Raw genomic sequence first — 72,089 nt, forward strand, 5'->3', positions numbered from 1 at the left:
AGTGGTACAAGGCTCTACAAAAAAAATTGTTTGTCCATATAATTTTCCATACAAATTTGGCAGCTGTCCATACAAAAATGATAAATGAAAATTAAAAAATCTGTATCTTTTGAAGTAGTTTTTTGATCGATTTGGTGTCTTTGGCAAAGTTGTAGGTATGGATAAGGACTACACTGATATAAAAATGATATACGGTAAAAAAAAATTAGGTGATCTTTTATTAAACTTTTTGTCACTAAAACCTGATTAAAAAAACACTATTTTTATTTTTTTTTTCATTTTTTGATATGGTTTAGAGGACATCAAATTCCAACTTTTCAGAAATTTCCAGGTTGTGCAAAAAATCTTTTACCGAGTTATGAATTTTTGAATCAATACAAATTTTTTTCAAAAAATCGAAATATCTGTCGTAAAAATTTTTCAATTTCATTTTTCGAAGTCAAAAAAAAAAAAAATCAAAAAGTGCACCGTTTTCAAGTTAAAGCCATTTTAAGGGAACTTTTTTGAAAATAGTCGCACTTTTCCATTTTTAAAATAGTGCACATGTTTGCCCACGTTTAAAAAAAATATTTTTGAAAAGCTAAGAAAGTTCTCTATATTTTGCTTTTTTGACCTTTGTTGATACGACCCTTAGTTACTGAGATATTGCCATGCAAAGGTTTAAAAACATGAAAATTGATGTTTTCTAAGTCTCACCCAAACAACACACCTTTCTAATGTCGATATCTCAGCAACTAATGGTCCGATTTATGATATTAAAATATGAAACATTCGTGAAATTTTCTGATATTATCAAAAAAAATTTTTTTTTCTAAATTCTCAAACCAAGACTAACATTTTAAAAGGGCGTAATATTGAATGTTTGGACCTTTTGAAATGTTAGTTTTGATTCAAAAATTTTGAAAGTATTTTTTCGAAAAGATAGGAAAATTTTACGAATGTTTTATATTTCATTATTGTTAATCGGACCATTAGTAACTAAGATATCAACGTTAAAAAATTGTGAGTTTTTTGGGTGAGACTTGGAAAACATCGATTTTCATGTTCTTAAACATTTGCATGGCAATATCTCAGCAACTAAGGGTCGTATCAATTAAGTTCAAAAAAGCAAAATATAGACAATTTTCTCAGCTTTTCAAAAATATTTTTTTTCAAAAGTGGGCAAACATGTGCACTAATTTAAAAAAATGAAAAAGTGCGACTATTTTTAAAAAAGTTCCCTAAAATGGTCTTAACTTGAAAACGGCCCACTTTATCAAAATTTCGCCTAAGTACTTTTTAATTGCAAATTTTATTTTACATCGAAAAATAAAGTTGGAAAAATTTTGCGACCAATAGTTCGATTTTTTGAAAAAATCAGTATTGATTCAAAAAATCATAACTCGGTCAAAAGTTTCAGTCGGATTAAAAAATACAAAAAAAATCGAATGACCGAAATCTAAGAGAACTGCTCCATAATTCGTTTTCCAAATTTCCATAAACACCCCCCAGGTAAACAAACCTTCTAACCCCAGCAGATATTTTCCTAACACTTCGTAAACCATCCCGATTCCCCCCCCCCCCCCGCACTTGCCTCCTCAGTGTGTCCTAATCTCATCTGGTAATATTTCTCAATTAGATTTAGCTCCTCCGTGAACAAGTGAGCGGCAACTCCCTCGCACGCACCGCGTCACCCGCACGGTAGCCCGCGTAAAGTGTAACTTCATTTCCCGGTCGTTTCACCCCCCTCAATGGTCTTCCATCTGCGTAAACTTCCTGTTTGCCGGCGGCACTTGCCGGTTCTTCCGTTCACGGTTCCAAACCGAAAACAAAGCCTTGGACGGGGCGTTTCCGAAGTGTCCCACCCCCACCAGAGCTTGGGTGGGCTCCCCCCTTTTGAAGTAAATTCTAGAGGGGAGCAGATTAGGGTAAAGGTTGCTATTGTGGGCGGGTTTTGCTTTCGTCCTGCAGAGAGCTGTCAAGTACGAAAATAGATTCCTCTTTGGAAGCCACAAATCTTTCGCAAAGGGAGAGAGAGCAAAGGTTACGTGGGGGAGGGCAACTCGGAAACCGGAAACGGGATGTGCCGTGGGACGGAAATCAAGCCGGGTGATTAAGATCCCGGCGAGGTGAATTTATCGAAAACTCGGAAGGATGGAGAAGAATGATGCGCTTGGTGATAACCCTTGTTTGTTTGGGGGAATGGATGGGAGGGGGGGCGTATCAATGAAAATTTGAACTTCATTTCCCACCAAGTTGTGATAAATCCACGTGTCAAGTGGGGCACAATAACTTCAAATAGATGACTCTATTTATTGTGTGAAAAGCGTATTAATTACCACACATTAAGAACAAACCAACGGACAAGCAGTGACTGTGAAATCGCTTCCGTTTGAAATAAATCTAGCGAGCTGGAACTGAATGCCTCATAAACTTTTCACGGAGGATTTAAGAATGGAATTTAAAGTTGCAGTTAAAAATCTACAAAAAATACCTACACAAACGACAACGAGGTAAAATAGAAAAGCCAAAACAATAAAATATCCTTCAATCGTAAAAAAGGATCAACCAAAGTTTACGATACGACCGATTGGTAGTTTCAGGTGAATTTGGCATGAAAAAGGGATTGGATTTTATCAACAAAACAAAGTGAAATTGAACGCCTCTTCACAAACTATATAGCACCGTAAACAGGACATAAGCTACCATTCAAATAATCAAAGTTTTCATTTTCGGTTTTGTATTTTTTATTTAAATTGTGATTTTCTAAGCGCACAATAAACTCACACCAAGAAAATTGCATAGATGAAAACTGATAAAGAGATGTGTTAACATATGATCGAGTAAGAATTTCTTTTGTTTTATCAATTTAAGTCTCCCATAAACTTCATTTGGTGGGGACGTGGTTTACAAAATCACCATTGTCTTTTCATGAATATCCAAAACCACTCCACCTTTGTTATAAAAAATACATCATTGTATCGCCAATTAGCATACAACATTATCTCTCGAAAATATTATGTTTCAGAACTCAAACGACAAATTGTACACAATACAACCCATTCACATGCTGCAGCTTTTAATCACTCAAATGAATGGAAAACTTCAACCAGTGAAACGATATAAAATTCACTCGGTATAAATTCCCATTGCACTCAATTTAGTAGCAACTAATTAGTGCTGTTGTTGTTTTTTTCCCTGTAATTCCAGCACTCGACGTGACTCGCGTTCATTGGCAAAACCCATCTGTTGATCAAATTTCGCAAAAACCGTTCCAGGCCTAATTTGGTTGGTGTTGGTACTTTGGATCGCATCATTACATGCTTCCGCCACTCACTCTTTCGAAAACGTTAATTAATTCCAAATCATTTTGTTGATGGGAGCCCATCATCATCGTCGGTGGTGTATCATCAGCCGCTCACGTGTTATTCAATCCTTTTCTGATGCTCGCTCAATGTGCTAGGATATTTATGTTGTTTCGAGTAATTAAGTCTGTACTTTGTGTGTGAAAGAACACATACACACACCAAAAACAATAACATCCATTGAGGGCTACTGGTTGGTTGTTGTGAAATTCAGAACATGTCGGTGGTGGCTGATGATGATCAGAATGGGTTTTATTCAATGTATTCAATTAGAACTCTCCGTAGACACATGAGGCGAAATTCCCAGACCATCACCACCACCCCCCGATGGTGCTGCGGTATGTAATGATGTTTTGTTAGTGCTTCCTTCGATAACAATAACATCAATGGGATTGATAACATGCACCAGAAGCATCGCCCGGAAAGCTGCCTCTTGGTCCTTTTTCCTTATCGTGCAGGCGTGCTACATCGTTTGAAAGTACCTAGAAAAGAGCCACATCTGCATGATCCAATTTCCGGGCAAGACTGCCAGCATTAAGAGGCATTCTTCCCTGATGTGGACTGATGGACTCGGTCTAGCCTTGGTCTGGATTTACAACTGGATGGCTGTGGTTCTAACTTTTGTCCGATTCGGTGTGTGTGTGTGGTGGCGTTGTGGATTTTGACGAGAGAAACCCGGTTACACGATCCTGGCCAGCATGGCTAGCTGAAACAGTGTCTTTCACGTACGGCTTCCAGTTTCTCCCAGCAGGGTGGCTTTTTAAACTGGAAAATGAAAATTAAAGAGGAAATATGTAATCCATATACCAATAAAGCGAAAAAATTTAGCATAACAAATGAAATATAAAAGCGTAAATCTCCGTCAACTCACACGAAATCGGAAAAAGTTGCCCCAATCCCTTTTCGATTTGCGTGAAGCTTTGTCCTAAAGGGGTAATTTTCGTTCCTGATCACGAATCCGAGCTCAATTTTCCAACACCCTTTTGACCGGTATGACCACTTCAATTTTTGAACTAGGGCGTCCAATTTTCCGGGGTTTTGAATTCCGGCCTAAAATCATAGAATTAGCTAAATAATATTATTTGGAGATAATATACACTTCAATCTTAACAAGGACGACAGTTTTTAAATAGCTTAAAAGAAATTGAAAATGCATTTTGTTTGTTCTATTGTGCTTTGGATATTACTTTTATAAATTTTGTTATGATACGTGCCTAGAAAACATTAACAACTAATAAAATGTTACCAGTCAAATTTTAGATAATTTATGAATTTCATGATTGTCATAAAACATATTTTACAAATTATCTATAAGTTACTATAAGTTACTGAAGCGTGGACAACCAATAACACTCCCCCCCACTAAAGTATCCACGTGGTTTATGGATGATCCCTTTGTTACATTTGTCCTAATTTGCCCCAGATTCTGGTGCATGATAAAAAAAACGTAAAAAAAGCATTTGAACAGTTTTTCAAAATGAATTTTACACTTGTTCAGTTTTTTTTGCAATCATAAGTGTTTTTTAAATGTATGATTTTATGAGAACAAACAGTTAAGTAAAAAAATTGAAAATTTTCAAAAATTCTACGCATTTTTCAATAAACTCAAATGTACTCAAAATGTTTCTAAACGCAGGGGAATACATTTAAAATTGATTTCAGAGCAATTCTCTACAAAACCGGCCGATTTCGACCATTTTTATTTTTTGTATTTTTTTATTTGGCTCAAACTTTGTGGGGGCCTTCCCTATGACCAAAAAAGCCATTTTGCATCATTAGTTTGTCCATATAAATTTCCATACAAATTTGGCAGCTGTTCATACAAAAATGGTACGTAAATATTCGAAAATCTGTAACTTTTGAAGGAATTTTTGATCAATTTGGTGTCTTCGGCAAAGTTGTAGGTATTGTTAAGGACTATTTAGAAAAAATAGGTACACGGAAAAAAAATTTCCCGATTTTTTTATTAACTTTTTTTTCACAAAAACTCAAATTCCCAAAATACGTATTTTTTGATTTTCGAGATTTTTTGATATGTTATAGGGGACAAAAATCCGCAACTTTTGAGCTATAGAGAAACATGGTCAAAAAATCTGCCGCCGAGTTATGATTTTTTGAAAAACTGGTGATTTTTGGAAAAAATCGAAATTTCACATATAAATTTTTTTGGACCTCATTTTTTAATGCAAAATTGAATTTGCAATCGAAAAGTACTTTACAGATTTTTTGATAAAGGGCTCCGTTTTCAAGATATCGCCACCGAAAGTTTGATTTTAGCGAAATATTTGCAGTTTTTCAATTTTTAAAAATAGTGACCATGAGTGACCATTTCTAAAAATATTTTTTTTGAAAAGTTCAGAAAATTTGCTATAAAATTGTCTAAGAGACATTGAAGATTGGACCTCTGGTTGCTGAGATACAGCGGCTTAAAGAAAAAGAAACACGAAAATTGAAGTTTTCTAAGTCTCACCCAAACAGCCCACCATTTTCTAATGACGATATCTCAGCAATTAATGGTCCGATTTTCAATGTTAATACATGAAACATTGTGGGTCTCGTGGCGCAGGGGTAGCGGCTTCGGCTGCCGATCCCGATGATGCTATGAGACGCGGGTTCGATTCCCGCCTTATCCACTGAGCTTCTATCGGATGGTGAAGTAAAACGTCGGTCCCGGTTTCTCCTGTCTCGTCAGAGGCGCTGGAGCAGAAATCCCACGTTAGAGGAAGGCCATGCCCCGGGGGGCGTAGTGCCAATAGTTTCGTTTTTTTACATGAAACATTCGTGAAATTTTCCGATCTTTTCGAAAAAAATATTTTGAAAAAAATTAAATCAAGACTAACATTTTAAAAGGGCCAAACTTTGAATATTATGCCCATTAAAAATGTTAGTCTTGATTTAAAAATTTTCAAAATATTTTTTTCGAAAAGATCGGAAAATTTCACGAATGTTTCATGTATTAACATTGAAAATCGGACCATTAATTGCTGAGATATCGTCATTAGAAAATGGTGGGCTGTTTGGGTGAGACTTAGAAAACTTCAATTTTCGTGTTTCTTTTTCTTTAAGCCGCTGTATCTCAGCAACCAGAGGTCCAATCTTCAATGTCTCTTAGACAATTTTATAGCAAATTTTCTGAACTTTTCAAAAAAAAAATATTTTTAGAAATGGTCACTCATGGACACTATTTTTAAAAATCGAAAAACTGCAAATATTTCGCTGAAATCAAACTTTCGGTGGCTATATCTTGAAAACGGAGCCCTTTATCAAAAAATCTCTCAAGTACTTTTCGATTGCAAATTCAATTTTGCATAAAAAAATGAGGTCAAAAAAATTTTATGTATGAAATTTCGATTTTTTCCAAAAATCACCAGTTTTTCAAAAAATCATAACTCGGCGGCAGATTTTTTGACCATGTTTTTCTATAGCTCAAAAGTTGCGGATTTTTGTCCCCTAAAACATATCAAAAAATCTCGAAAATAAAAAAATACGTATTTTGGGAATTTGAGTTTTTGTGAAAAAAAAGTTAATGAAAAAATCGGGATTTTTTTTTTCGTGTACCTATTTTTTTCTTAATAGTCCTTAACAATACCTACAACTTTGCCGAAGACACCAAATTGATCAAAAAATTCCTTCAAAAGTTACAGATTTTCGAATATTTACGTACCATTTTTGTATGAACAGCTGCCAAATTTGTATGGAAATTTATATTGACAAACTAATGATGCAAAATGGCTTCTTTGGTCATAGGGAAGGTCCCCACAAAGTTTGAGCCAAATCAAAAAATACAAATAAAATCCATTTCCGGTTTTGCTAGAGAATTGCTCTTCAGTTGATTGCACTTCAATTCAAATTGAAATTTGCTTTTTTTAAAATTTTGTTCTCTCCCTTATTTTTAGAGCCACAAAATCACAAAAACTTTCAAAAATCATTGTACCAGGCTAAGTATTCAACTTGTCATCTATTTCCACAACCAAATCTTAATTTCAAGAACAAAAAATTTTTTTTTTCAATTTCGGGAATTCCCTGGACAAATTATAAAAAATCCCGGGATTCGAGATTTCCCGGTTTTGGAAAATTTTCCCGGGATGGACGCACTATTTTGTACATTCAAAAAAAAAAAAAAACTTTCGGAAACTTGGAGTCAAAAGGACTTTTTTGTAAAATTGGACGCCCAATTTGATGGCGTTCTTACAATCCCAAAAAAACGTATTTTTCATGAAAAAAAAAAAAAAGAATCGATACTGAAATGTAAGAAATTTTGGGATTTGTCATTTTATGGGAAATTTTGTTCTTAATGAAAAAAACACACGTCTGGGTTATTGCAGATTCGAATATTTAATAAGAATTTAATAGGGGAAGGTGGGGCAAGACGACCATATGAGGCAAGAGGAACAATCGCTCGTACGGTCGTAATTTTTACAATTTTGATTATTTCCAGTATGAGGAATTGTTCTAGCAATGCAATCAGCTGATTCTACTACCACATAACTGTCAAAACGACTTAAATGCCACGGGGCATACGATTGAATGAAGTTTTTTTGAAAACTTTCGTTTTCTTATAATATTTGGAAAGTATAAAATAAGGCTTAGGGTTCGTTTTAAGGCTCATTTAATCAAAATGCTATTTTTCCTAGATCAGTAGTGTCCCTACCAATGACTTGCACCTATTACAAAGTACAGTCGACTCTCTGGTTGTCAATATCCAAGGGACCGTCGAGGAAGAGAATCATCAGTTTACAGAACGATGCAAAATGAAGACTCGATTGAAAATATGTTTTTCTTGGTACCCAGCTATGGGAGAGAATCATGGCAACGTCCAGCAAACAAAAACAAACTAATGTCAAACACCCTTCAAAGCTTCGTTTCGCAAAGAAAAATGTCTATGCAAGCCATGAGATAGTGACAATAACGTCATGATTCGAATTCCCGGACGCTTCGAAACCCGGAAACTTCATCTTGTTTTATCAATTATTTGGATATAAGTTCGCATTATGAATGTCAAAAATGTGTTATTTGATGAACTCCAACATCAACTTTCATTTAAAGTTTGTTTGAACGCTGTAGTTAATGCCAAAACAATTAAATACAATAAAATTATAAGTTTACCAAAAATGCGAAACATTTCACTTGAAATATTTCATAGGCGTTCAAAACACCAGGAAGGCAAAGCAGAAATTTATGGTTACGATTTCCTTAAATTCTAGCAAATTTTTATATAAACTATCGATTGTTTTGATGTTAACAGCTTATTTGAGCCCTAAAGAATGCCATTCACTAACATTTCAGTCCAAATTTGTGCGATTCAAAAGTAAAATCGAGTGTCCGGAATTCGAAGCAAAAGTGTCCGGATTTCGAATCAGCTTTTATCAGTGTCCGGGATTCGAAGCACAACAAGTCATCTTAATTTAGAAATTCTGATGAAAAATTGTTTGAAAAGACATATTTTGCATGCATTTTCTTGAAACTGACTGTTTATACTACATCCTGATGATATTTCTACATTTCCAACTTATTACATGATTTTTTGCCAGCTATAACAAAAATGATATGCTACTAAGTGTCCGGATTTCGAATCATGACGTTATTGACAACCGGAAGAGATTTTTAAAGCAAACATAATCCAAGGGACCGTCGAAGAAGAGATCCTTCAAGCAAGAGAAAATATCGAGGAATAAAGCCAATCGAAGTATGCAGTTTGAAGGGACTGAAGAATTCATCGATAGATGGAGCAATATTGATATCGAGAAGATCGACAGCCAGAGAGTCGACTGTATGATTTAACTTTTAGTTATTTTTGTAAAGAGCTTTGAAAAAATTTTGCCCAGATGAGGCAAGTGTACCATATGGATTTTTAGTATGGAGTTACGAATTCCTGCAACAACATATTTTATTGGGAAATAAATACATAAAAGTACTTAAAAACTGATGAGCAATTGTTAAAAAAAATTGTCCATACAAAATATAGTGATATTATTAAATTTTACTATTTATCATCTAAGTAATATTTTTTTCGTAAAAACGACTAAATTGATGTTAAATGTTATTATTTAATCTAAAAATGAAAGAAACTTTTCAAATACATTCTAATCTGATATATCTAAGTGATAACAGTTCAATTGTTAGAAAATTAACATGTTGTTTCATGCATTGTTCCTCTTGCCCCAACGGGTTGTTCGTCTTGTCCCACTAGTTGAGTAGAACGTGTGTAAAATCAAAAATTCTAAAATCATTTTTTTACATTGAAAAACAGGATTTTTTTAAAACTTGTTCTAACAAAGCCTTTGTCAAGCCCTGGAATAAGATGATTATACAAATATCCAAAAGATTTTTTAAACGTTTTTAACGGGTTAAAACGAGCATTTCCTTAGCTTGTTACACTTGCCCCACTTTCCCCTATTCCTAGAATATAGGAATTTTGTCCTTTTTTATTTCAGTGTAAACACCATGCTATCAGTTAGTGCAACAGTCTGTATTTGGCTGCATTTGCATTGGTGTGGCTTTCGTCCATCAATGTGTTCCAGTTCACTCTCTCTGTTTCTCTTCCTCCCTCCCTCTCTCCCTCATTTTCTAATGCCACTGGACGCTTCCTGTCGCATCTTGTGAGGGATGATGGATTTCCTTCTCCGTATGAGTGTGTTTCGACCAACCACCAGTAATGTTTCTTTTGTTTCACTTTACAACGGCTATTTTCCCCATTCATGCTCGGTCAGCTCATTGTTCCATTTCACCGGTCATTAGTTGGGTTCTGGTTCTAGGTTCTCCCTCTTTCCCTCCCTCCCTTGGTCAGACTCCAAGTGAGAAACCCTTGAAATTGCCAAGTCCACTCTTCCGTACTAAATTAATAGATTAAACTAGATTTCTGCAAGGATGTGTGCGTGTGTGTATGAGTGGGGGTGTTGGTGAGGGATGAGCAGATTTCACACACAATTTCGAGCTGGATCTTTTCCAGTTGGATGGGCTGTGCAAAAAAAATGCTTCTCCAGTCTAAGTTGAACTAGTTTCCATAATAAATCATGATGTGGCACACGTCACTGCCTGGGCCACTGTGTCAATCAATCACGACAATGGAGCAGGATGTGGATACTTCTGCTGCAAGGATGAGAGAGGCAAGAGTTTTTGATTTACTTGAAAGGGACTCGATGGATAGTGACAGGGACAACGATTGGAAGTGCCACTTCTTTGTTTGTGTTGTGTTTGTATCACCAGTCGTCAATCTTGGCAATTGGGTCCTAAAATTAAGCATAGATTGCTGATATTATTGTTTACAGCGATAAAGCTTATTTTTCTGAGTACAATGACCCTTTGTACGACCACAAAGAGTTTAAAATGGATTTTTAAATCAATTTTGAAAAATTAACCTCGCGGTCCTTCTTGACAGAAAAGCTCCTACTTGACAGCTCGTTTCAAGGGGACCACAGTTGATCCATCGAAAAAATGTTGTCTTGTCAAAAAAAAATTTTGCATTAAAATGAAAAATAGTGATCAGAAATGGTTTTTAATCGTGTTTTTTACCGTTGTACATAAAAATTGACATAGGGCTTTAGTACCCAATTCATTGGAATGCCTTTGAGCACGGGTATGAATCTTCAAGCAATAGAGTAATCTACGTGCGCATGTATTGCGTGTACGTACACGAAAAAGATTGAGGTTAAATTTTGTCCGGACAGCAAAATCAAATGGTGCGCTAGTGTGTGTACGCGAAACGTCATAAAGCTCTATTTCAATATGGTGACTTGTATCAGAAGAAAGTGAAGCATTTTCGCTAGTTCTCACTGTTCTGAGTTCTGCGTGCACGTCCGCAAACATAGACCACACACATACTAACACAAAGCGCCACCAAGAGGCAAAAGGTGATTACGAATATTTATGACACTTTCGTTAAAAATATGCGGTTTTGCAAAAACAAATAACAAAACCAACTTTAAAGTGTAGTTCGACTGTCAAACTTGTAATTCGTAGCTGATTTGTTCGAATTTTTTTTAAAAGTAATAATTTTTTTTGCAGCACCCATTTTGGACGGACATTTCTGTTGTCACCTTCTGATTCCTTGGATTGGCCATGGATAATTTCACAGTGTAATAAACAGAGCAGCTACCACCACGTGGCGCCACTGTTTCGAATGAGAAAATGATACAGGTTTTTCAGACGAGTTTCAATTCCGTGCTTTGAGTCAAATTTGACTATTTAATTGTGTATTTTTTTAAAAATAATTTTGCTTAATCTTTACTACAAAATTTGTGAGACATTTTTTTATGTGCGGGATTGAAAAACAAAACTTTTCTTTTGTAAATTTAATAAGGACGTTGCAAATACTTTTCTATGTTTATGTCGCTCAACCCCGCTCCCTTTAAAATGGGTCTAAAAAATCAGGAGACAAAACAAATATTTTTCAAAAAACATCACAATTTCAATGGAATTTAAAGTCAAAACAATGTGATATGCATTTATTTTGAGTTATTATGAAATTCCAATGCATTGGAATATCGCAAAAAATATTAATACTTAGATATTTTGGAAACTTATGATTGTAAAACAACTGGACAGGTGTATAATGTATTTTAAAACACCTTTTTCATTCAAATGGATTATAATTTCATTTTTTAACTTTTTCATTTGTTGACGATTTTGGAAACATTTCAATGTTAACGAATTCGAAAACATATAGTTACCGCATATGGTTACAAGATTTCTATCCTTGCGTCATCTGGGGTGACATGGCCTGGGGGTGAGATTGGGTCTTACAAATTTCAGCATTTTTGTATGACCCAATGCCACCCCAGATGACGGTGCAGCATACCCAAGATAAGATTTCTGATTGTTTTTATGCTGGACTTGTATACTCGACTTGGTGTACAAATCCACAATTATTTCAAAAAGAAACTCATACAATTTGAAAGAACATCGGAAGAAATAAGAGCAAACTTTAAACTTTTACCCAATAACCGTCTCACTCTTGGTTTCACTTAAGCTTATATTGAGCATTGTTCACCAAAAGGTCATAAATCTTAAACATTCATGCGAATGTGTACACGGGAAAACTTTTATTGCTTTCCCCTTTTCTGTTATAAAAAAAACCATTTCTCCCTTGTAGCAGCAGCCGGGTTAGCCAGGAAGGTGCGAAAAAATCTGGCACCTTAACCAGGCAGAAAAAAATCCCACTAAACACATCAATCCGACCAGGGCGTTATGAATAATTTATTCCCCCCAGATTGATTGATTGAAACTTTGATCCACCACGTCTTCATGTATGGTGTGCGGAAAGCCGCACCCCTTCATGGGTCGAGATTTCACCCGGCGTTGTGGCTTTGACGGTGATGATGATGAGGGTGGTGTCGAAGGGGTCCCAGCAGCACCTTGTTTGCACACACACACACATATGCATGATGGAGCGGAAAAGATTGTGCCAAAGTAACGTCAATCATTTTCACCTGTATGGGCGGCGCGCACTTTTCAACCCTTGGCCCCTCTCGTTTAGGAGGCTAAAGCTCATAATCGACGTCATTTAAGCGGAAAGTGCTTCCCCGACTCCGCAATTGTTGGACCCGCTTGGAGAAAGGATTTCCTCTTCCTTGCACACACACACAAAGTGGAGCAGCACACGGGGCAGGGGCGGATAGAGAAGTGTATGGTTGAAAAATGTGGTTATAAAATTTCCCCGAAAATCCTCGCCAAGCTGGCGAAACATTATGCATAAGCCGACACGACTCTTTTTTGGTTGGCTTCTTCGAACTCTGATGGATAGATCAGAGATTGTACGAGAGAATGATAGCATGAAGTTATGTGAAAATGTGACGATACTGGTTTGGAAAATGTTTCAAAAGAAATATGTTTTTTGATTGATAGAAAAGTCTTTAGAGTTGATTTATTTCTGATTACTTGAATTTGAAAAATATAATTTGAAGTTTTTAGTTTATAGTTTTTAGTTTTTAGTTTTTAGTTTTTGGTTTTTAGTTTTTAGTTTTTAGTTTTTAGTTTTTAGTTTTTAGTTTTTAGTTTTTAGTTTTTAGTTTTTAGTTTTTAGTTTTTAGTTTTTAGTTTTTAGTTTTTAGTTTTTAGTTTTTAGTTTTTAGTTTTTAGTTTTTAGTTTTTAGTTTTTAGTTTTTAGTTTTTAGTTTTTAGTTTTTAGTTTTTAGTTTTTAGTTTTTAGTTTTTAGTTTTTAGTTTTTAGTTTTTAGTTTTTAGTTTTTAGTTTTTAGTTTTTAGTTTTTAGTTTTTAGTTTTTAGTTTTTAGTTTTTAGTTTTTAGTTTTTAGTTTTTAGTTTTTAGTTTTTAGTTTTTAGTTTTTAGTTTTTAGTTTTTAGTTTTTAGTTTTTAGTTTTTAGTTTTTAGTTTTTAGTTTTTAGTTTTTAGTTTTTAGTTTTTAGTTTTTAGTTTTTAGTTTTTAGTTTTTAGTTTTTAGTTTTTAGTTTTTAGTTTTAGTTTTTAGTTTTTAGTTTTAGTTTTTAGTTTTTAGTTTTTAGTTTTTAGTTTTTAGTTTTTAGTTTTAGTTTTTAGTTTTTAGTTTTTAGTTTTTAGTTTTTAGTTTTTAGTTTTTAGTTTTTAGTTTTTAGTTTTTAGTTTTTAGTTTTTAGTTTTAGTTTTTAGTTTTTAGTTTTTAGTTTTAGTTTTTAGTTTTTAGTTTTAGTTTTTAGTTTTTAGTTTTTAGTTTTTAGTTTTTAGTTTTTAGTTTTTAGTTTTAGTTTTTAGTTTTTAGTTTTAGTTTTTAGTTTTTAGTTTTTAGTTTTTAGTTTTTAGTTTTTAGTTTTTAGTTTTAGTTTTAGTTTTTAGTTTTAGTTTTTAGTTTTTAGTTTTAGTTTTTAGTTTTTAGTTTTTAGTTTTTAGTTTTTAGTTTTTAGTTTTAGTTTTTAGTTTTTAGTTTTTAGTTTTTAGTTTTTAGTTTTTAGTTTTTAGTTTTTAGTTTTTAGTTTTTAGTTTTTAGTTTTTAGTTTTTAGTTTTTAGTTTTAGTTTTTAGTTTTTAGTTTTAGTTTTTAGTTTTTAGTTTTTAGTTTTTAGTTTTTAGTTTTTAGTTTTTAGTTTTTAGTTTTAGTTTTTAGTTTTTAGTTTTTAGTTTTTAGTTTTTAGTTTTTAGTTTTTAGTTTTTAGTTTTTAGTTTTTAGTTTTTAGTTTTTAGTTTTTAGTTTTTAGTTTTTAGTTTTTAGTTTTTAGTTTTTAGTTTTAGTTTTTAGTTTTTTTTTAGTTTTTAGTTTTAGTTTTTAGTTTTTAGTTTTTAGTTTTTAGTTTTTAGTTTTTAGTTTTTAGTTTTAGTTTTTAGTTTTTAGTTTTTAGTTTTTAGTTTTTAGTTTTAGTTTTTAGTTTTAGTTTTAGTTTTTAGTTTTTAGTTTTTAGTTTTTAGTTTTTAGTTTTTAGTTTTTAGTTTTTAGTTTTTAGTTTTTAGTTTTTAGTTTTTAGTTTTTAGTTTTTAGTTTTTAGTTTTTAGTTTTTAGTTTTTAGTTTTTAGTTTTAGTTTTTAGTTTTTAGTTTTTAGTTTTTAGTTTTTAGTTTTTAGTTTTTAGTTTTTAGTTTTAGTTTTTAGTTTTTAGTTTTTAGTTTTTAGTTTTTAGTTTTTAGTTTTTAGTTTTAGTTTTTAGTTTTAGTTTTTAGTTTTTAGTTTTAGTTTTTAGTTTTTAGTTTTAGTTTTAGTTTTAGTTTTAGTTTTTAGTTTTTAGTTTTTAGTTTTTAGTTTTTAGTTTTTAGTTTTTAGTTTTTAGTTTTTAGTTTTTAGTTTTTAGTTTTTAGTTTTTAGTTTTTAGTTTATTTTTAGTTTTTAGTTTTTAGTTTTTAGTTTTTAGTTTTAGTTTTTAGTTTTAGTTTTTAGTTTTTAGTTTTTAGTTTTAGTTTTTAGTTTTTAGTTTTTAGTTTTTAGTTTTTAGTTTTTAGTTTTTAGTTTTTAGTTTTTAGTTTTTAGTTTTTAGTTTTTAGTTTTTAGTTTTTAGTTTTTAGTTTTTAGTTTTTAGTTTTTAGTTTTTAGTTTTTAGTTTTTAGTTTTTAGTTTTTAGTTTTTAGTTTTTAGTTTTTAGTTTTTTATAATAATAAAACTTATAGATTGATTTTAATTGAATTGCATTACGCTTTTTTTTCAAACCGAATCTCGAAATTAATTGACACTAAATTCACATAAAGCTCCACTGAAATCCCAAGTCGCAAATTGCACCCAACAAACACATCAAACCAGCAACTTAGTTTATGCGGAAAAGCATGAATTTTAAACAATTTAGTGTAAATTCCGTGTGCTTTCGCATTGTACAGGTGCTGCGACCCCACAAACGTGGCAAAAGCTCCTCGTCCATTGAGCTTTTTCTCGACTAAGGGCAAGCTCGTTCCTGGACGAGGGTGCATGCAAAAACTGAGTTTCAAGTTATTTATTTTACATTTTGGCCGTAAATAATTTCGGAAGGAAGGAAACGAGGTGCTACTTGAGTGCTGTTTGTTGTTGGATACTTTTTTTTACTGGTTTTGTTGGTGTTGGAAAGAATGAACTTTTTTTTTCTCTACATTCAAACAAACGAGTAATATGCACAATCCTTGCTTCGGGTGCTCCAAGAGTATCCACTTGACGAGAATGCAATTTCAAGTGTTGGAAAATATAGGAAGGAGCAAAAAAAAAAAAAGCTTTCGGTTCTGGGAGGGTCTCACCTATGTGAAATATTGCGGGCAATAATTTAAGCTGAATAATGTGTCAGAAACGGGTGTAACGTTTAGATCCTAACACGTGTGGCTAGCACAAAACCATAACCGTATACTAGCAGGATAACATAAGTTTCAAAATGGGTTAGTTGGGACCTGTAATGGAATAAATTTGCCTGTTTTATGACATTGTTTTAAGAAGAAAATTCTGTCCAACTTTGTAATGAAAAAATCAAAGAAAACTCCGAGAAACGTCTAGCCTATTTCTTTAACAAACGAGCTTAAAAGTAATAGTGACCACACCGAGGAAATGTAATTTGCCTGTAACTGTTCCGGTTCGATGACTGTTTAAAATTTTCCTCCACGTTTTCTTTTCCCACTTTTCCCAAGCAAAATATGGGATTATCACCAAGCTCTGGAAAGAGCATGAACCTTGTGGGGAGGGTTTTCTGCAAACTTCCCTTCCGAAAAGTCAATTTCGGCTTCCGGTGATTATAAATGGTCTGTTTTATTTCCCTCAAGTGGCTGTAATTGAACCACTTTAGAGGGTACGGAAAAGTAAGAAAAAAAAAAAACCGCCCCAACATTAGAAAGTGTACTTTTACTTTGGAGAGTGTGGGTGGTGGAGATTTTCCGTCGACCGGAATAAAGTTCAATTTGGATGTAAATTCAGCGAAGGACCCTCCTCGTGGTCCGGAAGATGCGCACTGTTGCTGCTGTTTGCTATTAATTAGATGACTTGCATTTTGCGTTAGAGAATACTGATGAGATCGCTGCCGGGAGAGTAAATGAGGAGATTTTATGAACCAATATTCACTTTAATTGGCTCATTTTTTGGGGGGAAATGATTGAAAAACATTTCTTGTTCGGCTTTTTGGAGATTCTTTTTGTTTCCTTTGATAGGCTGATGTTCAATAAATAACATTTTTTTAATACTTCTGAGGATTTCCGCTCTTAACCGTCAACTTGTATGAATCTGAACTACAGCCTGAATAGGGACAGACATTAAAGAGCACTTAAAAGAATCAAATTAATTGATTGATGCACTACATTTGTTGTGCAGCATCTTTTCTGACGAAAACCAGACTAGTTTTGATGAGGTTATTTTGAGATACTAATAAACTATGAAAAACTTTATTTCTCTTAATGTATGTTTTTTAATTATACTAGCAAATTTTAGACACAAAAAAAGTTGATAATATGGTTTCTGGGAATTTTTAGATTGAAATTTGATCAGAGTTGGGTGGGGTTCCAAAAAGTCAACTTCAAATCTAAATGACGATCCAAAAAAATAGGTTTGGAATTTTATGAAAATGACCAGCAATAAACATTGTGTCTGATGTATTGACCAAAATGTCGCATCACATTGTTGTTCACTTCCTTTGCGACACACCATGTCACATCGTACCGGCAAGCATAAATTTTCCTCTGTTGGCGCGATTCTCCAAGCAGCAAGCTGGCGTTCGGGTGCTCTTCGTGCTGAACAGCTGATTGGAAAACACGAAAACGAAAGAGACCGGCGGCGTCCAAGTGGATGTTTTGAATGCTCCTCGTTTTGTTGGACACGAAACGAAACGAACTTGCATGGGGGCCAATTCAGTGTGTTGGGGACTGTCGACCAGGAATGCTGTGCGTGAGACTGTATCATTTTTTTTTAAATATGGATTCATATTATATTTTGAAAAGTTAAAAGGCTTTTTAAAGCGATTATTGTTGAATGTATTCCCCTGCGTTAAAAATTATTTTAAGCATGTTTGATTTATTAATGAATAAAAAATGTATTGAATGTATTAAAAATATTCGGGAAATTCACATATTTGGCAAACGGTCCTATTTCTATACAATTTCACAATTCTAAATTATGTTGCCAAAAAATTTGATAGAACTTGCTCACTTTGTTTGAGTGCAGTTTTACTAGTAATTCCTTGAGTTTTAAGTTATGAATTTTCAGAAAAAAATAGGTACAGTATGTAAAAATAGTATTTACACCCCATGGGCACTATGCACAGTTTGTGATGAAATTTGTAACAATTTAAAGTTTGACGGAAACCTAGTACTACGTTTTAAGCATAAGCATAAGCATAAGCATAGGTGCCCACCCGCAGTTGCTACTCCGTTATTGACCAGGACCTCCAGAAGTTACATCCACGAGCCGTGGAAGATAAGTGGGTGCTATCTTTCCTCGCTTCGCAACTTCTCAAAGGCCCCTATCATGCTGATCAATACCGGCGCCGGCCACGACCAGTGGTAGGGTCACGGGGAAGTGGATGGGAATGTTAGTCCGATACTTGAGTGATAGAGACCGCCCAATCGACTGCTTCTCCGACAAAGTATCACATGAGTTTTGAGGGTTAGTAGATGGGTATGAGGTCAGGATTCACGAGTGGCAGTGATGTGACCATGAGCATTTGTTTATCGGTTGAAATTTTAAATCTTAGGCAGCCGGCTGCGGAAAGATAAATAATTGATTATTTAAAAAGTTTGTTTTAATCGAACGCGTGCCAACCGAGCGGTAGTGCTATGGGCTGGACTTATCAGTATATTTTTACTGTTGGTACAATTAAGATAACGCGAGCAAATGTCAAAAATAGTTGATGAGTTAATACTAAAGCTGCCAGTTGGAATAAATTATTACGATCAACGAATATAAACGAAAAGAAAACAGGACACCACGTAACCGATTGTAATGAAATTAAAACAATAACTTAAACGAACTTAACCGGTGGCGTGCCTTCCTATCAACGATGATAAAAGAAGGACTTATAAATTTAAAATATAAAAAGACTCCAAAAAATACGTTGCATAGTAACCGCGAAGTCCCGCTACTCACAATCGAATCCGAAAGATAGCTATCTAGAATTTTAAATATAGTATTAATTCGACCGCGATCCTCCAGAAATTCTTCGTCGGCGTGCCTTCCGATCAACGGTGATGTAAGAAGGGCTTTATTCATTAAAATGATTTTATATCATAAGCCTTAAAACATATTCGTCGGCGTGCCTTCCGATCATCGATGATATAGAAAGGACTTAATCCAGCAATACGACTTGCTTGTCTCGAAAAAAAGAATTCGGATCGTTTCTATCGAAAACTATGTAAAGAGAACAAAAATAAACTCATTGGCCAACGAACGCGCTAACTAAAAATAAAGAAAAAAGAAGAAGAAGAAGACCAATCACCCCATGCACACAAACAACGACACAAAGGAGATGAAAACAACACGAATCAGAAGAAATCCAATCACCCCATGTACACAAATAGCGACACAAAAGAGACGGAAAATAACCCGAAAAAAACAGGACTGCGCGTCCACACAGGCACCGCACTACTGATGCCATTATTTAATTATAATGACCAATCACCCCATGCACTCGAACAGCGACATAAAAGAGACGGAAAATAACACGAAAAAACAGGACTGAGCGTCCACACAGGCACCGCACTACTGATGCCATTATTTAATTATAATGACCAATCACCCCATGCACTCGAACAGCGACATAAAAGAGACGGAAAATAACACGAAAAACAGGACTGAGCGTCCACACAGGCACCGCACTACTGATGCCATTATTTAATTATAATGACCAATCACCCCATGCACTCGAACAGCGACATAAAGAGACGGAAAATAACACGAAAAACAGGACTGAGCGTCCACACAGGCACCGCACTACTGATGCCATTATTTAATTATAATGACCAATCACCCCATGCACTCGAACAGCGACATAAAAGAGACGGAAAATAACACGAAAAACAGGACTGCGCGTCCACACAGGCACCGCACTACTGATGCCATTATTTAATTATAATGACCAATCACCCCATGCACTCGAACAGCGACATAAAAGAGACGGAAAATAACACGAAAAAACAGGACTGAGCGTCCACACAGGCACCGCACTACTGATGCCATTATTTAATTATAATGACCAATCACCCCATGCACTCGAACAGCGACATAAAAGAGACGGAAAATAACACGAAAAAACAGGACTGAGCGTCCACACAGGCACCGCACTACTGATCACGGAAACCTAGTACTACGTTTTGTTCAGAAACTGATGCCGAACATTTTGGTACAAAAAGCCCATGAAAAGATGATTTCTACAAAAAGTTATATAACAAATACTATTACAAAAATAAAAAAAAGTGCAAAAAAAGTTTGTACACCTTTCGAAAAAATAACATAAATAAAGTTATTTGTTGACAAATAATCATAAATCCAGTCTCCCAACTCCAAATAGGCATCCTTGACTGACTAAAAAATATCTGGACAAAAAGTAAGTTTGATCCACGAGAGCAAAAATTACGAAAGTCCATACATTTTTGGCAGATTGCTCAAAGGAAACCATAACAACGTTTTTCCTAGGAATTTAAAAACGTGGGTTTTATAGAAAACCTGGATGTTTGGGTATCAAAAGATCGGAAATTTTATGCCCTTTCCGATGCCACATTGGTTGACTTGTGAATTGTGGACCGGTTCGGTTGCCGGCGGATTTTCCGACGACGTAATTCCGGGGTGGAACAAAATTCCAACGAAAAATCTATTCTATCGATACAAATACCCCCAAAACGGTGTTAAACCCACTCCAGAATGTTTATTTAGCAATTTTATGGTAATATGTTAACATTTAATTAAATTGAAAGTTTGCTAAATTAAGTTAAGATAAGTTTTATATAGAATTTCCAGAGTTATATAAACTTTTATACTAAGTAATTAGTAAACTTTATATTCAATCCAAATTATTTTTTTAATAAGTCAAAGATGCCTATTTGGAGTAGGGAGACTGGATTTATGGTTATTTGTCAACAAATAACTTTATTTATGTTAATTTTTCGAAAGGTGTACAAACTTTTTTTGCACCTTTTTTTTTATTTTGGTAATAGTATTTGTTATATAACTTCTTATAGAAAACATCTTTTCATGAGCTTTTTGTAGCAAAATGTTCGGCATGAGTTTTTGAACAAAACGTAGTACTAGGTTTCTGTCAAATTTTAAATTGTTACAGGTTTCATCACAAACTTTGCATAGTGCCCATGGGGTGTAAATACTTTTTTTACATACTGTACACGAAAAAAATGTTCTGATGTTATCATTTAAAGCTGAATTCTCAAAATACCCTCAACTGGGGTGAAACAGGACAATAGGTTATGCTTGAGGTTTGGAAAGCATTCCAAGTATAAGTTAAATACATATTTTCGCTATAACTTTAAGACGGTACAAAATTTGGTATTTATGATTTGTAATTTTATAATTGTTATTTGTATTTGACTCATTCTTCGGCTCTTTTAAAAAAAACCCAAGTTTTTCTCAGCCACCAATATTTTTACATATCTGGAAAGATAATTGATTTTTCTTTAAAAAAAAATGTCATGTTGAATGAACAATATTGTTCCTGTTCTTCCTCTGAAATGAAAATGTAGCGTGACGGGACAACATCGTAAAACTGGACTTGTAAAAGGCACACCAAGAAAATCGCTAAAGTTTTGTCCGTTTATTTTTTTAATTTTTGCTCTTCTACACATTATCACACATTCAAAAACGAATATTCTGCTCCTTGAACTGAACGAATTGATAAATATTTGAGATTTTGCCAGCCGTTTCTTTGAGTGACGGGGCAACAAAAGGAGCACACCCAGAACTGGGCATCGGCATACGAGAGAATAAAGAGCACGATTCGGTAGTAAAATGGTACTGTGTGCGGACGGAGAGGATAAATCCCGAAATTACCGAGAGTACTTTACTCATGGTTCATTTTCCAAAAAAGTTCATCTATCAAAAAAAAAAGTACCGGTACCGAGACTCGAACCCAAGACCTTCGACATATTGAACCGTGCCTTTGCCGTATGGGCCACCATGGTTCGGTGACTAAGTGGCGGTCGTTTGTCCATATAAGCCACTCATAGGATGAATTGTTCCAATGAACGAATGAACACGCGAGAGGACTATACTCTCGCAATATAGCACTTTCCTCACGTTTCTTTTCGTGAGGACTATCCCCCCGTTCTTTAACTTTGGGTGCAGATTTGTGAAAAAACTCCCCTTCGATTCAATGGCTTGCAGACCTTATTTGGTCAATATTTTTGAAGTTTGAAGTAAAAAAACGCCTTTAAAGAACATTGCAATTTTTGAATCATAATATAAATGAAATTTTTCATTTAAAAAATCGTATTGAAATTTAGAAAAAGTGACTTTTTGATTTAGCTTCGCTGAGAATCGGCCATTTTCAAATTTATATACACCCAAAACTGGCAGCGCTAGTCCGAGAGAATGATGGTCTCGAGTCGAGAGAATAGTGGTACCATTCACGGACGCAGAGAACACAGCTCGAGATGGGCGATAGAACTATTCTCTCGAGATTCATTTGCAAAAAAAGTTCATCCGTCAAACAAAAAACCAAAAGTGTCGACAACGGGAATCGAACCAGAGACCTTTGATAAACCAATCCAATGACTTAGCTGCCTCGGCCACCACAGCTTGGTGACCATAGAGAAGTCAGAAGTCGATGTATGACACTTGTTGGAGATTTATTGATTCAACTAACGAATGAACTCATTTGTTATGATGGTGTGAGTTGGTACCATTATTCTATCGATTTTGGCACTGAGCCCTCAATAAATTTTGAGAGAACGATTATCTCGATTCTGAATTTTGGGTGTAGTTTTGTGGTACAATCATTAACGTCCTAGTTGACAATCATTGATTAATGACGATTTCCATAACATTGCAAGGAATGGGATAATCGTTACCAAAAGGAATCAGCATGTGTAGGGCACTATTCTAAACTACTTGTAGAAGGAAGTTTGTTCAAAATATTGATAGGGGCGCCAAATTTATATTTCTGAACGAAAAATCATGGCAATGATGGAAGTCTTCACATTAAGATTAAATTTTATGAAAAATGAGTTCTAGTCCTTATTTTCAACTTGCGAATATATTGGTTCGTTTTTTACTGATAAAATGTGAAAAGTAGCTCTTTTTTCAATAAACATAATTTTAAAATTTTTAAATCTAGCGAACATTTGAAATTTTTTAAAATAAATAAATTTTAGGAATATTTAAGATTATTTTTTCCAATAATCACAACATTTAAAAAAATTCTAGTATCAAATTTAGCACCATCTTAATCTTCTGCGCAAAAACATAATATACATCAAAAAGTTTTGAAAATTAAAGCATAAGTATTATGAGAATTCAACTTTTAGTGATCAGAAGTCGATAAAAAACTTAGATTGTTTCCGCGTACCTATTTTGCCTTCCTCACATTACTGAGGAAAGGCTATAAAATCACTCGAAAAATGAACTTCTCAATTAGACCTCCTAGACCCACCTTCATGTATACCTATCGACTCAGAATCAAATTCTGAGCAAATGTCTGTGTGTGTGGTGGGGTGTTGATCAAAAAATTGTCACTCGATTATCTCGACATTGGTTGAACCGATTTCGTCCATTTTGGCGTCATTCGATCCGTCTTGGGGTCCCATAAGTCGCTATTAAAAATTGTGCAGTTTAGTTAAGTACTTCAAAAGTTATGCTAAAAAAACGAATTTAACAAAAGTCCGGAAGATTGTTAAAAGGGTGGTTTTTGTAAGAAAACCCGTCATGCTATACATTTTCAGAAAGGTATTCAAAAGACCTTTCCAACGCGTCCAAGACAGTGAAGATCTGACAAATCTATCAAAAGTTATAAGCACTTAAGTGTTATTTATATGCTTTTTGGAGGCCGGATCTCAGATATGTTGATGAAAACGTTGTCCGGATCTCTCGTGCAACCTATCGTTGAATAGGTATTCAAAAGAGCTTTCCAATGCGTCCAAAACATTGAAGATCTGACAACCCAATCAAAAGTTATAAGCACTTAAGTGTTATTTACGCACTTTTTCGAGGCCGGATCTCAGATATTTAGATGAAGATGCTGTCTGGACCTCTCATACGACCTATCGTTGGATAGGTATTCAAAAGACCTTTCTAACGCGTCCAAAACTTTGAAGATCTGACAAACCTATCAAAAGTTATAAGCACTTAAGTGATATTAACCCACTTTTTGCATTTTGGATAGCGCCCTTTAAATGTGAGGAAGGCGCCAACCACATAAGGGTGGATTATGTAATGTTTTTTTCATAAAGTTACAATCATAACCAGTTGTTGCCGAATAAACTAAATCGATCAGAAAAATGCATCCCAAGATAGTGGTTTTTGTTATTGTACATGCCCATTTTGTATGACCAACCCACAAATGTATATGGATAAATGATTGATCCTAATGGCTTTAATTGAATTTGAATAAACCAAAAAAAAAAAAATATAAATAAATACAAAATTAAAAATTTCGGAAGAAAGTGTAATTCTAGAGAATTACTTGTTGGTATTTTTTATGAAATCCTAGAAAGTTTTTGTTTTGAACATTTTGTTTTGTAAGTAGTAATTGTTACAAGTTACAATATTATTTTTAGAATAAAAATATAAACCTATCAAGCGGTGCTGATCTTTTCAAATAGTTCCAATAAAACAATTGAATTACTTTCATGACCCTTTTCCTGTCTACAATCAGACTCGAGTTCAACGATGCGTCAGTAACGTTCGAATGTTACTTCAATACTAGCTTAAAAGAGCACCATGCATCCGATTCTTGAACGATCCGCACCCAACATCGCTGCGTCGATGTCCTCCGGACCATCTGCCGAGCACGAGATAATTATAATCATTATTCATTTCATTCAATGTCGCGACTAGCTGGAAGATTCCTCCACTTTTCATTGTTTCAGTCCAACTGCGAGGAAAGGATCCAATTTTGTGTAGCAGAATCCTTTCGCCGATGTCGTTCCGAAGGGACGTCGTCCTTTTCACTCCAGCTCGGAGGGAAATTACTTTTGTCCACTTGGCATACAACTCTTAATAGACGGCCAGCAATCATTACGCCCGGCAGTAGTGTTGATGATGATGCCAAGTGCTGCCGTTGGCCTTTTCACTGGCGTCATAATTTATAACTGCAATTAGTAGCTTAATTGTGGCTCATTTATTCTATGATAAACACAATCAATTTTAGTATAGATTCAAGCCATTTGCCTCGTTCAACCGCAAATAGTTTATTCTTGAAAAGTACCACAATTCTGGCTTTGAAACAATTTTCCAACCACCCACTTCCCCGCACAACAATCCACGGAAGTGAAAATGTAGTTAAAAGTGAGGAGCGAGTTTAAAATAATTTCCATAACCGACCTCCCCCGCGATTCGCGGGCAACAGTTTTGCATAAGAAAGCAAACCACCACCATCAAATAAAAAAAAAAATAATAACAAAAAGCTCTACCAAACCACCACGAGCAATCGCGAAAGCTTTTTCCGAAAGCATATAGCTAGTTTTACGCTGATGGAGTCAGCAAAAAACCACCCAAAAAATTTCCACAACAGCTCGCGCTAGAACAATGTGGAGATAAAACTTTAAACCACAATCAAGGGCCCGCATAAAAATAAGAGAAGAAGAGTGCTGTTTGCATTACCTTCACCCCCGCGAGTTTTTCCTAGAGTAATGGGAGCAATTTTTAATCTTTGAGTCACTTTTCCTCATAACAAATCATTTTCAGCAAAAAGGATCAACCCACCCTAAAACACAACCAGGAAAAATGCTTTTCCTCTGTGCGCTCTCGAAAAGTTGAGCTTTGCATCTTGGTTTTTCATACAACAAAAAAAAACCCTATTTCAACACTGGAGTACGCCCCAGTTACTCACTTCACACAGTACGAAGGGGCTGTGGAGTATCTCCGACGTGGACGTGGATGTCAGCACCAAGGAATATATTTTGTCCGAAACAATCCCATCTTGGCCTTTGGTGGTGACCCGCAGACGCGATACGCGGTTCCACGGGGAAAACAAATTACGACGTAATTTGCTATCTGTTGGGGAAGATGTCCCAGTTTGGTTGAAAAGGTTTTATTAAAGTAAGAGGTTTGAATTTGTTGAAAGAAACGAAATTTTGATCAATTATACTTAAAAATAATGACTGATATCCCGAGCATGGGTAAATAACAAGGGAAATGCATAATAATACCTTTCTCTGGTATCAATCCCAAATTTAAGGTATTGTTTTGATATTGCAAAATTGCAGAATTTGTCAATGGTCGAACACCACATTTTGGTATTCTTTTGGTATTACAGTATTTTATCAAATTCCTCTGAAACTATGGGAAAATTTTGACCAATTTTGACAAAATAATTAATTTTGCGCTAAAATGATGTCTCAAAGCGAATGCTTTCATTGAAAACCGGAAATTTCAAACTTAATGTTCAGCACAGAGCGAACGGTGCCGGGATCGAAGGGCTTTCCTTGCTACACCTTGTGTAGCACCGGTTAAGCACACGCACACGCACACGGTCTATCCACGGTGACCGAGGGCTTGGGTCGCCACAAGCCCTTCTTCGTCCGCAGACCACAAGTCTTCAAAACCTGGCCGCTCTTGCCACCTTTCACCAGGTCGGTCAAGACGCGCCACCAATCCCCAGAGCAACGTGATTGCTCTCACAAACCGGCTAAGTCCCGAGTTTTCTAACACTTAGAAAATATCGCGTGATCGAGCCGTTCGAACCAGCAAAGAAAAACGGCTAAGTGTTGCGGGTCAACAAACTTTATTGTAGCGAAAACGCGGCGAGTGGGGCACAAACTAGTGTGTACGCGGTGATCGTTTATTCCGTACTGATCTCAAGTACAATTTCTCTCCCCTATAGAGCCTCGAGCTGTACAGCGATCTGCTGTACGATGTGTGTATTGCATGTGTGTGATCGGCTTTAGATCACTTTCAGATCGTGTTGGCACAAATTTACATTTATGTTTAGGTTATTAGGTAGATATTTACAAATTCTAAATTAACTAATTTTAAGTAACCCAATGTTCCCCTTAACCGTACTATTTACAATTCTTAAGTTACATCTTCAACATTCCGGCCACCTTGAAATGTGGCAGCGTTTCAACTACACAAAACTACTTAAGTTCTAATCACACTTCCCTAATCTAGCATTTTCCCTAATTCAAATTGCACTGTTTTCGTTGGTGCAGCAAACAGGTGTGGGATGCTCCGATGCAGGTGAAGTGCAGCAAGGCTCGTTCAGCCTCAGCGTTTGTCCTCGCCACCGAGAAAGACAGAAAGACCAGGTAGATCAAACTTGCGAGTGTGGGTTATTGGAACCGCAATTACCTGTACACTGCGCAGGTGCGCATCGAGCAAGTTCTCCCAAGTGGGTTGCTCTACCTGGATTTGGTGCGAGTTGTCTCGCTCTGCCTCGACTGCTCATCCTCGCCGAACCGGAAAAAGAAAGACCAGGTAGATCGAACGGGTTGATGTGGGTTATTGGAAACATAATTACCTGGACTATGCGCAGGTGCGCATCGAGCAAGATCTCCCACAATGGGTTGCTCTACCTGGACTTTGATGATGATCATTGGCTTGGAGTTGGCAGGACTGCAGCTGCTGCAGATACTCGGGGTACCAGCGTGCCCAGATTTGCTGGACTCGTTTCTGCGTCAGCTCCCAGTTGTTCAGGCGGTTGTCTGGAATCTCCTTCAGGTCCATTTCCGGAACGGCTTGGAGGTTGCTCCCGACGAGAAAATGTCCTGGGGTCAGGACTTCAGCGTCTGCCGGGTCGTCCGGCATGGGCGTGAGTGGGCGAGAGTTGAGGCACATCTCTATCTGCGCCAGCAGTGTGAGCATGTCCTCGTAGTTGGCACTAGTGGTGCCCATCGTCTTGAGTAGGTGTGTTTTGGCGGATTTGACCGCCGCCTCCCACAGTCCGCCGAAGTGCGGCGCGCGTGGTGGGATGAATTTCCAGCGAATCCCGTTCTCTGCGCACCAGGTGAAAATCTCATTCCGATCGAGTTGTTCGACCTTCAGCATCTGGTACACACGGTGCAGTGCATTCGCAGCACCCTTGAAGGCGGTCGCGTTGTCAGAATTCAACTCGACAACCTGTCCTCTGCGGGCGACCAGTCGACGTAGAGCTGCGATGAATGCTGGTGTGGATAAATCGCTCACCAGCTCGATGTGGACCGCCTTGGTCGAAAAGCAAACGAAAATGGCCACGTAGACTTTGGTGGGGGCGCGGTTGCGTACAGGTGACTTGATATAAAACGGCCCGCAGTAGTCAACGCCGCAGACAGAGAACGGACGAGTTGGTGCGACCTCGATGCTGGCAAATCTGCTATGCTCTGGATTACCAGTGTGGGTTTACTGCGGAAACAGGTGTGGCAGCGATGGTAGACAGATTTCACCAGGTTTCGTCCGCCCAAGATCCAGTACTTCTGGCGGAGAGTGGCCAGCATGAGGGCGGGACCTGCGTGCAGTAGTTTCTCGTGGAAGTAACTAGCCAACAGAGCCGTTAGCGGGTGTCGCGCAGAGAGAACAATCGGGTGTTTGCTTTCGTGAGTCAGTTTGGCGTTCCGAAGCCGGCCACCGACTCGCAGGATACGTTTTTCGTCAACAAACGGGTTCAACCACTTGAGTGGTGACGACTTGGACACCCGTTCACCTCCAGAGAGGTCAGAAATCTCCTCAGCGTAGTGTTCTTGCTGCGCTAGGCGCACCAGCGAGAATTCAGCGTGTTGGAGTTCGTGCGTAGAGAGCGGCGTAACCGATAGAGGGGTTGTTACTTTTCCAACAGTAGGCGGGGCGTACTGTTCAGGTGCATCGCGCCGTTGCACCGAGCGTTCACGAAGCTTGGAAAGAAAGCGCTGGCAGAATGCGATGTCGCGACGGAGCTTAGGAAAGCTCGAGGTCAAGCTGAAAACACGGTTGCTGAAATCAGCCTCGACGGTGGTCATCGCAACGATCGGCACCTTGCGTTCTTCCTTGGTTACAGCTGAAGCGTCTGCGGCTGTCAACACAGTTTTTGGCCAGTAGTCCGGGTTTTGCTTCAGCCAAAGGGGCCCAAACCACCAACACAGACAATCGAGCAGTTCCAGCGGGCTCAGTCCTCGAGAGATGTAGTCGGCGGGATTGTCGACGCCGGGTACGTGTCCCCAGACATGGCGGCTAGTGCACAGCTGGATTTGGGACACCCTATTCGCGACGTACGTCTTCCAACGGCTGGGCAGAGAGTTCAACCAGTGAAGAACCGTAAGCGAATCTGTCCAGAAGAAGACTGGAACGGCATCAGACAGGTTCAGGGCTTTCTTGACTTTCTTGTACAGCTGCGTAGAGAGCCGGCCACCATTTAGCTCCAATTTGTTGATCGAGTCATGGGACGACAGCGACGCGACCTTGGACTTCGAGGACAGCAGACGAGTGGTAACTCCGTTGGCGGCCGCAGCTCGGACGTAACAGCAGGCGCCGTAAGCCATTTCCGACGCGTCGGAGAAAAAATGCAACTGGATAGTGGCGCCAGGCGTAGAGACGAACCGCGGAACCTTGACCTGGCTGAGCATGTGCAGCAGCATGTGGAACTCCTTCCATTCCAGCTGGATCTTGAGTGGGAGCGGGTGTCCCACGCGCAGGCTTCTCCTTTGTGTTTGAGCGCCCACAAGCGCTGCATAAACAGCTTCGCCTTCAATGTTGTTGGACCAACCAGTCCAAACGGGTCCCAAATCTGTGCGATGTAAGACATCACTTTGCGCTTTGAGAGCACCGACGCAGGGGGTGGTAGTTGGACCCGGAAACAGAGGGTGTCTGTCTGTGGGTCCCAAACGATGCCGAGTGTGGTTACAGTTTGACCATCTTGCAGGTCGTAAACCGGCAGAAGTGCAAGATCCTCGGGTGGAATGTCTCGTAGCACTTCAGGGGCGTTAGACGCCCACTTCTTGAGCGGAAAACCAGCAGCAGCAAGCATCGTAGATATCTCGCGGCGCAGTTTGATCGCCGTTTCCACGTCCGGCGCACCAGAGATCAAGTCGTCGACGTAGAAATCTCGTGCAACAGCTTCAGCAGCGTCCGGGTGGAGTTCTTTGTTGTCTTGCGCGATCTGAGCGAGCGTTCTGGTTGCCAGAAAGGGAGCGCTTGCCGTGCCGTAGGTGACCGTCCGCAATTCGTAGGTCGAGATGGGATCCGTCGGGTTGAATCGCCAAACAATCCGCTGCAGAGGCCGATCGTCAGGATGCACGAGCACTTGACGGTACATCTTTCGACGTCCGCCACCAGTGCGACCGCTTGAAACCGGAACTTCAGCAGCGTCGACAGCAGGTCCGGTTGAACGACCGGTCCAACGAGCATCTTTTCATTCACCGAGTAGCCGGACGACGTCTTGCACGACGCGTCGAAGACGACCCTGACCTTCGTCGTTGTGCTTGATTGTTTGAAGACAGGGTGGTGCGGCAAGTAGCAGTGTGGCCTCCGGTAGTCCACAGGTCCGTCCACCAACTCCATGTGGCCCAGCGACAGATACTCGTGCATAAACTTGTGGTAGGCCTCCTTCGTCGCAGGATCTCGATCCAATCGACGTTCCAGGCCGAGAAAGCGGCGCTCTGCGATGGTCTTGGAATCCCCCCAGGACGATTTCAGGGTTATCGGTCAGGGGAAGACGAACCACGTACCTTCCTGTAGCGTCACGGGTGGTCGTCTTGGCGAAGAACTCCTCGCAGCGATTCTCGTCGACAGAGTGAGCGGGGCCTTCCGGGATCGTCTCAACTTCCCAGAATCTCTGGATTGCAGCCTCCAGACGATCGTTCACAGCTGAAAGCTGACAGATGCGGGGGATGCAGGTAGTTTCAGCGGATGCGGTGCCAGATACCGCCCAACCAAAGTGCGTTTCAACTACCCATGGAAGACCTGCTCCAAGCGAGATCTTCCGCCCAGTGTGCAGTTCCCAGAACGATTCACTGCCGATCACCAGGTCGATCGGTTCAGGTACGTTGAAGCGTTGATCTGCCAGCACAATATCCGGAAGTTTCCATGTCGACACGTCTATCGGCACGGTTGGCAGCTCTGCAGAAGGCTGCCTCAGGATCAGGAACTCCAGCTTCGTAGAAAACGTTGTGTTCCTGGACTCGATCGCGGCCGTGATTGCGCTGCGAACTCGTTGCGTTGAAACTCCAATCCCAGCTACTGCGACGTCCACCTTGATCGGCCGATTGTAGAGGTTCTTTGCCAGCTGACCCGACATGAAGTTTGACATCGAAGCTGAGTCCAGCAACGCTCGCGCCTTGTGCTTCTTGCCGTGATCGTCAACCACATTCACCACAACCGTCTCCAGCAGAACCGTGTTGCATGCAGTTTGCACTGCCATGCTGACTTGTGGAGTGGTAGAACTTGAGCCTACCGGGGCCGCGTTCGCCGACGCGGTGTTGGACGGTTGATCAATTGTGACGGAAGTCACAGCAGGAGTCGATGAAACCCTCGTCGGAGACGAGACGTGCACAAGTGAATGGTGTTTCTGCTTACAAGTTTGGCACGAGAACTTGGACCCACACTTCCTGGCCGGGTGGCCAGCCGAGAGACAGTTCCAGCACAGCCGTTTCTGCGCAACCAGGTCTCGGCGTTGCTGCACATCCTTCCCAAGAAACACTGGACATCTGCGTAGATGATGGTTCTCCGAACACCCAAGCAAGCACGAACCGTTCGAGCTGGAGGAAGAGGCAGCGTTGGCAACGAACCTCGGCCGAGATTGTTTCGATGAGGAACCGGCCACCTTTGCCGATGCCGACTGCTTGGACTCCGATCCGCTAGCTTCCAAAACGCGTACCCGTTGGTACAAGAACTCGATCATGTCGTCGTACTTAACGTCGGCCTTCTCGCTATTCTTCTCCTCCCACGCTCGCAACGTCGCTTGATCCAACTTGTACGACAGCATGTTTACCAGCGGCGTGTCCCAATGCTGCACAAGTTCGTCCAACTTCTCGAGCGCCTTCACGTGGCGTTGGAAGTCATCAGCCAAGTTGTGGATCGCAGACGCACACTCCTCTGGCACTGCTGGCAAATCGTACAAACCTCTGAACAGCTGTCGCTTCAGGTGACGCTTGTCGTCGTACCGCTTGAGTATCGCTGACCACGTCGTGAAGTAGTTGTCAGCCTTGATATCGACGGATTCGTAAGGCTTCTTGGCTGTCGGTCCCAACGACTGCAGCAGGTACTGCAGCTTGGCTACAGTTGGTATGTCCGAGTTGGCATGGATCATCGACACAAAAGTGTCCCGGAAGGACAACCAGCGTGAGTAGTCTCCGTCGAACTGCGGCAATTCGATCTTCGGGAGACGCAGGTGGAAATTGTGCGAGTGCGAGTGAGACATCGTAGACATCTCCAATGTTTGGTTGAGATCGACAGGTCGCTTGGAGAGCAAAAATCCCTTGATGTCACAGTAGCGCTGCTCGAAGTCGACCCGCTGAGCAATGTTCGCGTCCAGATTGTTCGGCTCATCCAACTTCTCGATGTTGTTCTGCACGTCCAGGAAGTCGTTCTTCAGCTGATCCAGGGAATCGAGTCGCACTGACACTTGGCACATGTCCAGCTCGCCGTTGAACTTGCTCACAAACTTCTCGATGTTGTCACGCAGCGCGAGAATCCCCTTGCGCTTGGCCAACCGCTCGGCCAGAACTTTGGTCGCTTCCTTAGGCGGCATCTCGACGACTTGAACAGCTCCCAGCAAAGATGTCCTCTCCCGCGACGATCTCGTTCCAGCAAACGACGCTTACAGGTCAATCACCCGCAGCGCAGGTCAAGCACCTCTTCAACAGCAGCAACACCACCACAGATACTGCTCAGCAATAGCAGAACGACCTGTAACACTCGCGCGCGACCTGGTATTTCTACCACAACGACACTGGCACGCGTGACTGTAATTCCACGCGCGCGCGCGCGCACGATACCGCATACGGTATGTCCCACACACACGACGAACGAGGTGTACCCGTCTTGGTACAACCTCCCAGCGCGATGGCGCCGATCCCGATCCCGATCCGCGGGACAGTAGCTCGGACGGCCGCGTGGCCCGTAATCACCCAATGCGCGCACTTCCCGGTCCGTATGGCCTTCGATCCGGCTCGAAGGACCACTAATGTTCAGCACAGAGCGAACGGTGCCGGGATCGAAGGGCTTTCCTTGCTACACCTTGTGTAGCACCGGTTAAGCACACGCACACGCACACGGTCTATCCACGGTGACCGAGGGCTTGGGTCGCCACAAGCCCTTCTTCGTCCGCAGACCACAAGTCTTCAAAACCTGGCCGCTCTTGCCACCTTTCACCAGGTCGGTCAAGACGCGCCACCAATCCCCAGAGCAACGTGATTGCTCTCACAAACCGGCTAAGTCCCGAGTTTTCTAACACTTAGAAAATATCGCGTGATCGAGCCGTTCGAACCAGCAAAGAAAAACGGCTAAGTGTTGCGGGTCAACAAACTTTATTGTAGCGAAAACGCGGCGAGTGGGGGCACAAACTAGTGTGTACGCGGTGATCGTTTATTCCGTACTGATCTCAAGTACAATTTCTCTCCCCTATAGAGCCTCGAGCTGTACAGCGATCTGCTGTACGATGTGTGTATTGCATGTGTGTGATCGGCTTTAGATCACTTTCAGATCGTGTTGGCACAAATTTACATTTATGTTTAGGTTATTAGGTAGATATTTACAAATTCTAAATTAACTAATTTTAAGTAACCCAATGTTCCCCTTAACCGTACTATTTACAATTCTTAAGTTACATCTTCAACACTTAATTTTAAACATTTTTGATATACCCCCTACAGAAATTACTTGAAATTGTGGAAAATTTTCTAAGTCAGGATGGCACATTTTGGTATTAAAATGTTTTATCAAATTCCTCTGAAACTATGGGAAAATTTTGACCAATTTTGACAAAATAATTAATTTTGCGCTAAAATGATGTCTCAAAGCGAATGCTTTCATTGAAAACCGGAAATTTCAAACTTGATTTTAAACATTTTTGATATACCCCCTACAGAAATGACTTGAAATTGTGGAAAATTTTCTAAGTCAGGATGGCACATTTTGGTATTATTTTGGTATTAAAATGTTTTATCAAATTTCTCTGAAACTATGGATTTTTTTTTAAAATTTTGGCGAGATAATTAATTTTGCGCTAAAATGACTTGAAACATAAAAATGTTAAAGCTGATTTTTTTGTGATATACTCACTAATATTTTTTTCAAAAACGTTGAAATTTCTTTAAGTCGGGATAACCAAATACTTTGAAAAGCGAGTCAATCAACAGATTATTGAATTTTGGTGAATTTCAATCCGGTTTCATTTTAATAATACTTATTTTTCAATCTTGTTATTTTTCAGAAGCTTCAAGAACTTCAAGCACAGGCCGTTCATCAATGACAAATGCATTCGGTGTGGTGAAGAATATCACTAAGAACAACATGGAATCATCAGGTGAGTAGATTTGGCTGTTGCATATGGATCATTTCCGTTTTTTCACTAACTGCAACTGCTGCACTAAAAATGGTATGAAAATACCAAATTTTGGTATTACTTGTGCAAATACCAGCGACCAAAATGTGCTCTTGGTTGCCCAGTTATAGATGGTAAAATACCATGAAATCATACCAAAATCATGTTTGTGGAAGACCACAGGAATACCAAAATCTGATTTTCCAAGGGCGCGGGAATACCTAAAAATAAAACCATGGCAATACCAAGTTTTGGTATTCAAGCAATGTTCAAAAATCCAGAAGACCTCAACTTGGTATTGAAATGATTTTTTTTGTGGTATTATTTTACCTTTGGAATAACATGTTTTGGTATTGTTGTGCCCTTCCACATACAAGACTTTGGTATGATTTCATGGTATTTTACCATCTATTACTGGGCAACCAAGGGCACATTTTGGTCGCTGTTATTAGTCCAAGTAATACCAAAATTTGGTATTCCCGTGTTATTACCCCTGCTCGGGATGAATTATAATTATCGTTATTCCTTTCCTTTTCTGAAAAAAGAATTTATTTTATATCGATCACTCGTTGTATTTATAGCTGTATCAATAACTCATGTAAACACTTTCAAAAAAATTTCAATGAAAATGTGCTGATATTTTTAAAATATATTTGTAGAGATTCAAACTTTTGTTTTGCTTGACGTTGGAAAACATTGTGAAGGAGTTATTTTTTTTGGAAATATGCATGCCCTTTTCCAACTACTTTGTCAAAAAATCAATTCTCGTAATCGTGAATTAAGTTCAACTGGAAATGGATTTTATTTGTTTTTATTTATTTGGCTCAAACTTTGTTGGGGCCTTCCCAATGACCAAAGAAGCCATTTTCTGTCATTGGTTCACCCATACAAGTCTCCATACAATTTTGGCAGCTGTCCATACAAAAAAGGTACGTAAATATTGGATAATCTGTAACTTTTCAAGTAATTTTTGATTGGTGTCTTCGGCAAAGTTTTAGGTATTAGGAGGGTAATTCTCCGCCAACTCACACAGCAGTTGCCCCGACCCCTCTTCGATTTGCGTGAAACTTTGTCCTAAGGGGAAACTTTTGTACCTGATCACGAATCCGAGTTCCGTTTTTTGATATCTCGTGACGGAGGGGTGGTACGACCCCTTCCATTTTTGAACATGCGAAAAAAGAGGTGTTTTTCAATAATTTGCAGCCTGAAACGGTGATGAGATAGGAATTTGGTGTCAAAGGGACTTTTATGTAAAATTAGACGCCCGATTTGATGGCGTACTCAGACGTCCGAAAAAAACGTATTTTTCATCGATAAAAACACTAAAAAAGTTTTAAAAATACTCTCATTTTCCGTTACTCGACTGTAAAAAAATTTGGAACATGTCATTTTAAGGAAAATTTAATGTTCTATTCGATTCTATATTGATCCTACTCATTTTTTGGTTTAGAGCAAAGTTTTTAATTTTTAAATTTCGTGTTTTTTCTAACATTGTAGGGTTATGTTTTAGAGTGTAACAATATTCTACAAAGTTGTAGAGCAAAAATTTTGGTATGTAGACATAAGGGGTTTGCTTATAAACATTACGAGTTATTGCGATTTTACGAAAAAATAGTTTTGAAAATGTTGGTCGTCGTTGATCATGACCGTTCATGGTCACCTGCGACAGACACGGACGACGAAACAAAGAGAAACGCAAAAAGTAACTTTTTCAAAACTTGTTTTCGTAAAATCGCGATAACTCGTGATGTTTATCAGCAAACCCCTCATGTCTATATATTAATTTTTTTGTAATTGTCTGCTCTACATTTTTGGAGAACATTGTTACAGTCTAAAAAATAACCCTGCAAAGTTAGAAAAAAACACAAAATTTTAAAATGAAAAATATTGTTCTAAATGAAAAAATGACCCTTCTGGGTCAATGTAGATTCGAAAAGTACATTAAATTTTCCTTAAAATAACATGTTCCAAAAAAATTTACAGTCGAGTAACGGAAAATGGCAGAGTTTTCAAAAAAAATTAAGTATTTTTTTCGATGAAAAATACGTTTTTTCGGAAGTCTGAGTACGCCATCAAATCGGGCGTCTAATTTTACATAAAAGTCCCTTTGACACCAAAATTCTACCTCATCAACGTTTCAGGCTGCAAATTATTGAAAAACATCTCTTTTTCGCATGTTCAAAAATGGAAGGGGTCGTACCGCCCCTCCGTCACGAGATATCAAAAAACGGACTTCAGATTCGTGATCAGGGACAAAAGTTTCCCCTTAGGACAAAGTTTCACGCAAATCGAAGAGGGGTCGGGGCAACTTTTTCCGATTTCGTGTGAGTTGGTAGAGAATTACCCAGGATTTGACTTTGAGAAAATAAGATACACGGAAAAAAGGCCGATTTTCACAACACTCAATTTTCCAAAATAGGTGTTTTTTTGATTTTCAAGATTTTTTTTTATTTGTTTTAGGAGACAAAATCCCGCAACTTTTATACCATAGAGAAGTATGTTCAAAAAATAGAAATTTTATGCAAAAATAAAAAAAAATGCCTAATGCAATCGAAAAGTACTTAACAGATTATTTGATTAAGGGCCCCGTTTTCAAGATATAGCCACCGAATGTTTGATTTTTGCGAAATATTTGCAGTTTTTCTATTTTTGAAAATAGTGACCATGAGTGATATGTTTTTTTAAAGTTCAGAGAAATTTGCTATAAAATTGTTTAAAAGACATTGAAGATTGCTGAGATACAGCGGCTTGAAGAAAAAGAAACAGGAAAATTCCCCTTTTTCTCGTGCTTGAGAGTTTGGGAGCTAAGCATCGTTTTTTTTCAAAAATCACCAATTATTTTAAAATTGTTTAACTTCGCTACTGTTGATAAATATATGAAAGTTAAAGATTTGTTTTTGTAATTTTGAATAATTTTCAGCTGTTTTCAGGATCATGAACTCAATTGTACCAGTTATACGTTATTTTTACCATATCATTTTTTTATGACGCGTCCTCATAAACGACCCAAAACGCGTCTGATTTTCACCTCGTCATCGGCATCGTGCTTGTCGTCTGCCGTACGTACGACAACGAAGCGAGCACGTCACCGGAGGCGTTTTCCGTCGCGCCAATTTTTCGCCTCTTTTAGCACACACTTCGAAGTACTTCCGGCGGCGGCCAACACGTGAAGTTCAGGAAAGGATGCTCGGGGTACGTTTTTTTTTTCTCTGCCGTTTTCCCACTTTCTTCCTTTTGCTAAACCACGTTCCACGTGCGGAAATGAAACTAATGTAAAATTATGCAAACCAGACGAGCTTGAAATTTGCCCGGGTGGCGTACGTGCGACGAGTGTGGGCTTTTTTACAGCTTTTTTTTTCCTTGGAGAGCTTCTCAGACATTCATGGGACTCCTCATGTGGCACTTTTGAAAAGATGGAATAGTTTTCAAGGATTTTTCTTGTCTGAAAACCGGGATGTAAACGTTTGATTTTAAACTTTTTCTTTTGAAAACCCCTAAAAAATGACCGACATTTTATTCTACAATACTTTGTCCATTTTTAGTAATTTGCATTTGAAACATTTTTTAACGAAAATAATTTCTTTAATATTCCCGGAAAAGCTGCCCCACATGTGGCAAGCTGTAAAAAAGGGGTCTAACTTTCTCTCAAAAAGACACAGCATAGCATCAAGTAAGATCAGATGGTAAATTTCATATGGTGATGCAAAAGAACGGAGCTATGATGAGGTAGATATGCAAATTTGAACGGGTGAAATAACGATGCAAAGTGGAAAAAAGCTTGTAATAACAAGGAGACAAAAAAGAAGGAAAATATTATGGAAAATGGTTCCATTCTGTTGAATTCGGAATTCTTCAGCAGAAAGAAAACGTTTTCAATTTTCTCTGCGTGCAGCATGCCAGCTGTTTTTTTCTTTCTCGGTCGCCTCGAGTGTCCTGATTTGATTTTATCAATATTATATACATATTTTGCCGAGCTAATATAAATCCTGCAAACGACGGATTCATAACCATAACGACTTTCTGAAGCTTTCTGATCCCATTTCTGGAGGGTGAAAGTTTGCTGCATGCTTTCATGCTATCGTCGATAGTTTGCTGCATTTTATCACTTTCTGTTTTGGGCTTTTGTTGGTTTGATCCAAATAAGCTACAGCAGAGGCAAATTTATTTCCTGCCATAAAACTTGGCTCGCCGATTGGCAGCTGATGGACTGGGCAACAATGTCAGTGAGTTCAGAAGTGAGTTGTGTGTTTATTGGCCTAGATTGAATGCCGAAGAAATCGTTCTGACTGAGCATCTTGATGCTTTGTCAATAAATTTACTTCGCAAATAAAAACTTTTTATGCCACTATGCAGCGTTTTTCTATTAAGATGTTTTCAAATTAATATTTTTCACTACATAAATAAAATTAGCTGCTATGAATATTATATTATCAAAAGTCCACAGAAAAATTTCGCATCGGATATTCGAATCACAAAAAAAGTAATCGTTGACGAGTAAATATTAGAAAATCTGCTCTGAGTACAAAATTGTCCAATGAATCTGAGAGAGCAGTCTGTTTTATCATATAAATTCATTTTTCGTTAAAAATTATTTTTTGAAATGGTTGAAACATTCGTGACATTTTCTGATCTTTTTGAAAAAAATATATTATTTTTTTTGAATAAAGACTAACATTTCAAGAGGGCATCATATTGAATATTTGGCCCTTTTGAAATGTTAGTGTTGATTAAAAAACTTAAAAATATTTTTTTCGAAAGGATCAGAAAATTTCACGAATGTTTTATATTTTAATATTGAAAATCACTGTGAATACAAAGGAGCAGTTCTCTAGGATTTCGGTCATTCATTTTTTTTTTGTATTTTTTAATCCGACTGAAACTTTTTTGGTGCCTTCGGTATGCCCAAAGAAGCCATTTTGCATCATTAGTTTGTCCACATAATTTTCCATACATATTTGGCAGCTGTGCATACAAAAATGATGTATGAAAATTCAAAAATCTGTATCTTTTGAAGGAATTTTTTGATCGATTTGGTGTCTTCGGCAAAGTTGTAGGTATGGATACGGACTACACTGGAAAAAAATAATACACGGTTAAAAAAAATTGGTGATTTTTTTATTTAACTTTTTATCACCAAAACTTGATTTGCAAAAAACACTATTTTTAATTTTTTTCATTTTTTGATATGTTTTAGAGGACATAAAATGCCAACTTTTCAGAAATTTCCAGGTTGTGCAAAAAATCTTTGACCGAGTAATTTTTTTTAACCAAGAATAACATTTCAAAAGGGCCAAACATTCAATTTTACGCCTTTTTTAAATGTTAGTCTTGCTTTAAACACTTTGAAAATATTGTTTTCGAAAAGATCGGAAAACTTCACAAATGTTTTATATTTTAACATTGAAAATCGGACCATAAGTTGCTGAGATGTCGACATTGAAAAATGGTGGGCTGTTTGGGTGAGACTTAGAAAACATCAATTTTCCTGTTTTTAACCCTTTGCATTGCAATATCTCAGCAACTAAAGGTCGTTTCAACAAAGTCCGAAGAAGCAAAATATAGAGAATTTTCTCAGCTTTTCAAAAAAAAATATTTTTCAAAGTGGGCAAACATGTGCACGAATTTAAAAAAATTAAAAACTGCGACTATTTTCAAAAAAGTCACATAAAAATTGCTATAACTTGAAAACGGTGCACTTTATCAAAATTTCACTAAAGTACTTTTTGATTGCAAATTCAATTTTACATCGAAAAATGAAGATAAAAAGTTTTTGCGACCAAAATTTCTTTTTTTTTTTGAAAAAATCAGTATATTCATAACTTGGTCAATGATTTTTTGCACAACCTGGAAATTTCTGAAAAGTTGGCATTTTATGTCCTCTAAAACATATATATATATATAAATAAAAATAGTGTTTTTTTTGTAAATCAAGTTTAAGTGATAAAAAGTTAAATAAAAAAATCACCAATTTTTTTTACAGTGTATTATTTTCTTCCAGTGTAGTCCGTATCCATTCCTACAACTTTGCCGAAGACACCAAATCGATCAAAAAATTCCTTCAAAAGATACAGATTTTTGAATTTTCACATATCATGTTTGTATGGACAGCTGCCAAATTTGTATGGAAAATTATATGGACAAACTAATGATGCAAAATGGCTTCTTTGGACATACCGAAGGCACCAAAAAAGTTTCAGTCGGATTAAAAAATACAAAAAAAAAATCGAATGACCGAAATCCTAGAGAACTGCTCAATACTAAAACATGAACTTCCAGGACTCGGGAATTCTAAGAAATTACTAACATTTAACTTAAATTACCGGCAAATGAATGTCATGAAGATCGTCTCCCTTTAGTACTCTAGTGTAACGCTGGTTTTTTTATGGGGCAGAACATTTTACAAAACATTCAGTTATAACATTGAAAATCATAGCAATAGTTTCCGAGATATCGCAAGTTTAAAAATGAGGACTGATTTTATGACACTGACAAAAATAATTTTCCAAAATAATACTTGAAAAGGCTCAATCTTAGCCAATGGCATTCCGACAAAAAAGTTAAAGATAGGAAATATTTTGATTCAGCATTCCGATCGTATTTTTTGCAGGAGTGCTATTCCTTCATCAATGTTTTAATATTTTAAAACTTGTATCTTATCAAATATCTGCCGGCAGTTAAATTATGTTTTTTTTTCAATTAAAACACTTCAGACAATTCCATATGACGCAACGGAATAAACAATATTTTTATTTCTATGTTATTTAAAAGTGCTGAGCATAAAGAACTTTCAGGTTAAGCATTTAAATTTTAAATTAATTTTCAAAGAAATTGTGGGACAAAAAACATCGAATTTGAATCAAATAAGGTCATTTATTTTTTGTGCACTAGGCATTCATCCGGATCGCAAAACCACTGTTCAAACGATGAAATTTATTGCAAAACCAATGATGGATTGGGACTGTTTGCTTTCAAAGTTGAAATAGTTCACACGCAGACTCTTCAAAGTAATTCATGCGGTTTGACACGGCAGCATTAATTACCATATATTGCAGTGCATTGAGGTCAACAAATAATTGATTGCAGATCGTGTGTGCGTGTGTGCATACAAACACATTGATAACGTAGGCTAGTGGGCGCATATTTGCATCCGATGAAATCATCTGCGTCAATATGGAAATCGATCCTGTTAGCATCATTTTGCGGTGTCCAGTTTAAATATAGAAATTAATTGGATAATGTTTAAAGTGAAAAGTGATTTGTAGTTTTTAGTTGAATCTTAAAATCAATAAATCAACCAGCCCGGCTAAATAACAGCTATTAAAATTGCATGTGACATCTGGTGGCGGATGGCTTAATTAACACTATGCCAAGCTAATCGCACAGTTTGCTAGTGTGCGAGTGCGTGTGTGTAACCACAGTTGATTCACACAGCAAATCACAGCTGGTTTGCCCTACCTTACCTCCAAAGCCCTTCCTCAAGTTTGGTTGGTTGGTTTTCTATGTGTGATGGGCCAATGTGTTGCAACTACAGGTTCATAACCGCAACAGGGTTGTTCCACGAAAAAAAAAAAGGTCCTTGGTGGGGTGGCACCACGCGCCAATAAATAATGCAACCATGGTAAATGGGTTGTTTAGGTTTGCTTTGGGAAAACAACCGCGCAAATAATTACAAAATATTAAAACTGGTTGTTTGTGTTTGCGCTTGTCAGGGCTTTGTAGCAACAGCTGCGTGCCCTAGCGGTGGTGAACTAAACTATTTAGGGGTTGGGGACATTAGACTCTATTTGTTCGAGTGCTTTAATACGGACAGTTTTGGATGTTAAATTTGGCAAACTGGAATGGAAATGTCTGAATTCAATACAATACAATAACCAGGCGCCTCAGAGTCTATTCTCAAGTACAGAGTCTTCAGAGTGGTTGATCCTTGTAAACTTTACTAAACACTTGAATTTCAATCGCCATAATCAGCTCAGCTAGCACGTACTCTTATTGCTGGACAATATAAAAGCTTACTTCAACGCAACAAAATCAGTCTGCAACGTAAGCACAAATCATGAAGATCTTCCTTGTAGTAGCTGCCTTGGCAGTTTTGGTCAACGCCACGAACCCAGATCACCGAGGACTTCCCGAAGACCTGCGAGACTTCCTAGCCCTGGTTCCAGTGGACCAGATTGTCGAGCTTACATCGGATTACTACCAGCACGACGCAGAATTCCAGTATGCCTTCCACTACCTCCAAGGCCACGAGTTTGCCACCGTTTGGGATCAACTGTTTGCGCTGGACGAGATTCGGGACCTGTTGCAATACTTGAACCACGGAGGGCTGGACGTGTACAGTGTGCTAAACAGGATCGCGGAAGCCCTCGGACTGAGTCAGCTTAAACCGGTGCGAGTTCTGGTGGAGAGTGGAAGAACCGGTGGACTCAACGGATTTCTAGATGATGTGCGGGCTTTGCTACCGGAGCAACAGATCATGGATCTGTATGAGCAGAAGATGGGATCAAGTGAGGAGTTTACGGCGCTTACTGATAGACTGCGGCATGCGGATTTCCAGGAGTTGGTTGAGCTTTATAAGGTAAGAGTTCAGAAGAGTCATAGGGGATCAAGGTAATTGAGTTTCAAAACATTAGCTTCGTGAAGCCTTATTCTGAACCGCCGATTTTTTTTTCTATTTCAGAATTCCAAAGAAGTTCAATCTCTGTTCAACGAGCTTCGTCAACACGGAATTGAAGTGGACAAGATTGTGAGACTGGTTGCGGACTTCTTTGGCTGGGGATTAACGCTGTAATTCTCCGAGTGACAGAGTAAATAAATGCAACCTTAACAATCCAAAATCATCACATATCAAATCTTCTCTCTGTACTCGTATCACTGCTCCCCAAAAAGTACCACATCTGAAGGTGGATCCAGCGTGAGCTGCCACACGTGGAGCATAATTCAATTATATTAAAATGATATTAAGCTGATATATCATCGCGATGTTGGTGGCAGTCAGTGTGTATTTCACCACCGAAAACAAGTGGTGCCAACTGCTGCTGCCAGCTGAAATCCTTGACTGCCTGCAAAAGCAAAGCTGCGTAGGGGGGAATCCCACTCTCATGGGACGACGACGACGAGGACTTTCCGCGCTTTATGCACATATTTGAGATTCTTTCTTGGAACGCGAAATTATTTCATATTTTCACCGTCCCTGAGGGGAAGCGGAGCGATTCGCACACATTTTCGACAATGTGATAATGTATGCGTTGTGGGTGAAGTAAGGAGGAGGAGGGGCTTCACGTGTCCTTTTTGGCGCGCGCGGAAAAGTCGCAAACACATGTGACGGAATTTTATCAACATTTCCCTCCCCCTTCTCTGCTTCGCAGAGCATCGTGCGTATGTTTGCTTGTTTTGGTATGTGTGTAGAAGGGATTTCGTTATGTGTGCGGCACGCACGCACACCAGCGCGAATGATAATCAGATATTTATGAGTTGATAAATCGTGTTGTTGCAATGTTGTTGTGTATTTATTTAATACTAGGTAATAAAACATTCTTTTCCCGGCGCAACTTTTCACGAGAACGAGAGCGGAAAGCTTTAATTTTGCATTTGTTTCAACGGTGGTTGAGCGTTGAGTGGGTCGATGAAATGATGAAACGATCGCGATTCCCCGTTGATTATTTGCCGTGCAAAATTGGTGAAATTCAATTATTTTATCATTTATTCAGCAAGCATGATGAATCCTGACACTCAGTCTTGGGTGCCAGTTTTAACAGCATAATCGTTATCGTTAACATTATTTATGTCATTTATGATATGTTTGGATTGACATACATTCAACTTTGATGTTTGTTTTTTTTTTTTACTTTGACTTTTGTTGTAATTTCTAGACTTACAGTAAAAAAAATCAAATTATTCGCTCTACAGCATTGCTTTGGTGTTCTCGATTGCGAGATTCCTACTCGAAACTAAGTGTCCGAAGGCTTGACTGTTGAGGCAATTGCAAACCTATTTTTACACCTAAGCTTCCATCCACCCCGGGATTCAAACTGACGACCTTTAGATAGTTAGTCCAACTGCCTACCAGCGACTCCACCGAGACAGGACCCAGGGAGACGACTCCTGCATCTGGACTGAGCTAAAGACCTAACCTTTTTAGGTTAGTCCGGGGCCAACATTTACTTCCCGTCCGACGGAAGGCATGATCAGACAAATCTCATCTCGAAAATGCCACCGGGACCTTCTGGGATCAAACCCAGGCCGACTGGGTGAGAGGCAACCACGCTTACCCCTACACCACGGGTCCCGGCTTAATACTTCTTAATACTTCGTAGATTTTTAAAATTTTCTATTCGAACTCTAGCACAAAGACTATTTAGTACCCTTAAACATAACAAAAAAATTTGAAAAAAAATAAATAAATTATGTAGATTGCTTTTTTGTTACACATTAGGCCTAATTTTCTGAGCACGATGACATTAAAAAATAAATAAAATGGATATTTAAACTGATTTTGAAAAATGAGGATCGCAATCATTCTTGACGAGAAGTATCTAGCTAGACTCCCGTTCAAAGGGTACTAAAGTAGATTCATCACATGTCGCTTATTCCTTGAAAAAAAGTGATCAAAAAATAGTCTCTGGTATGCCTTTTATCGTTGTATGTTTGAATTGCTATAGGGTGTAGGGCCCCATACAACTTTTATTTATAAAAATTGAAATATAAAAATTAGAGTTCTCTAACATTTGAACTTTGATCAAATTCGAGATTTTTTTTTGCATCTTTTTTACCCTTAGGTCCAAAATATTTACTTTAGAAAATGAAATTGTTTTTATAAAGCTTTAAAAGTACTCAGAACACTTCTAAAATTCACCTCTGATTGGTCACGACCAAATACCAGTTTCAGAGGATTTGCTCTGATGCTATTGACAAAATTAGTCGTAGAAGGCGAAGGTTACGAGAAAAAATGCTGTGTCTTCGACAAAATTGCTAAAAAGGGATAAAAATCCCAAAAGTATTCCTGAAAAGTAATATTTTTTTTATAACACCTGGAAAGTTACATTTTGTAAAACACCCTCATCGTCAACTTTCCTAATTTTCAATCATGCCAGAAGTTGTCCTTTTTGCAACACTTCAGAAGACACAAATGCTCCAAAATTTTGTTAACGCTTACATAGCTAAAATCGAGATGACTTATCAACACTCGCGCGTTTAATTGTTTGAGTACAGAATGTAGTTATAATATTTTTGCTTATATTTAATTTTCATGCTTCGATTAAAACGGGATTTTGACCAAGTCGATATTTTAAATTTTCCGGGAATTCCCGAAATTCAAGTAGAAGTATAAAATTACTTAACTTTTTTTTAATTTGCAAAAAAAACTTCATTTTATGCTATTCAATGAAATTTAATGGTCTTATTGAACTTATCAGTTCGTCTGAAAATCTCTTGCAAATGTTTATTTCTGATGGTATTAATTTCTGAAGGTCGAATAGGTTTGAATATGAAATTACTTAACTACTATTTTGCTATGAAAATTATTTTAATCGAAGCAATTTTTTAGGCTTTATATAAACGGTACTCAAGAAATGCAAACATGTTTTAAAAACTAGCTCCAAATATTGAATAAAAACTTTTAGTTGTGATTGCATGAAAACAGTATTTCAAGTGAAAAAGCGGATTTTTATCTTAAATTCAATGCTTATCTGCTTTTTATTCATGACCTCAAACCATTTAGATTTGTTTTGTTTAACAATATTTGCCATGAAAAAAATATTTCTAGCATTTTTTTATTTTTAATAAATTACAGAGAAACCCCTTATTACGCGGTGCGTTACGTTTTTCTAATTTGTCGATTTCTCTGGAACGACGCAACTCTTTTGCAATCTTTTTAAAGCAATTTGTAGGTTTTGTTCAGATCTACGAAACGCATTTTGAAGTTTGTAGAAACATTTTATGGTTTTAGAGAAATCGTCGAAATAAAAAAAACGTAACGCCACCGCTTAAAATGGGGTTTCTCTGTATCAATATTATTTTTTTTCATATTATTGCAAACTGGAAACAGACACAAATTTAAAAGCAGAGGTTATAGAGCATGGATTAATTTTACTAACTGTCCAAATACTGTGATTGAAAAACATAATACCTTCTTCTTGACAAAAAATACAAATAATTATTGTTTGATATTTTGTTCGCAGTAACAGACAGCTTACAAGTTAAGAAATTTAATTTATTTTCTTGAAGTTGAATGTTTTTTTACAAGCAGTCCAGGCATTAATTGATCCCTATACTTATTTTGACCATTTCAGTTGATTTTTAATACAATTGTGTTGCAAAATATTAATGAGAACCAGGATCAGAAATTTTTTCGATAAATTCAAATTTGCGCTTCATCGTTAAGGGTGCCCATATTTTTTTAAACTTATAGTTTTTTAAATTTGTGGAATGTTTCCCCAAATGAAAAAAAAAGTTTGATGCTGACTGCTATGTCAACTACACTGAAGAATAAATATTTTTAAATCATTTTATTTAAACTTTTTCTTCTATTAGGATTTCTTTTTTTTTGTTTTGCCTCAGTTGGTTACTGTTTTTAATACTTTTGAACGTCATCCATAAAGTATGGCACGCAAAAATCGGCCAAAATTGATCCCGTCTTACGTCACACTTTGCCACGCAAGGTCAAATCCATCTCCGTCTATATATTCACGTTACATTTTTCCAGACCGATTTCTATAATTGGAATTAAACTTTAATTATTTAGTTTCATTTTGTTTCTATAAACTCTAACTCATTTATTTCAGGGCCGTTGCAAAGCTTGGCTCTAAACAATTGAGATTTATGAAAACCGCTCCAATTAAATCTCATCCGTTGGAATCCTATCGTTACCATCAGGATTCCAAGGAGGCTCCCCATGCGATGGAACGAGCCCCCTCGTTAAGATTGATACGCGAGGAATTGACTTCCAGGGTTGTGCCACCGATATTTCATCCCCTGACATGTACATTGGTGCCACTGCATATGCCCTTATCCTGGACAGGGGAATCCTCGTCAACGCCAACATCATCATCAGTCTTTAGGACTATGGGAAAATAAAGGTAAAATTTAAACGTTTGCTCTTTTCACCCCTTTAAAATGTTTCTGTTAATAAGGATATTTTTAAGATTTTGAAGAAGATTTGAATAAAAAATCTCAAAATAAAAAGATATCCTCGGTCTACGTGAAATTTGAACCACTGTGCACCGATGGCAGCGTCAAATCCTGGACAGATTTTTCACCCACTTTTGCTGAAAAATGGCACGTTAAGATTCTAATGATGCTCGATTTTTCCCTGTTTTTTTCCTCGCTCCATCTGAGGGCTCCTTCCTTATGCGGCTTGGCTTTGCCGTTGCGATTTTTCTTGACTTGCAATCCGGCACAGTCTTCTGTGGTGTCCTGAACCTTTCCGCCCATCCTCCCTAAGCCCGGGCTGTCCCCGTTGGTGTCGTATGCATGCATACCAAAATCTCGTAATTCCGTACGTGAGCTGAATCTTAAGTTGATTGGTTGGAGCTTAACGTGCCACAGTTTCGAAGAATCGTTTGTTTTTTTTTCGGGAGGTCGGAAAAATCCGGGATCCGGGTTAGCATGGAAGTTCGGAGGAGGTTTGGAGAGGGGGACAAACCGTTTCCGGATGTGGCGTAGACCACTTTTTCTTCCGGTCTCGACGATAATACGCTGCTGACTTTTTGATATCGCTTTTATGCTCCTATAAAAGACAGTAGTAGTGAGTCGGGTCCTGCAGCAGCGGCATAAGCAGTGGAAAATTGTGAGGACGTGCCGAAAGCCGCAACAACCGAGAGATTCTTTGGAGAGGGGTTCAGGAGGTTGGGGCAAATCCTTGAACCCACCGCGTATGTTTGCCGGATCTTTTTCGACAATTGCTCTGATGGAGTACATATGGCGAACCCCTCGTCCTGGTAGGATCTTATGGGGTGGATGATTTTGGGGGGAACAGATTTTCGCACTCCATAATTCGCACTCTCAAATAAGGCCAATCCGCTCCAATGATAGCGATTATCATCGTTGACGGCAAGTGCAAGACATCATTAGGAGACGGATTAGATATGATAAGAAGTTGTTGTTTTTATATTCTTTTATTAAATAAATATAACAACTAAAAAGATGATGTTTCGCAAACCTTTGAAAAACGAATGATGGCAAAATTTTAACAGTTTTGATTACATTTTTCATTATTGAACCAATTTGAACAATTAGTTTATAATCTCCAATTTAAATATTATACAATTCGCAAAATATTTGTAACCAAAAAATCATTAAAAACAGCGATTTTTTCCACCAAGCTCAAACTGCTGCTTTTGACAATCGAATGCCATGCACATGTGAAAATAGGAGAAGAAAATTTGACCAGCAGAAAAGTTTTCCGGAGCAACTTGCCTCCCCGTAATGACCAAACGCGTGTTTCTTCCACGTTCCTGATCAAACTTTTCTCCAGCAAAAAGAAACCATATGCACACACAACACAGTTTGGCAAGTTCCACGTGGACAAGTTTCGCGCAGAATTCCTAATCGCCCCCACCTTCCCCCTTACGAAAGCACTGAGTAATGGCCCAGATGTTGCCACTCTGGAGTTCGAAGAGGAAGAAAAAAGTTCAAAAGTTGAGCTTCAACACTTTTGTCGCAGTTTGATCTCACGAATCAAGCACGTGTCCAACCAGCAAACCTATTGGAAGCCTTGCTGATGGCCCCTCCGCAGAACATAAATTCTTCTGCCTGGCAGAATTGAAGCTTGGGAACGCGTGAGCATTGGCACCAGCTGGTTAGGACATGATTACGATGAAATATTGAATTTCTCGGGAAGGGGGAAGATTAGAGGCCATCATCTTCGGCATTGATGGTATCGTGGTAAGGGAAGCAATTCTTCCTATTTTTTAAATGTAAAAACATGTTATAAATTTCACAAGGGTTCATTCAAAACTTTAAGAAATTAAAACAAATTTTAAACTGTTTTAAAAAATACTGGAAATTGATCGAAAAAGTTGAAAATTTTTAGAAGAAAAAATGAAGATGTGCAATTCTCCGCAAACATCGAAAATTGTTTTTTTTTATTTGGTTTAAACTTTTCTGGGAGAATTCCTATGATCAAAGAAGCTTCTCTTAATTTGTTTAAATTAACTTTTGTTGAAAGAGTTTAATTCCGTATTTAAAGAATTCGGATTTCTTTTTAACGTTTTAGGGATCCAAAAGAAGAGACATCTGGGCTGAAGTTTTGCCAAATTGTACGCAAAAAAAACTTTTTACAATTCCGTCGTGAAACTACTTACTTTTCCTGTCATTCTTGAACGACGAAATAGCCTACTTTTCTGTACCAAAAATGACAGAATCGAATGGCAACACTTTTCAAAATAAATGCTGAAAAGTTTTACTACTGAAAAGTTGAACTTTTCAGCACTTGTATCGAAAAGTAACACTTTTCAAATTTTTTTTTGATTTAAACGATTTATTGACAAAATACATGAAAATTTTACATAAAATTTCACTCAGTGTGTGTTTTTTGGAATTGCAAAAAATTTTGTATGGAACTCGTTGCAAAACTTGATTTTTTCAGCACTCTTCGTAATTATCCAAATCGGTGAACCTCGTTGGATAAATGCACGACTCGTGCTGAAAAAATCCTCTTTTTGCAACTTGTTGCATAAACTACTATTTTTTTATTTGGTTTAAACTTTTCTGGGAGAATTCCTACGATCAAAGAAGCTTCTCTTTATTTTATTAAATTAACTTTTGTTGAAAGAGTTTAATTCCGTATTTAAAGAATTCGGATTTTTTTTAACGTTTTAGGGATCCAAAAGAAGAGACAACTGGGCTGAAGTTTTGCCAAATTGTAAGCAAAAAAAAAAAATACTTTAAAATATTATATTAAATCAATTAAACTCGAGTTTGCAACTAAAAAACTTTTCATATGTTTTATAAAAGTGCATCCTTTTCAAATTATAGCCAAAGTAAGTTCGATACAGAAAAAATCATTTTTCTTTTAAAATAAAAATGTCGCTTTATTAATACCCATTTCCGAAAATATTATTTTCACTAGGCTGTGGAATTTCCTAAAATTTTTTCTTAGAAACGTTGAAGATTGGCGTTTTCTTTCCTGAAATACAACCGCTCAAACATAAAGAAATAAAAAAAGTAGCCTTCAATGTGACGCCAAGACAGCAATCAATTTTAAAATGCCGATATCTCCAATACTTATGGACAGTTTAACAAAATCAAAAAATGAATTGTAGGTAAAATTTACATATGAGTGGAAGATTAAGCACTCCATCTTATTTTCTGATTTTCATTATTTAAACAAATATTTTTTTTTTTAACTTTTGATAGATACTTGCTTGTTTACTTCCTATTAAGCTATTTATATAGCAATTTCAGCTGAAAACGCTTTTCATGAGCAGTAATTAAACGTTAGAGTGCTAATTTGTCAACATAAGACGCACGATGGAATAAGATGATGTTCCCTTATCACATCGGACTTGCACACAACTGTCTGATCAACAAAGTCTTTAGCGAGAAATTTATTAAAAATGACATTGTCATTTTCGATTGAAAATTTCATTTGTATCACATTTTTTTTTGTATTTTGTATGACCGCAAAATTGTATGAAAACGAATGATGCAAACTGCTTATTTTGATATTAGGATTGCATGTGCGATTTGTGTATAAGAAAAACAAAATAAGCAAAAAAATATGGATTTGTGAAAACGAACAAAATACAATTAGATTTTTCCTTTTTATAACGTTGTACCAACAGGCATGTGCTCAATACTTATTTTGAATTTGAATGGTTGTTAGCCTCTATATATTTTATCACTGCCACTTTGACCTCAATTTTTAGTCCAAAAATGCTTCATCATTTTAGAGTAGCTCGACAATGAAAAAAGACAAATATTTATTTTCTGATTCAATTATCCAGAGTAAATTTTTCCCATGGCTCTTGGATAATCAGGTCTGAAATGTAGTCATGAAATGAATCAAAACAATTTAACAAACAAGAATTAATGAATCAAAAATAATTATAACTTCTATGAATAAATTCACCCATCTGTCGAAAATCACAGCTCATTACTTCCCCTTCCTACGAATATTCCTAGTCCATAAAAATTGTACCACCGTTTCTCGACATCGCTCCAATTGACATCTCCCACGAAAAGAGTGTGATCCGCTTAATTGATTGTGCCCCGCCTTTTCGCTGTAATTTGTTAATTAAATCACCGCTCAAACGCGGTACAACGCGCTCTCAATCTCGCTTGATTGAGTCCCGTCTGATGCCATTCAAGGGTGGCGAATCAACCCACCAGCTTCATTCTGGGAAGTTTCCATTTGGCTTGATTAGGAACTGGTGGGCGTGGGACGATTCTCGGAAACACGGTTGATTAAATAGTTACCGAAATCCTATTTTCGGGACTTTTGTTGAATCGGGACACGTTTTCCAGTAAATCTGGTGTCACAACAGGGGCGGACATATCAAACGATTTTCTTCTTGGTTTTTTTTTCTCGGGTTGAAGCTTATCCGCAACCTGAGCGAAAAGAGTTACGACCCCTTCCGGGAATTGTGGACGGAAAAAGACTTGAAAGTGTCGCCTTTAACGGAATAAACTGAAAAAAAAGAATCAACTCGTACGACATCTGAAGGGTGTAGGGTTGGTGAAGCTATTTCCAAACCGTTTTCTGAACTCAAATAAACACTGTACCAACCAAAGAAAATTCATTGAGAACAAAAACTTAAGCTTAAAATTGTGTTTACTTGTTTTTTGTAATTCATTTTCCAGAGACCATTATTTTTGTTATTTTCTGTTGTTATAAACTTTGAATTTAAATGAAATAAAATTATTAACTGCAATAAAGTCAAAGTATAAGAATAACGAGTCAAGTAAAACAGCTAAAAGGGTGGAAAATCCCGTTTGAAACGGTCAAACAATGCTTTTCTCACCCTCAGCCTGCCAAAAGCTTCGATCTTGATAAGCACCTTTGAATTTATTTCCGCTTTTTGCTCCCAACATTTGACTCGTTCGAAGCGGGGAAAATCTCATTGTTTAGAGTCACATTCACAACAAAAGAAAAAAGGGAAATTTGGGCAAAAAGGGGGAAAAAGCTCCCCAGAACAAACTGAATTTTAAAAGCAAGCAAAATGTGGCTCCTCTCTCTCGGAGGTTTATCGCTAAGTTGCTGATGCTGCAAAAGTGAAATAAAGTGAAACATCACCAAAATGGGATTAACCTTTGGTTTGGTTGTTATTTTCCTCCTTCAGTTGTGCTACCGTTTGTTTGGAGGTTGATTTTTTTTTATTTCTGCTAGAAAAAAAAAAACTTTCTTCAAAGCTTATCTGCAACCCCTGATGCTCTCTGAATTGTGGAGCAACCGCTCCACACCCAGGAAGAAAATTTATGTGAAAATTCAATTGGCTTCGTTTAGTTTACACCGCCAGAGAGGTTAGAATTTGCATAAAGTTAGCATTGATTGGGAAATCCTATCGGGGCTGCATAATCTGAATTATCTCCCCCCAGGCGGAACTCCGAATACCTCCGACCGGAAGTAGTTCTGCGAGTTTGCGTGTCTGATTCGAGGAAATAGAAATTCCAAATCCATTTATCCTTCCGAAGTGATCCCGCTCCCAAATGCACCACACCACACAACCGGAAGCGTTGCAGCATCCTAAGCTCAAGATTTGGCTTAGAATTCAAAATTAATTAACCAACTTCCTGCCAAGCTGGCGAAATTTATTAGTTTTCCCGCCTGCAGAACGAATATGCTGCACGCAGTTCCGAGGAACAATATATATCCTTCCAAGAGAGTCTGCATAATTTCCTGCGAGCTGCAAGTTGGGAAATTTCGCCAAAGTTGCCGGCAGGATCAGGATCAGAAGCGCGATGCTGGAGCGGATGCTGAATAAATATGTGATAATTCCTGGCTGGTAGTGTCAGTGTGTGACACTGCTCAGCAGGTCGACTTCCGGAGCGCAGTCTTATTTAGAGGGCTCCCTGAAGAGAACAGGGGGCAAGCTGCAATCACTAACCCACAGAAAATTTATGGTGGAATAATTTGGCCTGAAAAGAGGAGGCGAGCTTTTGCGGATGTGAGTTTGGTAAATTAATGTTGCAGTAAAAACTGAAGTCAAAAATGCTTTTATTTCTTCACTTTCTTGTTGACATTCCAACGCCCAAGGCTCCAAAAAAGGTGGAACGGTAAATTTAACTCGCTGGTTCTCGGGCCTAACTCAACCAATCAAGATGATTCTTCTTTCCAGTGATTTGTTTGGATGTCTAGATGATTCTAGAACTTTGCAGAACTTAATTTGATCAAATCTGTAATTTTTGCGATCAAAAACATCGTTCCAACTTTTTTTCGCGTGTAAAAAAAATCGCCGAAAATTCCGCGGAGGCAGTATTTTTAAAAAAGGTGGAACGATGTTTTCGGTCGCAGAAATTACAGATTTGTTCAAATCAAGTTCTGCAAAATTTTAGGATCATCTAGACATTCTTACAAATTACTGGAAACAAGAATCGTCCCGATTGGTTGAGTTATGCCCGAGAACCAGCGAGTTGAAGTTACCGTTCCACCTTTTTTGGGAGGCTTGGGCGTCCGTGTAAGTTGGACATGCGTTGGGCGTTCCAGTGCTAAGAAACACTTATTTTTGAAGAAAAAATTTCGAGTGGGCACTCATGCTTATGCTTATGCTGAAATGGTTGTGGCAGAATGATTGGCATGAGTAACTGGACAAAACGTATCGCAGTTCATTTTTAAAAATGAAAAATCACATGAAAAAATAAACTACCAAAATTACATATTTAACTGGCAAATTTAAACTTCAATTTGTCACCTCATTTAATCTGAAATTTGCTTTGAAGTTTCCACAAATCGACATTTTATTTTTTTATTTTGTTGAAACTTTGACCATCAATACTTTACGTCCAAATATTTTATTTTGCTTCTGTGGCTTTTCCATATAAGTCTTCTTGCAAATTTAGAATCTGTCCATTCAAAAATCCATATCAAGAGATGCGATTTTGTGATCTATTCGGTTTCTTCGTCTTTGGTGTTAATTATGAATAAGACTTTCAGAGAAAAATGGACGAAAATCCTGCAAACTAACTTTCCAAAACTAACCCTTTTTGGTATTTGGTCCACTGCCAACTCTTGATCCAAAGTTAATGACTGACGCTTTATTTTATCTAAAGTCGTCATTTCTGTAAGTTTATGAAAAAAACCACAGATTTTTTTTTATAAAACAAAAAATAAAATGCACCGTTCTTCAGTAAAAATTTGGTCATTCTTCTTCCATATCTGATCTCTATCTTTTATTTTTATATTTATTTTTATTGATTTCTTTTCTTATTCTTCGTTGATTCATATTCATTTTTGCAAAACAAAATCGTCCATCATGCATTTTGGTTCAAAGATTTGCTCTATTGATGTAATAAAACTAATTAAACGTTTTAAAAATGTGACTAACATTTGTCAAAATCGATTTTTTTGTAATTTTTTGTGATATTAGATTATTTGGAATAAGTTTATACCTTTTTAGAATTTTGTTCCTCATGTACTTTAAGACAAATATAATTAAAGCATAGTATGCATGGAAAATTTATGTTAACATTTTTTCTACCCTTATAAATTTAGATAAAACTTGTTTTTAATACTAAGCAAATGTAATAAAAATTTTCAAATTGTTTTTTTTTTCATATTTATAAAAAATAAAAAAAATTGAGCATAATCCAATAAAGACAAGAACTTTTTAGCAGAGTTGCAAAATAAATAAAAACTTTTTTTACAGACGTTTTTCAATAGGTTTCAGTTCTTCAATCCCGGTAACTTCCGGGACAAAATTTCCGGAATCCAAAACAATTGAAAAAAAATGCCTGGTTTGGTTTGGTTCACAGATTATATTGATCTACAGTTAAATACGATAAAAATTTTAAAGTTCAAAACAGAAACAGAACAAAACAATAAGTACACCGATTTCCAAAAGAATTGCTCTTTTAAATCACCTGTCCTGTTTTTATAATACGGGGAATTCTAAACTTATCACAAATTTTACATTGGCTGTTATCATTTTTATTTTTTTTCGTTTCTTGTATTTTAAAGACACTTTAAAAAAAAATTTCTAAAAACTTTTGTTGTGATGTCATATGAAAAAATAAATAAATAAAAGAAATATATTAATACGAATATTTAAGTTTGAATCACATTGGATAAGAAAATGTGGTACATTTGAAATTCAAAGCAAAAATATGAGCAAAAAAATAATAATTTTTAATTTATTTTCATCTATCTATTCTTGTTAAGCTTGAGGTTAGGAGTTAGGTCGTTAGCTTAGTCCAGGTGTTTTTTTTTGGTTAGAGCTTTGAAAACTGATGATGGCGAATCAGCTGTTGTAGTGCTGTTGAATGAATTACACAACAATTTTTTCATTGAAAAACTGAAAACATGGCTTGTCACTTAAATTTTTACATTTGCTTCCCGCTTGACTTGGGCTAGAGTCGAGACATAAACATTTAAGAATAATTGCACCGGTTTTATAAATATATGAAAAAAATATTGATTTTTGGAAAGGTTCTGAAAAACACTCGAAAAAAATTATAGCTTTAAATTAAAAAAAAAAAAACAAAAATTTATGTCGCGATTTTTAAAAATTTCTGTTTTCAAAATTTGAAAAAAAAAAATCATGACATTGTGTCGAAGGTGTTATAAAAAAAAGAATAAATCATTGAAGCACAAATTTGAAATTTTATTTTTAAAGTGTGCGCTAATGTCAAATCTTGATAAATCAAGGGCACTCATTTTTCTCATTTTAATCTTCATAAGACTGCTGACCAAAACTATATGTCTCGTCTTAGGTATCTAAAACACTTAGATTCAATACATTATTTTTTTCGTTCAAAATGTAGAGTTTGCATTTCATTTTTTATGGTTTTCAAAAGAAGAAACTAATATCAGCAAATTTATTAAAATAAAAGAATCTGCAGTGAACTGTAAAAAAATACCTATCATTGAAATTAAGTTTTTTTGATAATAAATGCGTTTGATGAAACCAACTGCTAAATAAGATTTGATCTTTTCATAATTATTTTAAATTCTCAATTGAAATTAAATGTTGTTTCACAATATACGATTGAGTTAAAAATAATACAAGATTTCACAAAACCTTTGAAATATGAAATAATGTTTTATTAACAAATGATAGGATATTCTTTTGTTTTCATATCTCTTTACGAAGACAATAAACTTAAAATACCTCCAACCTCAACTATCTATTGCTAACCGCACAATTCAATACACTCTGTCACCAAAACCATCCATTTTCCTCAGAACCTTTTGATAAACCAGGTTCGTATGCTTCGAACGCCCATCATAAACCTGACTGGATCAAAATGATAAACTCGCCTCAGCCTGCTCGCCAGCTCTGTCTCCCCGATCTGTAATGAACACCAGAATCAGTCAGCCAAGCCAGGCTAGGCTAGAATCCACTTGCCACATGGTTGGAGTAGGTTCCCGTCCGTTCTCGATTACTCCAGCTCAGCTCGACTCGGAGAACATTTAATCCGCTTAACCCGATTTGCGGCATTTACTGCCTTATTATGATGAGGATTATGGAGATATTAATTATGATACCGAGTCCACAGTTCCGTGTGTGTGTGTGCCCCCTCTTTTGAATAGATCAAAAAAGGTTGGCTACAATTTGTCCCGGGTTGTGGGTGTTGGTGGGTGGGGGGCTTTAAACGGGTGGAATCCTTTAGTGCAAGGGTTAGTTGGGCCGGCAACAGCGATAACAAATTGGAACTGGATTGGGAGTTGAGGTCCACACACACGCACGAAACGCGTGGCGTAGCGTGTTTAGGACGAGATAATTCTGCGGCAAGGACACCAGACGAGGGTTTTCCCCCTTCTCCTGCGGTGTGGGTGGGGCTGGGGAAATCCCACAAGGAATTAGGCGAACCAATCTTTTGTAGCACCCGGCTCGAACCGTATCGAAACTGTTTCGTCCATGGTAATTAAGATAAGCTACTCTGCTTTTTTATGGGTTAGCTCGTAGATTTTTCCGTTATGAAATCTTCATTCGGATCGGAATCGGGGCCCCGCACGTAAAACTGTCGTGCGAAGCAGTTTTAGTTTATTTTATGTACGGGACCTCCAGGTGACAAAACAGAACATAAATTAAACGACCACTTAGCGAATTGGAAGGAAACCAGAGCGGCGGGCGCAGAAAACAAACATGGATTGATCAGCGTAAAACATGGCGACGACGACAGCTACAGAAAATATGATCAAAAGCACTTAATCCCGTTGACCGGCACACGGTGCTGTCAGGCGCTGGATTTACGATGCCAAACGTTGAAACATGTTGATCGTAATTTTAATGTTAGAGTAAAAGAGTTAGAGTGGTTTCGTAATGATAAAACATTTTTAATGTTATAGTTCAAAACAAACTAAGATTTTATTTTGTTTTGCTGTTTGTGTGCTTGAGTGGTTATTATAATTAAATAATGGCATAATTAGTGCGCTGACCACGGGGACGCGCTGTCTCGTTTAGCATGCTCATTAGGATGTAACAAAAATGACTTTTTGGCGGGCATTCTGGGATTTGTGGGCATAATGAGCCCAAATCCCAAATATGAACTTGATTGGACGTAACAGGAGCTGACGCTCCGCCCTTCAATTTTAAATGGGATTCAACCCGTTAAAAATACTTTTTCAAAAATGTATATTTTTGAGGCACTTTGGTCACCAATGCGCTTACCAAAAACATCAATCGTCCCCTCCAAAAAAGATATGCGTCGCACCTGGCGACGCCCGAGACGCCATTTAATTTTGCCGTGGCCTATTTTTCGAAAAAATGCCAAACTTTGAAGGTCTGCACCGAGCTCCAGGGTGCTCCAAACTTCAATGCTTTTTTACACCAAAAGATGCGCAAGGATCTGGCCTACACGCCAGTGATGTTTTTGGTAAACGCATTGGTTGCTAGAGTGCCTTAAAAAAAGACATTTTTGAAAAAAGTATTTTTATGGATTAAATCCCATTTAAAATTGAAGGGCGGAGCGCCAGATCCTGTTACGTCCAATCAAGCTCATATTTGGGATTTGGGCTCAGTATGTCCACCGGAACAATCCCCTGAATGCCCGCTAAAAAGTCAATTTTGTTACACTCTAATGCTCATTTTCATTTCTTTTGTGTCGCTGTTTGTGTGCTTGTTATACATAGGTGGAGGGATTTAATTAAATGAAGGTTATATAACCACACTTTATTTTACTCTAAACACATTATTCAAAACACATATGAAACAGTCAACTGGAGCGTTTGGTACGGTATGTCCACGCATCCTTCCTCCTCTTTAGATTCTGTGAAATCTGATCCGTTTTCAGAATCCTCGCTGCGGTAAACAGAACGTTATAGGGCTGGCCACTTTAATTTTTGCTATACATTTTCGGGTGTTCTCGAATGTACTGCAATTATTAATAATGACAAGAAAAGTGCCTGGGGCGTAATCTAATCACAAGACTTTCCAGCATGCTTTCATCGGACTGGCTGCCTTTGTGTTAGATTAAATTAGATTTGATTATATTTGATTAGATTAGATTAGATTAGATTAAATTAGATTAGATTAGATTATAGTTCAAAACAAACTAAAATAATAAATCTTGGATTGATAATCTTTCTGCAGTTTTTGGAGGTAAAACTGAAGTTAAAACATTCAAGCTTATATTGCTTTATAGAGGAAATATACCCATTTTCAGAACAGTAGCCTTTTCGACCAATTTTCGGAGAAATCAACAAATGAGAGTTGTTGGCTAACTTTTATTTAGCTTTTTATTACCTTAAAATAGTCAAAAACAATTACATGTAAGCTGTGAATTAAGGTCAAATAGGTGCTAGACCGAAAAAAATGTCATGAGGAAAGGTGTATTTCCGCTATGTTGTTGTTTATGGTACGAAAACATTACTCCTCGAAAGTTCAATATATTTTATAATAATAGTGATTATTTTGATCAGGCTAATATTAAAAATATCACAGAAAAATTGTGACAAATTTAGAAGAAATTTTACATGTTTTCTGATTATAAATCTGTTCTTATTACTAAATGATTTTATTTTTGTTTATTTCATTATATTTTGAAACATTAAAAATACACCGTATTAATAAAAAAACGTTTGAAGTTTTTTGAATGCAATACTCACAACCAGGGATGCCACATGATTTTTTAAAATGTCTGTGAAAAAGTCTGTGTATGTCTGTGTCTTTTTCTAAAATCCAAATAAATCAATTTACAGTCATAGAAATCTATCAAAAATTGTGTTTTTAAGCATTTGAAGACTAACGAAATAAGTTTCGATTGATATTTTAACAAAATAACAATTTAATGAAGTTTTTAAAAAGTCTGTGTACCTCAAAAAATGTCTGACACGAGCTCAAATGTCTGTGAAACACAGACAAATCTGTGTATCTGGCATCCCTGCTCACAACATACCATATTTTTAACAAAATACCATATTTTTTAAGGTGTAAAAAATTTCATTATTTGCGTGTCAAACGATTTGAAATTTCGGGTGCATTTTTGCTGATATGATGAGTATTTTATATGAACACGGTATTTAGTAAAAATTTAGTATCTGATTCAAATTTCCAAATCTTTTGAGACTCATTTAGTAAATTATGAAAATTTGATTACTTTCGAAAAAAACAGTATTTTGTGAAAATTTTAGTATTTGATTCCAAAAACTCTAAAACAGTGAATTTGCATGCAAAATTTCAAAAAGTTTGAATCCAATATGGCAGTTTATAAAAATTTAAACATAATCGAACAAAATGTATTTTAAAATTTTTAACAGTATTTATACATTGAAACTTGCTTTATTGCCGAAAAAAAATCTTAGTGAAAGCTTTGAAAATTGAACATGACCAGAGTAACGATAACGATAAAATTATTGTTATCGTTATCGAACCTCAATAATTTAATCGTCATCAACCTTTGTTCAAACCCCATTTGAAAATGTATTGAAATAAAAAAATCATTCTTTCATAATTTGTATAACTGTTATATTATTGCACTGAAAAAAGCGAGAAATATGGAAATTTCAAATAAGAAGGCCACGTGGTTTATGTACGACCCCTAATATTTAACAAACCCAATTTTTTACCTTCCAAAATTAATCTTTTTTGTACTGTGTTAAAAGTCAAACTTTTAATGTCAAAACTTTTTTTTGCAAAAAATAACTTGTTTTTACGTTTGTTTTTATAAATTTCTGATAAATGGGTTTATCTGTTAGAATGTTAATCAATATCTTAAAACTGAGCGAAATGGTATCACTTATCAGGGAAAAATATTGAATTTCTTTTTTGCAAACATTAACCATTTTTGGAATTGGTCCTAATTATTTTCCAAATTTCATACTGTAGAATGACAGGTACCATGAATTATGCTGTTTTGATGAATAGTTTTACGTTTACAGTAGTCTAAAATGTTGTTTCAATTAATGAATTCAAAAAAAACAAAATGTCACTCTTCTTCTTTATTAAAAAAAATAAACACTTCAAATCTAAAGATTTAAGAACTCTGATGATGGACCTAGATGCTTACTTAGTTAGTGAGAAACATGGCCTCATACCCCCCATAAAACAGATCCAAAACACACTAAAACTTATTAGCACAGCACAGTTTCAACGATTTAAACGTTTCAAACTCCGGGGTCAAAACGCGCAGCTGGCTGTCTCAAAACTCGTAAAAAGTTGTTTTTTTTCTAAAACTGTACAACACACCTACTTGTAACGGATTTAGCGTCGACGACATTCAAATGTTTCTAAAACCGATCGAGAGGGTGCGCGAGAATTTAATTTTGGGACAATGTTGCCAAAACCAAAGTCGAATCGTTAGGGAAAAGGCAAGCGAGGGGCTGCGTGGAAATCATGACAAACGGGCACCATGTGGGGTTAATGAAAACGTTTGTCAAACATGTAATTACAGTTTAATAAACGCGTCCGCGTTGAAGCGCACACACAACTGGCTGCTAAACTAAATACACCCGGGAAGAACTTTCGTGTGGTAAAGATTTTACCCTTGCTGCAGTCAGAGTGCTGGCAGCATAACTAGCTATATAATTTACATGTTTAATGCGTCTGGTGCTGGAGGGTGAAGGGCTAATATGCTGCGTACTTGCTTGTAAACACTCTGGAAGAACATGCTGCTGCTGTCGCTGCATGCTGATGTCACGCGGGCTAGGCAAAGTTTGCGCATAGAAATAGAACGAAACCGCGTTTGAATTGTACTTCAATGGGCTAAATGCTTTGACTCTGGGCTTTGGCTGACACACCCCCCTTTCCAAGGCAAAATGTAGCATCTGTTCTGTTTTGTGGTGAGGTTTGCAAATGTTTAAAAGTTTTAAATGAAGTTTTTTCAAATTTATTTTTAGGTTGAAAGATGTTGGATTGACACCCAAAATTGGATTTGACCATTCTTCGATTCGATTTCGATTTTTATTGCACAAAAAAAACCTTAAGCAAAAATTTAAATAAATCGCGTTTTACAAAATTCGCATCAAAATTTCTATCCTTCTCCAAGAAAAAATAAAAACGAAAGAATTTAACGCCACTCAGATTCGATTACATAGTTTAGTTGATTGCGTGCAGAAATTTTCCCCAGCTGATGCCCTCAATTTGGGCACGTTTTCACGGCCCTTTATTTCTCCCCTTTTCAAGATGCAACTGGTTTCAAGGGCGGTGACACAGTCTTCAAAATTAAATTTTCTTCAGCTTTTTGCGGATCTCCTGCTGCGATTTCATGCCATGGGGGATGACTCTTTTTGCGGGGGCGAGTTTTTCACGAAAGTGATAATTCAAGCATACAATGAGGGTTGACGCATTGCTTCACGTAGCGTAGATTCTGAGTGACTCATATTTTTCAGCACCATTTTTAAGGAGGTTAGCGTCTGTGACGACATATCTCTATTCAATCACTTAATTACTTTTAGCTTAGCTCAGACGGTCGTCTTCGCCCTCTCTCTAGTCAACAAATTTACGACGGTTTTAAAGTCTGCTTTTCCTCATCGCTGGCACCAGCATTAAATCTCTCTCACTTGATGTGCGATGCCAGGGCAAATTTTCCGGAAGGGCTTGAACTGACACCGCTCTCTGACGTCTGTCACTCTTTCTTCTTCTTTCGCCGACTTACAACCCCAATTTACAGTTTTCCCCCCTCAACTAGCAGGCGTGCGTGTGTTATTCTTGGAAAATGTGCCACAGACGCGTGGCGCGTCTTTTTCTTAAGTTATCTCCTCCACAACTGTTGACTTTTTCGTTGACTTCGTCTTCAACCCCCATAAAGCAGCCAAAAAGAAAAGTCACCCCCGCTTTCTTTCCAGAGCATTGTAAATTTGTGTTGGATGTTTTGAAAAACAACTAAAAGTGACTTTCTTTTCCTGCTGTCCGACAGTCACTTTAAGGATGTGGAAGCAACCAGAGCAAACTTAATGGTTTTCCACTCCTGACAATGAAGGTTGCGCCAGGATGTTTGTGGAAGTTATGTTTCCTCCCGGCTCGGTGTGGAAGCAAACACAAAAGGCGAAATGCCGCCAAATGGTGGACGACAATTCTTTTTCTCGTTTTTGGGTTTGTTTTGTTTGATCGTTGGCATTACGTCGCATTGTTGAGTAATTTCTATGTTTGTGTCACACTTTTGCACGTGCCGCACGTGGCTCTGTGTTGCAGTGGGGCACACTTTTGTATAGTGTGATGTCGTATGACGAAATGGGAACAGCTGGATTAGGAAAATGGGAACGAAAATTGGTAAAGCTTGTAGTAGTTGGATTTATGGTGAACTGTCAATCAATCAATTTTCATGATGTGACTTTGCTTTTCAATGAACCATTGGAATTTATTTGATTGATCCAGATCAAACTATTTTTAAACGATTAGTTTTTTTGAGAAAATTTATCACAATCCCATAAATTTTTGGATTATTAATTATTAGAAAATAAATTAAGAACATTTCTAAATTCAAAAAATGCTTTAGAGACCGCTAGGATTAGTGATATTTCACGCTCAAAAATAGCAATTTTCTCGGTGAACATTATTCAAAAAAAAATTATATAACAACCTTAAAAATTCTAACTTAAAATATTTTTCAATCAGTCACGTATGAATGTTTTTAACTTGACATTATCTTCCGAATAGAACTAAAGTGAAGATTAAACAAGTCAAAAAAGTTTGATCTAACGAAATGATAATAAAACAAGATGCAATGGTCTTGTTTTACCTTTAAACCCCAATCAATATCATTTTAATAGTTTTCATCTCTCTTTTAAAAGTTTTTCCAAAAAACCAGGAAGCTAATAGTAGTTTATGCAACAAGTTACAAAGAGAGGATTTTTTCAGCACGAGTCGTACATTTATCCAACGAGGTTCACCGGGTTGGATAAATTGGAACAGTACTGAAAAAATCAAGTTTTGCAACGAGTTCCATTCAACATTTTTTTGCAATTCCAAAAAACACACACTGAGTAAAATTTTATGTCAAATTTTCTTGTATTTTGTCAATAAATCGTTTAAATCAAAAAAAAATGTTGAAAAGTGTTACTTTTCGAAACAAGTGCTGAAAATTCAACATTTCAGCACCCATTTGATTGCTGAAAAGTAGAACTTTTCAGCATTTATTTTGAAAAGTGTTGCTATTCGATTTTGTTATTTTTGGTACAGATAAGTAGGCTATTTCGTCGTTCAATAATGACAGGAAAAATAAGTAGTTTCACTACAGAATTGCAAAAAATATAATCTATGTCACAATGTATAACAAAAAATGAAATAATCCTACAAATTTTTCTGTTTCAACGGGGATTATGTAACCAAATAATAAAATTTCGTGAGAATTTCACGGGAATAAGGAAAATTCTACAATAAAAAGCCTGATTTTTTGGTACATAAATGATGTCGCGAATAAATCAATTTTAATTCTTTTGTTTCCTTTTCATTTCTTATTTATTTCTGTTCTATTTTTATTCTACCTCAAAATAAAATGATATTTTAAAAATTTATCACAGTTATCCCGGGTTTTGAATTTCCCGGAATACGGGAAAAATTTTTTTTCATCCCGGGAATTGCAGAGAACCCGAGATATTTTTGAAATGATAATAACAATCAATTTTAAATAAATTTGTAAATTGTTTAGGCATGGAATCATATCATATGGCTAATGCAAATATTTTTCAAAGTTTTTGTCACTCTCCCTAAAAAAAAACATAAAAAACGATCCAAAAAATTAGGGAGCAGAAAATATTTTTCAAAAACCAATTTTAAGTGCAATCAGCTGAAAATAGTTTGAAGCGCATTTCCATGCGTTAAAAGTCATTTTTGCAATTCCGTCGTGAAATTACTTACTTTTCCTGTCATTCTTGAACGATGAAATAGCCTACTTTTCTGTACCAAAAATAACAGAATCGAATAGCAACACTTTTCAAAATAAATGCTGAAAAGTTCTACTTTTCAGCACTAAAATGGGTGCTGAAAAGTTGAACTTTTCAGCATTTGTTTCGAAAAGTAACATTTTTCAACATTTTTTTGATTTAAACGATTTATTGACAATGTACATGAAAATTCGACTTAAAATTTCACTCAATGGGTGTTTTTCGAAATTGCAAAAAATGTTGTATGGAACTCGTTGCAAAACTTGATTTTTTCAGCACTCGTCGTATTTATCCAACTCGGTGAACGTACGACTCGTGCTGAAAAAATCCACTTTTTGCAACTTGTTGCATAAACTACTATTTTAACATGTTTGAGTTAATTATAAAAATATTTTTAGGTTTTGTTAATTTTTGTTGAACAGTTCCGCTAAAAGTTTTTTTTACGCATAAAAATATACTACAGTCTAAAGACACAATAGATTTAATAGCATTAACAAATTTGATGACAGAATCATACTGCCCGTGGTAGAGAAGTGTTCAAGAAGAACTTTTCATAAAAGTTCAAAAAGTTAGTGAACTATAGTTCAGAACTGTTGATTAAATTCATTATTTTAAACTTCTGAAAGTGTCATGATTTTCTCAATGAACATAATTTTGAATCGGAAAACGGAATGCATTTTCGGATTCTTTGGGCAATATTTCTCTAGGAGAAGGTTAAATAAGTTTGTTAATAATAAATAATATGGTTTTTTTTAAACACAATTTAAAAAATCCCCTAATTTAAAGGCAATTTCAGTTGAACAAATTTCATGTTAAATGTGAAAACTTGGGATTCGTGCTTCGAATTCAGTATAAAATGCAATATAAAGCGATAATTTTATAAACAAAACTAGTTTTAACAAATTTCAGGCAAAATTCCGACTACCGACAAATTTTACCTAAAATGTATATTTATTTTGCTAATAGGCTTGTAAACATAGTAGACTAAACATAAACATTGACTTTTTTCTTAAAAACTTTATCAGCTACTTTAGTGATGGTACATTTAACGTACAAATAAAGTTTGAAAATCTAAAATTTGATTTCAACAAGAAAAACTATGACTAAGTCTCCCGGAATTTAAACTTAGTTTTTTAATGTAACTATTTTTCTATATAGAATTGAAAATACTGTTTTTTTTTCCAAAAGAGTGCATGGACTTTGTTTTGCCTACCCCATTACATGTTTGAAAAAACCTTACCTGTGGGAAAATATTCCAAAAACAAATTGAAATCCTATCAAATTCACTCCGGTTTATGGTACATTATTTAAAATGATAAGTTATAATAAGACTATAAAACCATTTCCTGTGTGCAAAACGAAGCTCAACTTTAAAGTTTTACTAAAAAAAAATACAAAAATCAAAAACTGACAATAATTTGCATGAAAAACATTAAACACATTTTTATATTTGAATACATTTGAAAATCAGCATTCGTCATCCATATGATACTGGTTTAACGAGTCTCTACCATAATTTTGAGCTGATTTGTCCAATGAAGTTTTTTGAGATATCGTGGCACCCGTTTTTCGAAAATTTAACTTCAAATAATCCGGAAATGGTATGAGTCTTTAAAGAGAAATTCTCTACCAAAACCGGAAATGGATTTTATGTGTATTGTTTGATTTGGCTCAAACTTTGTGGGGGCCTTCTCTATGACCAAATAAACTACAAGTCTCCATACAATTTTGGCTGCTGGTATGTAAATATTCAAACAGCTGTAATTTTTGAGTGAATTTTCTGATCAATTTGGTGTCTTCGGCAAAGTTGTAGGTATTGTTGAGGACTTTTGAGAAAAAAATTAGGTAGCCGGAATTTTTTTTTGCAGATTTTATAATCAATTTTTCACTAAAACTCAATTTCCCAAAATAAGTATTTTTTGATTTTTGAGATTTTTTGATATGTTTTAGGGGACAAAAATCCGCAACTTTTGAGCCTTAGAGAAACATGGTCAAAAAAATCTGCCGCCGGGTTATGATTTTTTGAAAAAATAATGATTTTTGGAAAAAAAAAATCAAAGTTTCATGCAAAAACAAGTTAGACATTATTTTTTAATGCAAAATTGAATTTGCAATCGAAAAGTTCTTTACAGATTTTTTGATAAAGGGCTCCGTTTCCAAGATAAAGCCACCGAAAGTTTGATTTTAGTGAAATTAAGCAATTTTTAAATTTTTAAAAATAGTGATTATTAGTGACCATTTCTATTTTCTTTTTTGAAAAGTTCAGAAAATTTGCTATAAAATTGTCTAAGAGACATTGAAGATTGGACCTCGGGTTGCTGAGATAGAGCCGCTTTAAGAAAAAGAAACACGAAAATTGAAGTTTTCTTAATCTCACCAAAATAACCCACCATTTTCTAATGACGATATCTCAGCAACTAATGGTCCGATTATCAATATTAATGCATGAAAAATTCGTGAAATTTTCCGATCTTTTCGAAAAAAATATTTTGAAATTTTTAAAATCAAGACTAGCATTTTAAATGGGCGTAATATTCAATGTTTGCCCCCCCCCCCTGGGTGAACCAATAACGCAAAATAGCTTATTTGGTCATAGGGAAGGACCCCACAAAGTTTAAGTCAAATCAAAAAATACAAAAAATAAAAATGATCGAAATCGGCCGATTTCGTAGAGAGTTAGGTTTGCCACATCTTTTTTTTAGTAACGTAATCTGGGGTGAATCGGAACTACAATCTGAATAGGGACAGCAGTTTTTAGAGCACTTAAAGCTTAAATAATCGTACGAAATAAGTAAAAAGATAGACTAAGAGTTATTTGAGCCCTTAATTATTTAAAAAAAAAATTCAAGCAGGAGCCTTTGCTTTTATTTATTACAAATGAACGTACCAAGTTGATAATTCATGAGCTTAGATTTATCTAGGTACAACTGCCTTTTATCATGAAAGTCTTTCTGTTCATCAACTCAAAAAACCTGCACCTGTTTTCAAATGCACCCCAGAATGTTTGCAATGCTTCTGTAATTGTCATCGCTTTGAACTCCACATCTCCTGGATCATGTGAAACACAAAAACAACTGGATCAAATTTCCAATCGTTTATGTTTCCCCGCAACAGACAAAAAAAACTTTATTTAAGGCGGAAGATTTCAAAGCAAGATTCTCGTGATTTGATTATGCTTCTCAAAATGTAAACACGACACACAGAATCACTGCACGCAAACAACCGCTTTATGCTTGGGAAATCGTTGTGTCTACAGAGTACAACACACACACACACACACACAAAAAACATCATAACTGGAACTGAACATCCACCAGTTCTGACGACTAGTCGGACAAAAGCCGTGTCAAATTACGTCCATTTGGTCCCTGAGCGAGCGCGCGGTTAAAAGTTATGAATTTTTAAAAAGTGCGCTCATTTTGACCATTTCTGCCAGTAGTGACAGGGAGGGATGTCTTTTCCCTGCGGTTGAGCACGCGTACCAGGGATATAAAGTTACGTTCGACCCCGGAAGTTCTGGGGGATGGAAACTGGACACAACAGGCAGAGCAAACCGAGCGGGTGTGGTCACGTTTAAGTCAACAATCATATAATGCTTAATAGTGGAGCAAATATTTGACTGTCGTAACTGGCGGAAATTATTTTTAAGGGCTGAAACGTGGCGTGAAATCTCTTGGGATGAAAATTTAGGTGACGTTTCAACAGATTTTTTTTTAAATATTACCATGCTCTAAGTTTGAACTACTCTAATAGTTTAGTGATAATAACTCAAGAGGTAGATGAACATGTATGTTTGAAAATTAGCAAGTTTTGTAAATCTCAACATTGAATTTTTTTTTTGATTTACAGATTTGCAATTTTATCACGTGGGTTGAAATAATACGACCTTATTTTTTACAGATTAAAAATGTTTTTTCATATGTTTTCCCATATTTCAAAATAATAAAATTGTAGTTATCTGATTCATCTCCTTGGGACATAAAAATGAGTAAGGTGAAACTAAATTGCCCCTCATCCTGAATCTCAACCGCAAACTCCCTCTGGACAGTCTATTTGTGTCCTTTTTCCCATCACTTCCTATCCCTGGAAACCCCAACCTGGACAGTTCCGGGAAGAAAAACGAATCGTTTTTTATTGCCAAATAAATATCACAGAACAAATACACAAACACACACACCAGCACTCAGTGGGGGATGAAGGTAAACCATCTCCAGCACATAAAAATCGTAAAAATACCGGAAAACCTATCGGCTGGAGCCGGCCAGTCTCACACGTACAGATTTTACAGTCCATCTGGGACCATTTAAGGTTAAACGGTCCCCGAGAGGAGTGAAATATGACAGCGGTTGGTTCCCCGGGTCGGGGACTCCGGGCACCCTCACAAATGGGTCACGCCAGGGAAATGGGCTGTCAAAGTTTTTCCAGCCGTTTTTCCTTGAGGCGAAAAATGGCTCTCCAGACACACAGACATGTCGGGCCGCTTTCTTGACAGCAGCAGCAACTTGGGGGCGATACACCAAACAGAGTTTGATCAAAAATGAAAATATTTTTTCTAGAGTTTTTATTTCTTGAAAGATTAACAACGCCAAGAAACGGACAGATCGCTTTGAAAAGTCGAAAAAAAGGAAAGTCAGGAATACAAAAAAGCCGTGTACACAATGTAAACAGATGGGTGTGCCACGTTTCATCTGCCTTGGCTGAGGGTATTTACGGATAGTATTTTCCCACAGCATAACCATAGCCAAATAATTTGTATCGCTAGAAGGAGATTCCAGAAGTCGAAATGGCTAACCAACATCCGTGGCTTTTAGTAGTAGATGGCAGGGGCATGTTGCGGAATAATTTTGTAGCTGGGTATGGTTTGTCTATTGAATATATTTTGATGAACAGAAGCATTATGTTTACTTTTGTTGAAATATTAAACGAGGTTGTCAAAAAATCAAAACTGGCCTCCCATTGAGCATTCGGAATAAGTTTATGTTGGAATTTTGTACGCGTTTCAATCAACACGTGTCTGTTACTATTCTGAACAAATTTAGCAATTTAGCGACTCAAAAAATGGCAACAATTTTTCAGTGTGAATTAATAAACTATCCCAAATTTAAGATTTTTAGAATTTCACGTGATTTGCTATTGAAAACACGACAAAGTTTCCAAGATGTCCAGTTTAAAAAAGAAACTTTCATTATTTCTCAGGCTATACCTCAGAAACATATAATCGGATCAACAAACTTATTTAAACTCATAACGTTTGGGTTACGGATCCGAGTACCTGACATCTGATTGTGGTAGAATTAAATTTATTTATTTTTATAAAAATTGGAGGAATATTTTTTCAAAAATCCACACGAAACGATTTATCATTAAAGTTGCAGATTATTTAAAAATACAATTACGCACTTTTGCCAAATTTGTGAGCTTTAAATTTGGCACGCCAAAATTTGAGCATCTATGACTTAAAAGCTTATGGTTTATCTTTACATAAATAATCTAAAAAATATTATAAAAATAAAAAAAAAGACTGGATAATTATGAGAAAACAAAAGACAATGACTGAAGGCTTTAGAATAGGCCATAAACTACAAAAAAAAAAAAAACAACCTAAGCAAAATAAATGCATATTAGAAACTAGAAATAAATGAAGAAAAATGTGAAACAAGAGAAATAAATACTATCGCAGAACAAAAGTTGCTCAAAATTACCTACTGAATAAGGAAAAACCGAAAAAAAATTACAGTAGACTCAGGACTGCCCAACCTACGGCCAGTTGGCTGGATCCATCCCAGGAAGTAATTTTATCTGGCCCGCAATGCCATTTGGGAATTGTTCGTTTGGCCCTTCAAGAAACATTTAATTAGTTCCCTTTTTTCAATGTAACTTGTAAACAATAGTGTTGAATTTCGTTCGAATGATTTTTTTTTTTATTTTCCAAAATAAGTTAATTTAAGATCGAAGTCTTACACACACTTTTTTTTATTTTAGGCTGGTACAAATTTTATTTAAAGTTTTTGTCACCACCCCCCTGCCCCCTTCAAAATTGGCCCGTGAAATTAGGGGGAAAAACATTTTTTTTTTTCAAAAAAAATCTAAATTTGAATGGAAATTTATGTGCAATCATCTGAAATCAATTTAAAATGCATTCCCCTTCGTTTAGTATCATTTTGAGCATGTTTGGGGTGATTTACAAATTACTTGAATTTTTGAAAATTTTCGATGTTCACTATTGCAAAAAGTTTTTTTTTTCGTTAAACTTTTTGTTTTCGTCAAAACTTACATTTCTTGAAAACTTATGTTTGTAAAACAACTGAACTAGTATAAAATGCATTTTAAAACACTTTATGCATTGAAATGTTGAGACTATGGCTTGTAAAAAATAATATTCAAAGGAACCTAACAGTATTAAGAAAAAGAGTTCAAAATGTGTAACAATTATATATTTCTCCAAATTTATTTTAAAAATAGATGATTTGTTCTCCCCAGTTCATTAATCGAAACCTAATCCTTTCAGTTACATCCTCGAAACCCCTCAAACCTGGTCACGGTCAACCCGCATTAGCCCTGGAGCCCAAGGCCACACAACCTGCGATCGACCCCCCCCCCCACAGGGGAGGAGGACACTAACAAATGGTTCGCGTGACACGCGCACGGCTACATGACAGTGTACAACATTGCAAATTTGTAGCCCGGATGCGGAATCGATGAACCTGATCCGGTCTGATTGGTGTTTCGCGTGCAACATAGATTTCCGAACCGATTCGGCGATTTGGCACGCGATAAGGTTTTTCTGAAGTGTGTGTTTGTGTGGGGTTAGGTGGAACTCAACATTTCGAAGTCAATAAATTCAAATTGACAGGACCTCGACGGGGCGGAAATAAATTGACTACAAAAATTCGATACGTCGATTCCGATTCGGACCGACAGCGCGTGGTGCAAAAGTGTTGTTGAGATTCAACCGAGCGTTTCCAGTTCTTTTTGTCGTATGCAATTGAAGCGATTTTACGGTTCTGATTTAATTAGATAATCTCGGGGTATCATTTGTTTGAGTAATGCGTTCGAGAGTGGGAGTTGTCTGTCCTTTCCGCGAAGAATGCCAATTCGCAAATTGAATTAACTGTTTATGAAATCTCATTCCGACCCTTCATTACTTATTTACCATCTTTCACGAGGGGGGAGAACACACTTTTCCTTACATATTAAATGATTATGAGGATTGTTCTTTTATGCTTTGTCCATCTTGCCGATAGCAAGACTTTCCCACCGAGGGACCGGAATTCTTCCGTATTGTTCGAGCATACGCCAGAACCAGGCCTCCCCGTCCGACTGGTTACCATAAAATTTGATATTCAAAAATTACATCTTTTTCTCGCTGCCATCAGCATTATCGTGTTACGGGC

General features: G+C 36.7%; 2 protein-coding genes across 2 annotated transcripts; one reads left to right on the forward strand and one right to left on the reverse strand.

Moving 5' to 3' along the window:
• Positions 1-27,316: 27,316 nt before the first annotated feature.
• Positions 27,317-32,486, reverse strand: LOC119766442. The gene is made up of 5 exons (XM_038250995.1): positions 30,459-32,486; positions 30,003-30,406; positions 29,515-29,910; positions 28,173-29,440; positions 27,317-28,029 (listed from the first exon to the last, which is right to left on the reverse strand). Exons 1-5 carry the CDS (start codon positions 32,484-32,486, stop codon positions 27,317-27,319), a joined length of 4,809 nt encoding a protein of 1,602 aa, XP_038106923.1.
• A 9,847-nt stretch (positions 32,487-42,333) lies between these two features.
• LOC6046370 (protein G12) lies at positions 42,334-43,068 on the forward strand. Its single transcript, XM_001863551.2, has 2 exons — positions 42,334-42,855; positions 42,958-43,068. The coding sequence occupies exons 1-2, from the start codon at positions 42,334-42,336 to the stop codon at positions 43,066-43,068; spliced, it is 633 nt and encodes a 210-aa protein (XP_001863586.2).
• The last annotated feature ends 29,021 nt before the right edge of the window (positions 43,069-72,089 follow it).

The sequence above is a fragment of the Culex quinquefasciatus genome, chromosome 2 (assembly GCF_015732765.1).
Source record: "Culex quinquefasciatus strain JHB chromosome 2, VPISU_Cqui_1.0_pri_paternal, whole genome shotgun sequence".
Lineage (NCBI taxonomy): Eukaryota > Metazoa > Arthropoda > Insecta > Diptera > Culicidae > Culex > Culex quinquefasciatus.

Bases quoted from the DNA above. Each gene is read 5' to 3' on its own strand.
- LOC6046370 (XM_001863551.2), top strand. From the start codon at position 42,334: ATGAAGATCTTCCTTGTAGTAGCTGCCTTGGCAGTTTTGGTCAACGCC. The intron at 42,856-42,957 runs GTAAGAGTTCAG...TTTCTATTTCAG, and splicing joins AGTTGGTTGAGCTTTATAAG to AATTCCAAAGAAGTTCAATC.
- LOC119766442 (XM_038250995.1), bottom strand. From the start codon at position 32,486: ATGCCGCCTAAGGAAGCGACCAAAGTTCTGGCCGAGCGGTTGGCCAAG. The intron at 30,407-30,458 runs GTTCGTCTTCCC...GGGGATTCCAAG, and splicing joins ACGCTACAGGAAGGTACGTG to ACCATCGCAGAGCGCCGCTT. The intron at 28,030-28,172 runs GTAAACCCACAC...CCCCCACCAAAG, and splicing joins CTGCCACACCTGTTTCCGCA to TCTACGTGGCCATTTTCGTT.